The following is a 58,128-nucleotide window of genomic DNA, read 5'->3' as shown; positions in this document are numbered from 1 at the left end:
TTAGGTAGAAAAAATATAGAAAAAAATTCTACATATTTTCTGTTATTATTTCTACAATAATGCGTAATAGGAATGTAGAATATAATTTAAAAATAATTTTTTAAATTAAAAATAAAATGTTATTTCATGGCTTTAATAATACTATTAAAAAAAACACATTTTAGAAGTTAATAACCAGGTTTAATATACTTAAATATGTTTATAAATATGGAATTCTACATGGAGGAAATTTGTGAATGGCCCCTGGGCCGTACTTTGGACACCCCTGCAGTCGAGACACTATAGTACCGTATTTTCTGGACTATAAGTCGCTCCGCAAAAGGCCAAAAATGCATAATTAGCTAAAAAAAAACACACATAAGTCACATTTTTTGCGGGTATTTTATTTTAATAAAAAAATATAGAACAGGCTAAATAAGTGTAAGATATGCTAACATAAACACGAAAAATAAACACGAACAGAAAAGATGTCAGTGTTTATGTAACATAAACAGTTTTAAGTCATTTATAAGTCGCTCTGGAGTATAAGTCGCAGGAACGGCCAACCTATGAAAAAAAAAAAAATGCGACTTATAGTCCGGAAAATATGGTATTTTTTTTGTGAAGCTACGGCATCGCTACTGCGAATGATACTGCGCTACGTATTGATCCAGGATGTCAGAAATCGGAACGGGCGTTAAGTGGTTTTGTTTGCGCAAAATTAACGATTCTTTTCTTAGGCGATGAATCCGAAGTTTTCCATGAAAGTTTGAACGTTTCCCAGCGTGGAATGCTACTCGACTAGCAGTTTACGTACGATGTATGAGACAATTGACGAAAACTGAGTTTTTTTTTTTTTCCGATTCCGATTTTTCTTCAAAATTCAAATTCTTTACTTCGTACATTTTTTTTTTTTCCCGGCCATGTTTATCCGCGATACGCTTTTCGGGGACACGGTTTGCACTTTGTCATTTTCCGTTTCATTTCACGGTGACTCCTATCACTCCGATTATTTCTCCGGAAAAAAGAGAACCGGCGACTCAGGACGATACGATCTCCTGAAGTGACGTAGCGGTATTGCGTAGCTCGCCGACTTGTGGTCCGTTGTCGGTTTTTTGATTGTGTGACGTATCTCTGTAGTCGTAGCGTCTTTAATTTTTTATTTTTTATTTTTTTGGTGTAAATTATTTGAACAAAGTCGTCATAGCAACTGGGATGCTACTTAGGAAGCTACCTCCTCAGTTGGAGTCATTAGCGCTTCATTTTTGTTCCGTTTGTCATGTTTGAAAATAAGTAATGATTATGGGAGGAATATACGTATGTACGCGTCTTATGTATACTGTGATTTTTTTTTTTAATTTTTATTATTTTTATTATTTTTTTTTTAATACGGTCTTGTTTAGGACGGGGTAAACACTGACTGTCTTGCCCGTGCTATATTTCTTATGTTAATAAACCCCCCGGAGTTTGACCTTGAAACTTTTAAACATGACCTTGAAATTTGGGGACTGACAAATTTGAGCGCGATTTGGTTGAAAAAAAAAAAAAAAAACGGACAACGCCAACAAATCTGTAACTGTATTGTACGGTAATTGTATTCGCGGCGCATGAAAAATTTACGTTATTTCTGGAATAGTCGTTTTTTTTTTCCCCGATGTGGCTCAAATTTTATGTTTTATACAAACGAGTATTGGGGGCCACATGGGGGGGGGGAACGAGATTTTGGGACTAAAGTTGTAAATTAAATAAAATTAAAAAGTCATACTTTAACAAGTGAAAAGTCGAGGGAATAATGTCGGAAATTTGCAACTTTATCCTTTTACAACTTTATTCTCGAAAAAATTTTTTTTTAATGTGGCTCTAATTTAAATTTTTTTTTATACAACTGAGAATTTGGGGCCACCTTAAAAAAAAGTTGTAAATTAACTGAAAATAAAAAGTCATACTTTCATAAGTGAAAAGTCGAGAGAATAATATCGGAAATTTGAGACTTTATCCTTTGTGAGTTTACAACTTTATTCTCGAAAAAAAATTTTTTTTAATGTGGCTCTAATAAAAAAAAATTTATACAACTGAGTATTTGGGGCCACCTTAAAAAAAAGTTGTAAATTAACTGAAAATAAAAAGTCATACTTTAACTAGGGAAAATTCTTAAATTTACGAGAGAATAATGTCGGAAATTTGCGACTTTATCCTTTGTGAGTTTACAACTTTTATTTTCGAAAAAATTTATTTTCAATGTGGCTCTTAATACTCTGTATTATATGACACAAAAAAAAGTAATAAATAAAAAAGTAAAAAAAAAAGTAATAAATTTACGAGTTTATTCTTGTGAATTTACTACTTTATTCTTAAAATATATATTTTTAAAAATTCAATGCCACTCTTAATACTGTTATACGACAGAATATTAGGACCACGCTGCAAAAATATTTTGGGAACAAAGTTGTAAATTTATGGGGTAAAAAAAAAGTAATAAAGTGGTAAATTTCCAAGAGAATAAAATTGTAAATTTACAATTTTACAATTTAAAATTGTAAATTTACAATTTTATTCTTTAAATATTAGATTTGGGTTAGATTTCAGTATTGGGATGACATGATCACAAAAAATTGTAAATGTACATGAAAAAGTAAAGAAATTGAAATTTACGAATTGTACAACTTAAGTCGTAAATGTACGACTTTATCTGGAATTTATTCTCAAAATATTATTTTTTTTATGTGGCTGTACTACTATAATGTAATAATCTGTGTTATACGACAGAGTATGAGGGCCACCAATTGTAAATTTACAAAGGAAAAAATCAAATTTACAATTAAAAAAAAAAATTTCTCATAAATTTACGATTTTGTCATTTTAAAAAATTTTTCTCAAAGTCAAATTTTGATTTTAATACTCAGTGTTGTCTGTGATATTACTTTATTATTACTTTTTCCTCTAGTACCCCGTCGCCGTATGACTTGTACAGTTTGCGCGTATGTTTTCCAAAGCATTTTGAACGCAACCCATAGGGGGCGCCACAAATCTCATTTCCGGACATGTTTAAAAAAAAAAAAAAAAAAAAAAAAAAACTTTTGAGGGTTGGGCTAGTTTTTCCATGATTGTATGATAAAAATAATACGAGGCAAGTTGATTTAGTTTATTTCTTGATTGTATTTTTCCATCTGAGATCTTCCCAGGATGTTTTATTTTTGATGTGCTCATGTAGAAAGAATGTGAATAAATCAGGATGAACCCAACCTTTTTTCTACCAACTCTTCGTATTCTTCACACGCTCTTCACATTTTACCATCCACTTAACAAAAATATTATGAGCAAAAAAATAATAATAATTTTAGTAGTATAAAGTTGAAATATGTGACTTTATTCTCAAGGGAAGAGGATGGCTGGAACAAAAGGCTTTTAATGGAAGTTTGAATGCTTTCACAACACGCTAATGCTAACGCTAACAATAACAATCATCAATATTATGTTGCTGCTGCATTAAAGAGTCGCCATTTAGATTGAGCACTTTGTCTTCTTCATCTTCATGGTGAACTCGTGGTTGGGAAATGCAGCAGACGATGGATCCTCCAGCTTTACTTCTTTTCTTCTTTTGCAATTTGAGCTGCGAGGGCGGCAAACATCAAAATCCATCAAAAAAACTATCCAGGTGCAAATATCATATCTAAAAAAATATATATATATATATTTATATATACACGTGTGTGTATATATACATATATATGCAAATATAATTGTATATATATATATAATTTGCAAATATATATAATTATATTTGCACATATATTATATAATTATATTTGCATATATATAATTATATTTGCATATATATAATTATATATAATTATATTTGCATATATATATTATATATAATTATATTTGCATATATATAATTATATTTACCCATATATAATTATATATATAATTATTTTTGCACATATATATTATATTTGCATTTATATAATTATATATATGTATATATATAATTATATTTGAACATATATATAATTATATTTGCATATATATAATTATATTTACCCATATATAATTATATATATAATTATTTTTGCACGTATATATTATTATATTTGCATTTATATAATTATATATATGTATATATAATTATATTTGCACATATATAATTATATAATTATATTTGGACATATATAATTATATAATTATATTTGGACATATATATAATTTGCATATATATATAATTATATATGATTATATTTGCACATATATTTAATTATACAAATATATTTGCATATATATAATTATATTTACCCATATATAATATATATATAATTATTTTTGCACATATATATTATTATATTTGCATTTATATAATTATATATGTATATATATAATTATATTTGCACATATATAATTATATTTGCACATATATAATTATATAATTATATTTGCATATATATAATTATATTTGCATATATATAATTATATATAATTATATTTGCACATATATTTAATTATACAATTATATTTGCATATATATAATTATATTTACCCATATAGAATTATAATTATTTTTGCACATATATATAATTATATTTGCAATTATATAATTATATTTGGACATATATATAATTATATTTGCATATATACGTATTTATTTGCATATAGAATTATATTTATATATTATTATTATATATAATTATATTTGCATATATATATATATGTACGACTGAATTTACAAAAAAAAGGTATACAATAATCTGTCGCCACCACAATGATTTTTTCCAAAATATATTAGCTAATAAATCCTGCTGTTTCCGGGTAGAATACGACCTATTATTAGTCAAAAATGAGGCATATTTAAATATCCTATACCCATAAATTGAAGTACAGTGCAGCAAATCCACATTTTACATACTTGAACACTACTTCGTGCGGACACTTACGGCGAACCTCCAGCTTACACTCCACCACGTCTTCGCCGCTGGCGTTGACGGCTTTGCACGCGTACACGCCGCCATCAAACGGGCAGGGCTTGCGGATCTCCAGAGTCAGGACGCCTTGTTTGCTCAGCATTCTGTACTTGGCTTCGTTGGTGATGTCCATCTTGTTTTTGTACCACGTCACTTTAGGCTAACGTGATACGGGGGGACGATATCAGTTGATGCGGCGATACCACACCGATACCACATAATACCTCATTGTTCAGCCTCGTTTCAGGAAGTGATGTCATTGGGGTGAAAGCAGAGTAAACAAATTTATGTATTTTTTTATGAAAATAGCAGTTATGCCAAAATGATGTGTTGCTGCTGGATGTTCATTGTATCCAAGTTTGTTTTCCAAAATAGGAAAGTTTAAAAAATGGATGACGCAAGTGCAGAGAACATCGTGGATTTATTTATTATACATCGAGGGTCTCAAACACGCGGCCCGCGGGCCAAATGTGGCCCCCAAGTAAATTGAGTTTGAGACCCCTGATTTAGGCTGCTTTTTAGACTGTGCCACCATACGGAAATCAACTTCTGAAGGGCCTTTTATTGTGGCCTGTGGACAATTTGGAGTCGCTAATTAACCTAGCATGTTTTTTTTTTTGGAATGTGGGAGGAAACCGGAGTACCCGGAGAAGAAAACCCACGCATGCACGGGGAGATGGCCGAGGGTGGGATTGAACTCGGGTCTCCTAGCTGTGAGGTCTGCGTGCTAACCACTCGACCACTGTGCAGTGTAATTATTTTAAAAGTTTTTTTTAATTTTTTTGTTTTTAATAAATGCGTTTTTTCTCGAAACGAGACTGAAAGCAAAACGTATGCTAACCAAGGTATGCATTTACATTCAGCCCAAACTTACGCCCTTCCTAACAGGGGATAAGGAGACATCAATGTTCCTGTTTTCGTATTAGAGTGTATATTGTATGCTAACTAGAAAACATATGCTAACCAAGGTATGCATTTACATTCATTTTGTCCAAATTTATGTATGCAAACCGAGGCAAAATGTATGCTAACCAAGGTATGCATTTACATTCATTTTGTCCAAACTTATGTATGCAAACCGAGGCAAAATGTATGCTAACCAAGGTATGCATTTACATTCAATTTTGTCCAAACATATGTATGCAAACCGAGGCAAAACATATGCTAACCAAGGTATGCATTTACATGAATTTTGTCCAAACTTATGTATGCAAACCGAGGCAAAACGTATGCTAACCAAGGTATGCATTTACATTCATTTTGTCCAAACTTATGTATGCAAACCGAGGCAAAACGTATGCTAACCAAGGTATGCATTTACATTAATTTTGTCCAAACATGTGTATGCAAACCGAGGCAAAACGTATGCTAACCAAGGTATGCATTTACATTAATTTTGTCCAAACATGTGTATGCAAACCGAGGCAAAACATGCATTAACATTCATTTTGTCCAAACTTATGTATGCAAACCGAGGCAAAGCGTATGCTAACCAAGGTATGCATTTACATTCAATTTGTCCAAACTTATGTATGCAAACCGAATACTAACCAAGGTATGCATTTACATTCATTTTGTCCAAATTTATGTATGCAAACCGAGGCAAAATGTATGCTAACCAAGGTATGCATTTACATTCATTTTGTCCAAACTTATGTATGCAAACCGAGGCAAAATGTATGCTAACCAAGGTATGCATTTACATTCAATTTTGTCCAAACATATGTATGCAAACCGAGGCAAAACATATGCTAACCAAGGTATGCATTTACATGAATTTTGTCCAAACTTATGTATGCAAACCGAGGCAAAACGTATGCTAACCAAGGTATGCATTTACATTCATTTTGTCCAAACTTATGTATGCAAACCGAGGCAAAACGTATGCTAACCAAGGTATGCATTTACATTAATTTTGTCCAAACATGTGTATGCAAACCGAGGCAAAACGTATGCTAACCAAGGTATGCATTTACATTAATTTTGTCCAAACATGTGTATGCAAACCGAGGCAAAACATATGCATTAACATTCATTTTGTCCAAACTTATGTATGCAAACCGAGGCAAAGCGTATGCTAACCAAGGTATGCATTTACATTCAATTTGTCCAAACTTATGTATGCAAACCGAATACTAACCAAGGTATGCATTTACATTCATTTTGTCCCAACATGTATGCAAACCGAGGCAAAACGTATACTAACCAAGGTATGCATGCAGGCCCAGTCTCACCCGGACCCGAAACGAGACTGAACAGCGAGAACTAGCGCCATTTGCAAATTGACCGTTGGCTATAAAAAATAAATCAAAGCATGTAAACGGTAAAAGAAATCGTGTCACGTGACCTCGATTGGAGGTCACCTGACTGACCGACTGACCTTGGGAATGCCCCTGACGGAGCAGCTGAGGGTGGCGTTGTATCCCGCGATCACCGAACGGTTCACCAAGGGATGCGTGAACTTGGGAGCCTCGGAGAAGTCGGGTTCCTTGAAGGTGGGGAACTTGTAGTCCATGCCTGAAAACGTTCGAGTTCCATTCAGAAAACTTCATTTATCTCGCTCTCTGTCTTTTAGTCCCCGCCTACCGGTTTTCTGGATGTAGACGCCGTCCTTGGTTTGCCGGGGTTCCGGACTGGGACCCACCGGGTTGATGGTAAAGACCCGAAAGACATACTCGTTCCCCATGATGAGGTCCGACACGACACAGTTGGTTCTGCGGTACTGATCGAAGACGGTGAACCACTCCTTAAAGGGGCGGGAATAAAAGGTAATGTCAGGATGGGTTCCGTTTGAAGTTCTGCTAGTAACAATGTACACAGAACGCATACAGGACATTTGGAATCTAGTAAAAAAAAAAAGAAACACGAAATACAAGAATTCTAACCAAAAAATGTATGCAAACCAAGGTAAAACATGCTAACCAAGGTATGCATTTACATTCATTTTGTCCAGACTTACGCCCTTTCCAACAGAGGATAAGGAGACATCAATGTTCCTGTTGTCGTTTTAGTGTATACTGTCCGCTAACCAGAAAATCGATGCAAACCGAGGCAAAACGTATGCTAACCAAGGTATGCATTTACATTCATTTTGTCCAAACTTACGCCCTTTCTAACAGAGGTTAAGGAGACATCAATGTTCCTGTTTTCATTTTAGAGTGTATACTGTACGCTAACCAGAAAATGTATGCAAATCGAGGACAAAACGTATGCTAACCAAGGTATGCATTTACATTCATTTTGTCCAAACATATGTATGCAAACCGAGGCAAAACGTATGCTAACTAAGGTATGCATTTACATTAATTTTGTCCAAACTTATGTATGCAAACCGAATGCTAACCAAGGTATGCATTTGCATTAATTTTGTCCAAACTTATGTATGCAAACCGAGGCAAAACGTATGCTAACCAAGGTATGCATTTACATTCATTTTGTCCAAACTTATGTATGCAAACCGAATGCTAACCAAGGTATGCATTTACATTAATTTTGTCCAAACTTATGTATGCAAACCGAGGCAAAACGTATACTAACCAAGGTATGCATTTACATTAATTTTGTCCAAACTTATGTATGCAAACCGAGGCAAAACGTATGCTAACCAAGGTATGCATTTACATTCATTTTGTCCAAACTTATGTATGCAAACCGAATGCTAACCAAGGTATGCATTTGCATTAATTTTGTCCAAACTTATGTATGCAAACCGAGGCAAAACGTATACTAACCAAGGTATGCATTTACATTAATTTTGTCCAAACATATGTTTGCAAACCAAGACAAAATGTATGCTAACCAAGGTATGCATTTACATTCATTTTGTCCTCTGAGTACTGCAGTAAACAGGAAGTAGCTACAGCCGTAGAGATGTGAAATATCAGTCCTATCTCTTGTTGAGCCAAAAAACTGTTCCTGAAAGTATTTTATAGTTTGGGGGCGTTCCAAATGAATACGGGATCTGAAAAGGAACTCAACCGGCGTCTTTTTTGGGAGCCGACCGTTCCGCCTCACACAGGCCTTACCGTCAATCATGCCCACGAGCGACTCCACGATACTAACCATGGTCTTTTTGTCAGCTTTCTGAACGCGGTAACCAGTTATCTCACAGTTTCCATCGTCTTTGGGTGGCTTCCAGTCCAGGGCAACGTTGAAGCCCCAGACATCCATGACCTTCAGGGCCTCGGGGGGTCCTGGGACATCTATACAGTAAAATACCCACAGAGTAAATAGTACACTTTATAGCGTCGGTGGCACACAGGAGTTTTATTTCTCACCGACGACCTGCAGCATGACCTTGGCCGTGTCCTCCACGTTTTCGATCTGCACCAGGAGGTCGTACGCCCCCGAGTGGTTCCGTTCAGACTTGCGTATGAACAAGATGGTGTCTGTGTCGCTGTTTCTGACGCTGACGAATGTGGAGTTCAGCGGCTGCCCGTCTTTACTCCAAGTAACTTGAGGCCTGGGTTTACCCTGAGTAATTATTACAATTATTACACAATTTTTACCTTACAGTCATTTTTTCTTAACGAATTTTTAAACGACTTTCTCGAAAATATTGGTAATGAAGTACCTGGAAGGGAATCACCAGGTTGACAGTGTCTCCGACTTTCTTGATTAGAGTCTGGCGGAGATTCCGTGGAAGCCAAATTTTAGGGCGTTCTGTTCAAGGAAAAATAATAATAGTAATCACACAGCAAGGGACTACATATCGATGTAAATATTTTGGGATTTAGCATTCATAGCCTCACAAATTTGCGCATTTTTGGAATTCAATCATTCATTAATTTTCTAACGCGTATCTTCACGAGGGTCGCGGTTGGGTGCTGGAGCCTATCCCAGCTGTCTTCGGGCGAGAAGACAGAGGAACCCTCTTGGAGGACCGCTTTCTCCGGCCTGCTAGCTTCTAGTGCTAGCCTGACGGCCAGGTGACTCAGATTCCATCAGTTCATTATCAAATACAGTGGAACCTTTGGTTAGCATCCGCCTTGGTTAGCATGTTTTTCAGTTCCAGCTGTCTTCGGGCAAGCCAGCCAATCACAGGGCACATATAGACAAACAACCATTCACACTCACATTCATACCTATGGACAATTTGGAGTCGCTAATTAACCTCGCATGTTTTTGGAATGTGGGAGGAAACCGGAGTACCCGGAAAAATCCCACGCATGCACAGGGAGAACAGAGGATAAGGAGACATCAATGTTCCTGTTTTCGTTTTAGCGTATGTTGTACGCTAACCAGAAAATGTATGCAAACCGAGGCAAAACATATGCTAACCAAGGTATGCATTTACATTTATTTTGTCCAAACTTACGCCTTTCCCAACTGGGTATAAGGAGACACCAATGTTCCTGTTATCGTTATCGAGTATATACTGTATGCTAACTAGAAAACATATGCTAACCAAGGTATGCATTTACATTCATTTTGTCCAAACTTACGCCCTTTCTAACAGAGGATAAGGAGACATCAATGTTCCTGTTTATACTGTATGCTAACCAGAAAATGTATGTATGCAAACCGAGGCAAAACGTATGCTAACCAAGATATGCATTTACATTAATTTTGTCCAAACTTATGTATGCAAATCAAGGCAAAACGTATGAGAGAACATGCAAACTCCACACAGAGAGTGTGGAATTGAACTCGGGTCTCCTAGCTGTGAGGTCGACGGGCTAACCACTCATCTGCCGTGCAGCCCTCTCCACAAAAAAAACGGACGTCCGGTTGTGGTCCATAATTACAGTCCACACAACGCACCAAATATTTTGGTGTGCCACAAGGTTCCGTCCTGGAACCGTTTTTTTTTTTTTTTTTTAAACATCAAATCGCTCGTGGTCGATTCAATGAAAAGTAAAGTGATGAAAAGTAAAATTATTGTTATTCATTCATTCATTTTCTACCGCTTATCCTCACGAGGGTGGCGGGGGTGCTGGAGCCTATCCCAGCTGTCTCCAACCCTCTTGGAGGACCGTTTTCTCCGGCCTGCTAGCTTCCAGTGCTAGCCTGACGGCTAGGTGATTCAGATTCCATCAGTTCATTATCAAATACAGTGGAAGCTTTGGTTAGCGTCCGCCTTGGTTAGCGTCCGCCTTGGTTAGCGTCCGCCTTGGTTAGCATGTTTTTCGGTTACTGTTGAAAAAATGAGTTTTCCTCGATTTACTCATTCAATACCAAAGACAGATACTTGATCCCAACAAGGTATTCATACGTTTGTTTGTGCGAGAAGCTAAAGGTGGTGGAGATGCACCTCCTCAGTAATGCATTAATACTTGAGAGCCATAAAAACGGCCACTAGGTGCCAGAAGTGCATGATAAGAAAGTCAAGTAACCACAGCAACTGTATCTCCAACGTCCACAAATGTCCACTCACGCATGATCTCTCTGATGGTGACAGGTTGAGCCAGGGTTGCGGGAGCGCTCGGACCAGCCATGTTGAACGCCCGCACACGGAACTGCACCTTGTCTCCTGTGGTGAGATCTCTGATCACCAACGAGGTTCTCTCGGTCAGACCTTGAATGGCTGGTATCCACTCATCCGCTGTGGGAAGGTAACACACATTCAAGTACACCATGACTGGTCATATAGTGTATATTGTATGCTAACCAGAAAATGTATGCAAACCGAGGCATAACGTATGCTAATCAAGGTATGCATTTATATTCATTTTGTCCAAACTTACGCCTTTCCCAACCGGGTATAAGGAGACATCAATGTTCCTGTTTTTGTTTTAGAGTGTATATTGTATGCTAACCAGACAATGTATGCAAACCGAGGCATAACATATGCTAACCAAGGTATGCATTTACATTCATTTTGCCCAAACTTACGCCTTTCCCAACAGGGTATAAGGAGACATCAATGTTCCTGTTTTTGTTTTAGAGTGTACATTGTACGCTAACCAGAAAATGTATGCAAACCGAGGCATAATGTATGCATTTATATTCATTTTGTCCAAACTTACGCCTTTCCCAACTGGGTATAAGGAGACATCAATGTTCCTGTTTTTGTTTTACAGTGTATATTGTATGCTAACCAGAAAATGTATGCAAACCGAGGCATAGCGTATGCTAACCAAGGTATGCATTTACATTCATTTTGTCCAAACATATGTATGCAAACCGAGGCAAAACGGATGCTCACCAAAATATGCATTTACATTAATTTTGTCCAAACTTATGTATTCAAACCGAGGCAAAACGTATGCTAACCAAGGTATGCATTTACATTCATTTTGTCTAAACTTATGTATGCAAACCGAGGCAAAACGTACGCTAACCAAGGTATGCATTTACATTAATTTTGTCCAAACTTATGTATGCAAACCGAGGCAAAACGTATGCTAACCAAGGTATGCATTTACATGAATTTTGTCCAAACTTATGTATGCAACCAGAGGCATAACGTATGCTAACCAAGGTATGCATTTACATGAATTTTGTCCAAACTTATGTATGCAAACCGAGGCAAAACGTATGCTAACCAAGGTATGCATTTACATGAATTTTGTCCAAACTTATGTATGCAACCAGAGGCATAACGTATGCTAACCAAGGTATGCATTTACATGAATTTTGTCCAAACTTATATATGCAACCAGAGGCATAACGTATGCTAACCAAGGTATGCATTTACATTCATTTCACCTAAACCATGCCGCCCCTGACCCCATAATTAAAACAATACAGATGAAAAAGCACTTGAATAATGAAGTGAGGTTGATTCAAGCTCGTTATAGTCAATTAAAAACACCCTCGTCAAAACCACACGGCGGTTTCGGCACCGGCACTTACTGCCTTCCTTGCGGTACTCAACCCCATAACCCTCCAGTTCAGCCGAACCGATCCTTTCCGGTGCCCGCCACTTGAGCGTAATGGAAGTGTCACTGATGTCGTCCACGCAGAGTCCGGTGGGCTCACTTGTCGGGGCTGAAAGAGAAGGGGCAACACAGGGGCGGTTTTGAAGGCCTCGTTAAAACATTTTAATCAACCTAATTAGCAGTTTTGCAGTGAGTGAGGCGACCTAAGGAGGAATAGGAACAGGTTTGCAAACTTGGCAATCTCAGAGCTGAAGAAAACTGAAGAAGTGCCTATGTTTATACAGTTAGCCATATTTTGGTCTTGCGAATTTAACTGTGTTAGCGAGCAAAGAACTACGGACTCAACTGCTGATGATGTCGACATCAGGGCGACGCTGTGGGACAATGATTTCTGTTTCTGGTTTTCATGCTCACATAATGCTACCTGAGATGTTTTGTGATAAAAAATAATAATAACTCACGCAAATAACACGGCTACATGTATGCTACATTTTTTATCTACTGAAATTAAATTAAATTAAATTAAATTAAATTAAATTAAATTAAATTAAATTAAATTAAATTAAATTAAATTAAATTGTAATTGGCAATCTCAGAGCTGAACAAAACTGAAGTGCCAATGTTTATACAGTTAGCCATATTTTGGTCTTGCAAATTTAACTGTGTTAGCTAGCAAAGAACTACGGACTCAACTTCTGATGATGTCGACATCAGGGCGACACTGTGGGACAATTTTAGCTAGCAAATTAAATTAAATTAAATTAAATTAAATTAAATTAAATTAAATTAAATTAAATTAAATTAAATTAAATTAAATTAAATTAAATTCTATTAATTTCTATTAAATTAAATTAAATTCTGTTCAATTCAGTAGATAATTTTTTTTAATTTAATTTCACTCATTCACATCTGCCGGCCATTTGGAGCTATCAGTGAGTGAGACACATGTTTTTATGCTAAGCTAGCACAAGAAAAACATGCAAACTCTACAAATGATGTAAAAGCATTGCAACCCATAAATTTAGCAATATTTTAGTCGTTTTCCTCCTTGGTATTTATTTATTGCACATTTGCATTTTTATTAATTATTATTATTATTATTTTTCTTTGCGGGAAAAACTCACCAACTGGCACAAACGGTTGTGAGGCTGGACTGTGGCAAGACATGCCAATGCTATTGACGGCGTAGACCCGCATTTCATATTCCACGCCCTCGATCATCCTCTTTGCCTCGTAGGTTGTTTCGGCGTAGGGGTCAAAGTTCAGTCTCATCCACCTGTAACTCTTCTTCTTCTTTCGTTCCAGCACGTAGCCTGAACCAAACAAATATTCCGAGGATTATCAGCATTTTACAGACTGAAAACATTCCGAGTTAGCTTTACCAAGAATCGGCTGTCCTCCGTCAAAGACAGGGGGGTCCCACTGCACAACACAGGAGTCTTCTCCTACGCTGAGGACCCTGGGAGCCTGAGGAGGATCTGGAACATCTTGTGGAAATAATATTTATTCATGTAAGTCCCGGTTGCATGCATAATAAAATGGCAAAATAATTAATTGCTTTTACCGACAACTTTAACATTAATGTCCGCCGTGTCTTCCCCGGCGGGATTCCGAACCACGACAGAATACATCCCTTCATCTTGCCTCTCTGCCCCTTCAATCGTGAAGATACAATGTCCTTTGGTGGTTTCAACGTGAACTCTGCCATCTCCATCTGTGATGACCTACATCGTGAAGATCAGAGTAGAGTCAACAAAAAAAGGTCAGTAGATTTATCTAAAATTACCCTGTATTATATTTGTAATACTAGATTCTGACAGTCGGTTGAATCGACCACAAGCGCTGTGATGTTTAAAAAAAAAACTGGTTCCAGGACGGAACCTTGTGGGACACCAACATATTTGTTTTGGGTTTTTTTTGTTTGTTTTTTGATTGTTTGTTTGTGGAAAGGGCTGCACGGCGGTCGAGTGGTTAGCACACAGGCTTCACAGCTACTTGGAGACCCGAGTTCAATTCCCTCAGAGTTCAATCTCTGTGTGGAGTTTGCATGTTTATACCTGGTTTTCTCCGGGTACTCCGGTTTCCTCCCACATTCCAAAAAACATGCTAGCGCGCAGACCTCGCAGCTAGGAGACCGGAGTTCAATTCATTCACTAACCAAAACGGACTTTAACCAAATAAGAAATTATGTAAATCCAATTCATCTGCTCAGGAAAGCCAAAAATACGTTTTTATAGTTTTACAATAATAATTTATTTATTTCATTTATGATGAAGGAGGGGGCCTCACAGCTAGGAAACCCGAGTTCAATTCCACCCTCGGCTATAAGCAAAGCTTATTAAATCCTATACATTTTTTCTTTATTATTTCAATCTATGCTGGTAAAATGTCATAATATTATACAATATTATAAAAATATTGTAAAAATGTCGTAAAAATATTGTAAATTATATTTACAAAATATTTACAATACATTGTAAAAAAGTAATTCATATTAATAATAAATTATTATTTTGTATTATTTTATTCCCATTTCTGCAGTTTTAATCAACAACTAGTTAAACTTTCTTCTTTCTTCTTATAAATATTATTCTTGTAATTGTGATTTATAACGACCTATAATATTTAGACTTTATTCTTGTAAAATTACTGCTGATTGTTTTCATTTTTGCTGTTTTTTTTTTTTAATTCTTCAAATATTTTAATTCCCATAATACAATATTTTGACTTCATATGCCCAAACACATTTCCAAATATTACAACTTTATTGTGTGTGTTGTTTTTTTTTTAATAACATATATATTTTTTTACTATTTCAACTTTGTAACATTACCAAAATCGGCCATCGGCTAAGGGTGATGGGAAAAAAAATTGTTATCGGCATTGGCTCAACAAAAAAATCAGTCAAATATTGTAAAAATATTGTAAAGATATTGTAAAAATATTGTAAAAAATATTGTAAAAATATTGAAAAAATATTGAAAAAATATTGAAAAAATATTGAAAAAATATTGTAAAAAATATTGTAAAAATATTGTAAAAATATTGTAAAAATATTGTAAAAATAATATTAATAATAAATTATTAATAAAATAAAATTAATAATAAACAAGACCTGCGTTCCATGACTTCTCAATAATACGAATAAAATTCAAAAAATTTACTGTACCTTCCCTCCTTTGGTCCAAACCACAGTCGGAGCGGGGTCTCCAGTGATCGGGACATCCAGCCGTAATTTATTGCCGGCCACAACCACGATGGTGGACTCAGCCGTGTGGCCCATACAGTCCAAGTGGATCTTAGGAGGGTCTTAGGAAGCAAGAATTAAAGAAAGTAGAACGCCATTTCAGAGTAGGTAATTTTAACTCATATTCCGTTACCTTGACGCGGCACATAGTCGATCTTAACCTCTGAAAAAAAAACACAGTAGAAAAACATCACATGTGAGTAAATAACAGCGAAAGTACTTAAGATCTTATGAATGAACGTATTACCTAAGAAATTAAGTTTAGCAGAGAGATTGAAGGCGTAGCCGTCTGGCACAAACGTGTAGTCTCCCTCGTCCTCGGGTTTGACGTTCTCGATGGTCAGTTTATGGATCCTACGTGGGTGAAAAGTGGAGGCGTCGTAGCGGCGACACGTTTGAGGAAAACCGGGACTAACCGGTGAGTATAGTCACCTGCCAATGTGTGTGATATTGATTCTGGCATTGGGTTTGACCTCCAATCCGTTTTTGTACCAAGTTCCCTTCACGTTCTCATCCGACACCTCACACTTGAACACCGCCTGGTCCTTCGCCTTCACGGTGAGGTCGGCAATGCTCTGGTAGACCTCCAGTTCTTTCTCTGGACATTAAACAAAAACAGATTAAGGGCTGTCTTGGTTGCGAGAGCCAAATTTTATGGCGTTCTGTTCAGTGAAAAATAATAATAGTAATCGCACAGCAAGGGACTACATATTGACGTAAATATTTTTGTTATTTAGCATTCATAGCCTCACAAATTTGCGCATTTTCGACGAGGGTCGTGGGGGGTGCTGGAGCCTATCCCAGCTGTTTTCCGGTGAGCCAGCCAATCACAGCGCACATATAGACAAACAACCATTCACACTCACATTCATACCTATGGACAATTTGGAGTCGCTAATTAACCTAGCATGTTTTTGGAATGTGGGAGGAAAACCTGGAGTACCCGGAGAAAACCCACGCATGCAAACTCCACACAGAGATGGCCGAGGGTGGAATTGAACCCTGGTCGCCTAGCTGTGTGGCCTGCGCGCTAACATTATTAGAACACTGAAGACATGAAATAACTAGCATGTTTTTGGAATGTGGGAAGAAAACCGGAGTACCCGGCGAAAACCCACGCATGCATGGGGAAATGGCCGAAAGTGGGATTGAACCCGGGTCTCCTAGCTGTGAGGTCTGCGCGCTAACCACTCGTCCACTGTGCAGCCTTAAATTTAATTATTTGTAATTAATTCTGATTTTATTATTTAGAGTTTATTATTTTTTATATTTTTTCAATATATTTATTATTATATTTTTAAAAATTATTCTTATTTAAAAAATATTTGATGGTTGGCAATTTTTTTTTATTTTATTTTATTTTATTTATTATATTTTATTTATACTGGGATATTATAATGTATGTCGGTTTTAGGGTTGTGCACAATAAACCGATCAATCATATGTAAGAGTTATTGTGATTACTGTGATTGTGCTATGTGAGTGTTTATCCCAAGAAACTATTACACTGCCAAATGCGCTAAGCTATTTCAACCGAACCTACAGGTTTAATAATAATAATATCGAACAAGACCCAACGTCTTTTCGAAACTCACCTTGCACCATGAGCTCGGCCACGGATTCGCCGCCGTTAGTTTTGACCTTGTAATGGCCGCCGTCTTCTTTCGTGGCCTCGTTAATAATCAGAACATGCTTGCAGCCATCTTTCTTGAAGCGATACTTGAAGGATTCGTCTCTTGTTAGCTCCGTACCGTCCTTCTCCCTGCACAGATACACGACTCATGAGTATATTATACAATATTATATTATACAATATTATATTATACAATATTGTAAAAATATTGTAAGATATATTTACAAAATATTGTAAAAATATTGTAAAAAAAATGTAAAACAAATTGTAAAAAAATTGTAAAAAATATTTACAAAATATTGTAAAAAGTAATTAATAATAACAATAAATTATTATTATTTATTGTATTATTTTATTCCCATTTCTGCAGTTTTAATCAACAACTAGCTAAACTTTCTTCTTTCTTTTTGTAAATATTATTCTTGTAATTGTGATTTATAATGACCTATAATATTTTGACTTTATTCTTGTAAAATTACTGCTGATTGTTTTCATTTTTGCTGTTTTTTTTTTTTTTATTCTTCAAATATTTTAACTTTCTTCTCATCTTTGTAAATGTCTTTTGGTAATATTATGACTTTTATATATAATTCTTGTAATTTATTTTCTTGAAATTATTCATGTAGTTTGATTTATAATAACCTATAATATATTGACTTTATTCTTGTAAAATTACTGCAGATTGTTTTCATTTTTGCAGTTTTTTTACAAATATTTAAACTTTCTTCTGGTCTTTGTAAATGTTATTTTTGTAATATTATGACTTTATTCCAATCATACAATATTTTGACTTCATATCCCCAAACACATTTCCAAATATTACAACTTTATTGTGTTTTTTTTTTAAATAACATAACAAATACTGGATTTGAGTACTAGGGATGTACACAACAAATTGTACAATTTACAATAATTTTATGTGTCACATGACAAAGAAGATCTGACCATTTCACGTTAGCGCCCTCTTCTGACACCTCGCACTCGAACTCCACACGTTCACCCTTCATGACCATCTGATCTTCCAGGTTCTTCATAATCTGGACAGGAGGCTCTGGAGCAAAGAGGGCATCATGGTAAATATTTTAATAATAATATATATATAATAATAAATACTAATTAGAAAAGCTCAGTACATTTGCAGGATCAGTTATATTAGATATATAATATACACGCAAAACAATACGAATTTATACACATTTATAACCCGCAAGGCATGCTAGGTAACCTCACATTGGGGTTAGTGAGTAGTGCCTTGTGGGTCATACATTAGTATCGTTTACAATACTAATGTTAAAAGTTAAATGTTTAAAGTTAAAAAAATTTTTTTGACTCGCTATTAATGTACATGTTATTGTTTGATCCACCCACACCTTGGGTTTAAGGACCAGCAGCGGCATAGCAGCCGATGTGAAGCCTGAAGGGGAAACAAATATTGAGCAGAACTGGGGAAAGAAATTGGTATTTTCAATGCTAAATTTTAGCTTCACAGCCCTAGCTGATTCCTCTCTCGAAAAGACGAATATTATTTGTGTCGCTGTGAGTGTTATTTGTGTCGCTGTGAGTACTTACAGGCAGGCATATCCGAGGACAGCTATGTGGGGCTTGTATCAAATAGCATTACTTCCGTCTTGTATCAAATAGCATTAGCTCTCGCTAGCGTTAGCGTTTCGCTAGCTGGTCACAGGCAAAGATTTTCATTCAATTCATTCATTTCTTACCGTTTATCCACGTAATATAAGTAATAGCGATATGTTTTTATTTTATTGTGCGAAACCATGACAGGAACAACATCAAATTAAAAGCACAAAACGAATAAGCAGAGCGCCACCGTCCAACGGTGCTTGTTGAGAGAGGTTCGCTAACAAATATGTACATTAGCGCTCAATATCGTCATTAAATCTTACCTTTGTGCATTCCCACGTAGTATCAGCATTTGGAATCAAATAGAATGTTAAAGGAAAACCGGGAAATTGCAGCAAAGGAGTCTTTATCTTTACATCGTGGGCGAAGATACGTCGCAACGTTAATGATGCGTTCAAGAACCGTGGAACAAGTCGCCGCTCACATTAAACATTCAAAAATTATGAGTTTTCTGACTAGAAATTATTATTTTTAATAATATATGAAATAAAATATAAACTACTGTAAAAATGACACTTATACAATTGGCTTCTCTGTTTCATTACGCAAGATTAACGTCTTAATCCACAAATGTAACAGATTAATTGTGATTAATGCAAGTAATAGCATTTATTTCAATACCAGTATAATCCAGTGTGTAGTTTTTTTAGTTACATTGTGTTACTTGTGTTATTTTTCTTTGCGTTTTGAGATTAAAATGGCAGTTTTCCACACAATAATTGATAATTTGATAATTACACACCTTTGACAAATAGTTCGGTGGTGCATTTTTCTTCGCCCACCGCACAGCAGTATGCCGCATCGTCAGCCAACGAGCAGTGGTTGATGGTGAGGTAACGCATGTTCCCAACGCTCTCAAAAATGTACCTATAATGAAAATCAGAAATTATAATTGTGTCCGTTTTATGTTCACGGGTATATAAAAATAAAACTAGTACTTACTTGCTGGTCACGGATGGAAAGGGATTCATAAAAAAACTGGTTATTAATAATCATTATTCAAAATATTTTTTATTAAATTCATACAAACCTTCCAGTTGGTTGAATTTCTTGTCCATTTTTCTGCCATTTAACGTCAACATCTGGATTAGCCACCTCGACGGCTAGTTTTATTTTATGTCCTTTTGTCACTTGGTAAGCCGGATCGAGCTTCTTCAGGAAAGCTGGATTCCGGAATGTTGTGTTGTTTTTTTTTTTTTTTTTAGTTAGAAGCATTTCAAATGTGGTTTACAATGAATTCGGCACCAACCTGCGCTTTTCTTCTCCTCCTTTTTCATCTTTTTCAGTCTTTTCAGCATGCCTCTTAGATCCGTGATGCCATGCTGGAAGGCAATCTTCTCGTATTCCGATGCGGGAGCGTGGCTGAGAATATCCCAGACGTCCACGTCGGGCTCGGAGCTGATTTGCACGGCTCTAAAATGTCGAAAAGCTAAATTGTCATTTCGTAAGTCGTATTGGAATATAAAGCAGTTCCACATGTCCAAAAAGGAGTAGGAAGAATCAAAGCTTATTAAATCCTATATATTTATTTCTTTATTATTTCAATTTATGCTGCTAAAATGTCATAATATTATACAATATTATTATTTATTGTATTATTTTATTCCAATTTCTTTCTTTTAATCAACTTCTTTCTTGTAAATATTATTCTTGTAATTGTGATTTATAACGACATATAATATTTTGACTTTATTCTTGTAAAATTACTGCTGATTGTTTCATTTTTGCTGTTTTTTTAAATTCTTCAAATATTTTAACTTTCTTTTCATCTTCGTATTATGTATTTTGGTAATATTATGACTTTATCCCATAATACAATATTTTGACTTTTATTTATTTCAATTTAATTCATTGTAATTTCATATTTGTATGGTCTCAGAAATAAAGTGTAAAGCATACAGTAAACCATCCTTTATTGCACTTATAATAAAGTGAATTTGCACAAATAAGGATTGGAATGTAAAGCATTGAAAGCCTGTTAATACGGTATGTTTATTAGAGCCCTCGAGACATGATATAACACCCCTATAGTCACATTTAAACTTAAAATATAGTAGACATAATAGATAGTGTGTTCCAGTGCTCGGGGAGTAGAGTTGGGTGAGGACAGGAAGTGACTTTGGGAGTTCAGAGTCGAGTTTCAGCTCGGGTAACATTTTTTTTTTATTTATATGTCAAATTAAATTTGTATTTTAAATCTTTGAACCATTTAAAATAAAATAAAATAATATAAATATATATATATATATATATATATATATATATATATAATAATAATATAATAAATATATATATAAAATAAAATAAAAATGCTTAATTTTAGCCAATTTGGACCAATAATATTATGTAATCAACCACAAAAATGAATGATTTGCTTGGTAAAATATTTTAGTAAATATTTTATTTATAGTAAAATATTTAAAAATAGTAAAATATAGTATAATATTATATAGAGTAAAATATAATAAAATAAAGCATACAGTAAAATATTTTAAAATATTTTATTACATATTTTACTGTTATATACCGTTAAATATTTTACGATAATAAACAATTTATGTACAATAAAGCATGCGACAGCCAAAAAAAAAAACATACATTAAAGCCCCAAATTATAAATACATGTTGATAAATAAAGTTAATAGAACACTAAAATGAATAAAAATATGCAGTACATGCAAACGAATAAAAGAATATGCATCAGCAGTTCCTTACCGATTTGAAGATTTTAAGAAACTGCTGCTCAATCGGAGATCGAAAACCGAGCAGCAAATAATCAAAAACAAATGTTAAAACATAATATTCAAATAAAATCATCAAATGACATGAAATTAAAGTAGCAAATTTAGCACTGTTAGCATTTTAGTAGCAAATGAAATGATGACAAAATTAATGAATTTTTTTTTTTTTTTTTTTTGCTCACCTTTTTCTTAGCAATGTGCTGAAATCCAATTCCCCTGAATCTTCCCTGCCGTCGGTGCTACTGCAGACATTTCAACCACACCAACACATAAAAAGAAAATGTCTGACTATGCTAAAATGATAGTTAATATAGGAAAAAAAATATGCAAAAGGAGGGGTGATCTCCGATGAGGGACAGAGACAGTGAAGGGCAGACTCACATGCCTAGAAACCTAATGCTATTGAATCAGGGTAGGTAATATAATAATAATAATAATATGAAGCGATTCAGTCGTCATGCTAATTGAACTGAATCAACTCCGGCTATCGAATGCATTAACACAAGAGTTGTGTTGATGTCCTCATGTTGACAAACATTTCCCCAAAATGTTCAGGCCGGGGGTGTCCAAATTTTTTCCAACGAGGGCCACATAAATTAAAAAAAATATATACATTATTATTAATGTCAGTTTTTAATTCCCTTTGATATATATATTTTTTTATTTTTCAAATATTGTAAAATCGTGGCTGCGGTCCCATAACAATTTTTCCCCCAAAAAATGTTATTTTATTTTGTTTCTTATAATATTATTGGAGCATACATATTTTTTCTTTAGTGTTTCAATCTATGCTTCTAAAATGTCATATTATATTTTTATTATTTATTTTTTATTATTAATTTTTTTATATATTTTTTATATATTATATTATAAAGTATTGTAAAAAAAAATTTTTATTAATTTAATTTTTAATTTAATTTAATTTTTTATTCCCTTTTTTTATTTTTCAAATATTCTTTTGTAAAATCATGGCTGCAGTCCCATAACATTTTTTCCCCCACAAAATGTTCAGGCCAGGGGTGTCCAAACTTTTTCCAACGAGGGCCACATGCTGAAAAATGAAAAGATGCAAGGGCCCCTTTGATATTTTTTTTTATGTAAAAAAAAATAAAAATTAATGTCAGTTTTTAATTCCCTTTGATATATATATTTTTTATTTTTCAAATATTGTAAATTCATGGCTGCGGTCCCGTAACAATTTTTCCCCAACAAAATGTTATTTTATTTTGTTTCTCATCATATTATTGGAGCATACATATGTGTCGTAAACGGCCCCCGGGCCGCACTTTGGACACCCCGGGGTTCAAGCCATGAGAAGCAGCAGAATGCATCCGACCACCTAACACATCCGAACGCTCGTTCACTTGAATCAGGAGCATGAACGCCAAAAAAAACCCCACCAAGAGCGGCCATGTGCGCATGAGTCCTGCCCTGTGAAGGTGGATGCTGTGGTTTGTGCGGTGACGTTACAACACTCTGTTCTCCATCACTTCTGTGGATAACAACATACAAATGTACTACCTGGTTGGCGGTCCACTTATCTTCGAATCGGCGTCGCTCCTGATTAACATGTGCACGGTTATTCACGTATAGTTTGGAATCTAACATGGAGATAACCGTCGATAACATACAGTGGTCCACTAAGTCATCGCTACAAATTTTACTGTCGCTACAGTAGTATAAAAAAAAGGAATTTCTCACATTTCTGCAATAAAATCACCATCAAACAGATGAAAAAACAGTGTCTGCTTGAACTAAAACCACCCAAACATTTCTAGGATTTCATATCTTAATAAGGATAGCATGCAAACAATGACAGAAGGGGATGAAATAAAGAACTGAACCCTCAGCCTAAGGAGACTTAACAAGCAATTTAAACCAATTTTTAGCAAACAATTGAAGTCAGGTGTGTGCCCAATCACTGATGAGTGGCTTCAAGCCGCCCCGCCCACTATAAAACAGGTCTCCACGGAGGAAGCCACTGCTGTTTAATGTTCACAAAAAGGCACTTGAACACCCTACAAAAGTTTTGGCAAAATATTTTGCAACGTCATGTGTGGAGAAAATATGGAACAGCTCACCAATATGATGCATCATGGTTTGAGACCTGGACAACTTGCAATCATTCATGGAAAAATTAATTCAAAAGTTTATCAGGATTTTTTTTTGCAGGAAAACCTGAGGACAGTTAGCTAAAAAAAAATGCTAAAAAAGGGGGGCACAAAATATTAAATGTAATTGGTTCAGTTACTTAGTCCTCCCCCTTTTGTCATTGTTTATGTGCCATTCTTATTAAAATATGAAATCCTAGAAATGTTTGGGTGGTTTTAGTTCAAGCAGACACTGTTTTTTCATCTGTGTGCAAAAATGTGAGAAATTCCAAAAGGTTCAGATACTTTTTCATAACACTGTATGATGTTCTTTTTCTGAAATAACAGCCCCAGACATCACACTACCACCACGGTATTTTACTGTTGGTATGATTTTCTTTTTCTGAAATAACAGCCCCAGACATCACACTACCACCACCGTATTTTACTGTTGGTATGATGGTCTTTTTCTGAAATAACAGCCCCAGACCATCACACTACCACCACCGTATTTTACTGTTGCAATGATGTTCTTTTTCTGAAATAACAGCCCCAGACCATCACACCACCACCACCGTATTTTACTGTTGGTATGATGTTCTTTTTCTGAAATAACAGCCCCAGACCATCACACTACCACCACCATATTTTACTGTTGCTATGATTTTCTTTTTCTGAAATAACAGCCTCAGACCATCACACTACCACCACCATATTTTACTGTTGCTATGATTTTCTTTTTCTGAAATAACAGCCCCAGACATCACATTACCACCACCGTATTTTACTGTTGGTATGATGTTCTTTTTCTGAAATAACAGCCCCAGACCATCACACTACCAACACCGTATTTTTTACTGTTGGCATGATGTTCTTTTTCTGAAATAACAGCCCCAGTCCATCACACTACCACCACTGTATTTTTTTACTGTTGGTATGATGGACTTTTTCTGAAATAACAGCCCCAGACCATGGCACCACCACCACCGTATTTTACTGTTGGTATGATGTTCTTTTTCTGAAATAACAGCCCCAGACCATCACACTACCACCACCGTATTTTACTGTTGGTATGATGGACTTTTTCTGAAATCAAAGCCCCACACCATCACACTACCACCACCATATTTTACTGTTGGTATGATGTTCTTTTTCTGAAATAACAGCCCCAGACCGTCCCACTACCACCACAGTAGAAAAAATATTTTAAAAATATTTTTAAAAAATGTATGATCTGAATACAATTACAGCATAAAACCTGTCGAATAATTTCTAACGAGATAACGTCATCAGTACGATCACTTACGTGCGTCTGAAAGCTGCTCTGATGTCGAAACCCTCAGCAGCACAAGCCTCTGCGATGAAATTAAAGAAAAAAAAATTAATATTTGTTGTGATAAGTTGTGATATTATGGAAAAACAAACAACAAATGAAGTTGTTTACGGAAAAAAAATATTATCAGTTATAAAGTCATGAACTACGATACACGGTGCTTTCAAGAAGCAGCCAACAAGGTGCGAAATCTCAACTTTTGATGAAAAAAACATTACCAATGAAGCATAAACACAACATTTACGGGCGTGGGTGTTTTGATCATGCAGGTGGGTTCAAGTCTCGTTAATAAAATCCGAAATTACAAACAGAGCAGACACACTCACCATGAACGGTCAGTTGAAAATTGCAGCTGTCAAATTTGTCTTTGGATAAAACCTCACATCTGTAAGCTCCAGCAAAGTTAGCCTTAGCATCCAGGATGAGCATCTCAAACGTGTAGACCTGTACCGGACAATGAGATCAGTTTTTACAGTTGACCATCACACCACCACCACCATATTTTACTGTTGGTATGATGGACTTTTTCTGAAATAACAGCCCCAAGACCATCACACTACAACCACCGTATTTTACTGATGGTATGATGGACTTTTTATGAAATAATAGCCCCAGACCATCACACTACCACCACCGTATTTTACTGTTGATATGATGTTCTTTTTCTGAAATAATAGCCCCAGACCATCACACTACCACCACCGTATTTTACTGTTGGTATGATGGACTTTTTCTGAAATAACAGCCCCAAGACCATCACACTACAACCACCGTATTTTACTGTTGGTATGATGGACTTTTTATGAAATAATAGCTCCAGACCATCACACTACCACCACCGTATTTTACTGTTGATATGTTCTTTTTCTGAAATAACAGCCCCAGACCAGCACACTACCACCACCGTATTTTACTGTTGATATGATGTTCTTTTTCTGAAATAATAGCCCCAGACCATCACACTACCACCACCGTATTTTACTGTTGATATGATGTTCTTTTTCTGAAATAACAGCCCCAGACCATCACACTACAACCACCGTATTTTACTGTTGGTATGATGTTCTTTTTCCTGAAATAACAGCCCCAGACCGTCACACCACCACCACCGTATTTTACTGTTGGTATGATGTTTTTTTCAAAATAACTGCCGCAGACCATCACACTACCACCACTGTATTTTACTGTTGGTATGATGGACTTTTTCTGAAATAACAGCCCCAAGACCATCACACTACAACCACCGTATTTTACTGTTGGTATGATGTTCTTTTTCCTGAAATAACAGCCCCAGACCATCACACTACCACCACCGTATTTTACTGTTGATATGATGTTCTTTTTCTGAAATAACAGCCCCAGACCATCACACTACCACCACCATATTTTACTGTTGGTATGATGTTTTTTTTCGAAATAACCGCGGCAGACCATCACACTACCACCACCGTATTTTACTGTTGGTATGATGTTGTTTTTCCAAAATAACCGCCCCAGACCATCACACTACCACCACCGTATTTTACTGTTGGTATGATGTTGTTTTTCAAAATAACCGCCCCAGACCATCACACTACCACCACCATATTTTACTGTTGGTATGATGTTTTTTTTTTGAAATAACCACCGCAGACCATCACACTGCCACCACCGTATTTTACTGTTGGTATGATGTTTTTTTTCGAAATAACCGCCGCAGACCACTGTGCCAGACAATGAGTTCAGTTTTTACAGTTGACACCCTGAGCCGGTCTACAGTACCTTGGTGTTGCGGTCATAGGATTCTTTTAGCTGAAGGTGTTTCCCAGACTTGCTGGCCAGGTCCATCCACTTCCCTTTGAACCATTTGATGGTTGGTTTCTTCAACAGGGATTCTGCATTGACTTTAGCCACAAATGTAATATTTCCACCTGGACAGGGGGGGTACATTTATTGATTTTATATACATATATATATGTATTTTTTTAAAATTGACTTATTTTATTCTATTTTTGGTCACATTGTACCTACGTAGAAGATGTTCTACAGGTTGCTCACCTACAGTGACCTCTCCACTTTGAGGTTTCTCTGTGAAGAGGCCAGTCAGGTCCTGTCTGGTGTCTGGGGGGTGTCCATCTGCATTGTTCAAGTAAAAAATTCAGGTACAATACTACCTTTTGTTTACTGCAATTCTACATTTTGTTTCTGTATAAGTTATTGTTTTTGATGTACATATATTTACATTTATTCTGAACAGCACCTGCCACTTTTTTTATTTATATTCTTCTACCTTATTTTTATTTTTTTCCTTATTTTTTTCTGTTGTTGGGTTTTCAATTTCACAACAATTTTGACTTTTTTTTCCCATTTTCATTTTATAATATTATGACTTTATTCATGTAATAGTTTGACTTCATGGCCATAATATTCTAACTTTTTCCCAAGCTAATTTTCCCCGAATTACAACTTCTTGGGTTTATTTTTTCTTGAATATTTCTGTTTTATGATCCTAAAATTACATCATTTGTCCACAAATTTAATTTAATCTAGTAAAATTGTGACTTTTTTTGTCAGAATCCAATTTTTTCATATATTTTGAAATATTTTTATTTTATTCTTGTAACATGACAGCCGCTACATCAATTTGATATGAGTTTTCTTTATAATTATATAATTATATTATATAATAATTATTTATAATTATATTTATAATTATTATAATTAAATAATTATATAAAATTACTAATTTTTTTATTTTATTTTTTTGACTTTATTCAGTCACTTTTCAGTCACATTTATGACTGCAGAATTATTTTATTTTTTTTGTGTGCTTTTTTGTTAACTAAAAATTTTGCAATGTGCCACGAGCCCCAAAAAAAAAGAAAATCAACAAATGGTTCTCAGGCCACACTTTGGACACCCCTGGTTTAAAAGTAGATGATGCATTTTTTAAGTTACAACCGCTACATTTTTTTCGGAAAATGTATCATGACTGACTAAATAAAATGAATGATGCTGGTGGGTCATGGCTCACCCTCGGATGGGGGGGCGCCGTGGACCGAGTGGACCGTGGTGTCTTCCTGTGTGGATGAAGCTGGAGGCGGTTCTTGTGACACACTTGGCTCTGGAGCCTCAGATGGAGCTTCTGTGTTTGTGTCGCCGTGAAAACAAAACACATAGCAGACATAAACTTAAACCCTCGTTTATCACTGTTAGTTGGTTCCATATATGACTGTGATAAGTGAATTCCCGCTATCGAAAACCTGTTTACAATTTTGTAAATATTTTTTTTTCACATTATTAGAGCCCAATAGACATGAAATAACACCCCTATAGTCATCCGTGTTAGCGTTGACAGTTTTGTTTTGTTTGCGGTACTTCCTGTGGTAGCTACTGTCTCATCAATGTGACATTACTGACACCATTACGACGTCTTTGAATGCATCTTTTGAATGCCTTATATTCGAATTTTTGTGAATTTAATAATTTTTTTTATCGCGTAACGTCCCAACCAAAGCAGGAAGCCAAACAACCACTTCCCCTCCATGTCTGGAGCTCGTCCAATCACTAGTCAGAACTCAGAAATGATTCATTCAGGGTCTCGCAGAAAGTCGAATTTTAAAAAAAAAACAAAAAAAAACTTGAGTATTGAGAAGGAACACATTCGGCTCTGGAGCCATGGGTTGCTGACCCCTGGTATAGTTGTTATATATTTCACTTGTCACAAAAGCAATAAAAAAAATTCTGTCAAAAAAGTGAAATGTAAGCTTGAATGGTGTCTCGTTTTTTTTTTTTTTTTTAGTCGGGAGCTGATATTTTCCTGAAACTTACAGTATATTTTACTGCTGAAATTTTTTTTTTCTCATAAAGATGAGTGTAATTTTTGTTTTGGTAGGTGTATAACATACACTAACGCCACATTGTTACTTCCTTTTTCCGGATGAAAATAATACCCAATCCCATGATGCAATGCAGTTCTACACTCTTGCATATCTGCCGTCTTATCGTCTTCAACTTGTTGCCTGTTTTTCCATACGCTATCAAACCGATGTCGAGTAGCCTGTGAAGTGCTTGCCTCGTCATGAGGAAAATAATACCCTTTGGAAGGTCAAGGTCACTTCACAGACGCAGTTGGGGGGGGGGGGGGGGGGGCGGCTACACAATGCAACCTTATCAGACCCAATCAGTGCTCACTGATTTATTTAAAGAAGGCTCGTTATAGATGTAGGACTTCCTGTAAACGCCTGTAGGATTGTTTGTGGATGTTTTGAAATATTAAACAGGAAGTAATAACCTCGTTGGCAGGAAGACTCCTTTGATAGGACCTTAAGCTCAAATTTGACCTTGGAGCCCCCGGCGATGACTGAGTAGACGTCCGCATCTTCCCGGGTTACTTCTTTCACGGTGAGGGAGTGTTTGTTTGCGTTGGCTGCGATGGCGTATTTGTCGCCGTCGGCGAGGTCCCGTCCGTTGCGTTGCCATTTGACTTTGGCGTCGGGTTTTTCGGTTTCCGCTTCAAAGACCACGGAAGACGCTTCCAATGCTTCCTGTGTCTTTGGCTTCTTGGCAAAAGCTAATACGGGAAGAGATAAAATGATGTTTAAGAACTGTGTATGAAAGGAAGGGTTATGTCGAGTGGGACACACAAGCACCAGACTTGAAATGGCCAAAGCAACAGGCTTTTATTGCAAGGTTTGAATGATCTCGAAACAGGCACAATAATCCCAAATAAAAACTCCTGTTGCTACTACAACTACTACGGACTCATACTTTGCGGAAATTCACTTATCACTGTCTGGTCTGATTATCCGCAAAATAATCCCGAAAAAAAACATAAGCTCCTGTTGCTACTACAACTACTACGGACTCATACTTTGCGGAAATTCATTTATCACTGTCTGGTCTGATTATCCGCAAAATAATCCCGAAAAAAAACATAAGCTCCTGTTGCTACTACAACTACTACGGACTCATACTTTGCGGAAATTCACTTATCACTGTCTGGTCTGATTATCCGCAAAATAATCCTGAAAAAAAACATAAGCTCCTGTTGCTACTACAACTACTACGGACTCATACTTTGCGGAAATTCACTTATCACTGTCTGGTCTGATTATCCGCAAAATAATCCTGAAAAAAAACATAAGCTCCTGTTGCTACTACAACTACTACAGACTCATACTTTGCGGAAATTCACTTATCACTGTCTGGTCTGATTATCCGCGAAATAATCCTGAAAAAAACCACGAGCTCCTGTTGCTACTACAACTACTACGGACTCATACTTTGCGGAAATTCACTTATCACTGTCTGGTCTGATTATCCGCAAAATAATCCCGAAAAAAACATAAGCTCCTGTTGCTACTACAACTACTACGGACTCATACTTTGCGGAAATTCACTTATCACAGTCCGGTCTGATTATCTGCAAAATAATCCCGAAAAAAATATAAGCTCCTGTTGCTACTACAACTAATATGGACTCATACTTTGCGGAAATTCACTTATCACTGTCTGGTCTGATTATCCGCAAAATAATCCTGAAAAAAAATATAAGCTCCTGTTGCTACTACAACTAATACGGACTCATACTTTGCGGAAATTCACTTATCACTGTCTGGTCTGATTATCCGCTAAATAATCCCGAAAAAAAACATAAGCTCCTGTTGCTACTACAACTACTACGGACTCATACTTTGCGGAAATTCACTTATCACTGTCTGGTCTGATTATCCGCAAAATAATCCTGAAAAAAAACATAAGCTCCTGTTGCTACTACAACTACTACGGACTCATACTTTGCGGAAATTCACTTATCACTGTCTGGTCTGATTATCCGCGAAATAATCCTGAAAAAAAACATAAGCTCCTGTTGCTACTACAACTACTACGGACTCATACTTTGCGGAAATTCACTTATCACTGTCTGGTCTGATTATCCGCGAAATAATCCTGAAAAAAAACATAAGCTCCTGTTGCTACTACAACTACTACGGACTCATACTTTGCGGAAATTCACTAATCACTGTCTGGTCTGATTTTATCTTGCTGACGTAAGATAAAACTCCAAAGCCGTGGGTGCTTTTTGGAGCTGCACTGTAATAAGACCCGCTTACTTGTAGGCGTACAGGGACTGCAGATAAGCCCGGACGTCTGTATTAGGTATTGTTGTCAAGAATAAACAATTTGACTGCTCTTTTGTTTGTAACTGTTAGTGATTGTTTTATATATATATCAGAAGGTATGGTTCCGCCCTTTGGGACCACACCAAGGAATGCTTCTGGATGAGTTTAAATATATGTGTTTAAATATAGAATGAATACGGAGGATACTAAAAAAATTAATGCGGCATGCTTCAGCGGCACCAAGGGCACAGGTATTACAGCCGAGGGATTATCTCAAATCTATTTTTGCAGCTTCGGAGTCATTGAAATAATTACGGGCCATCAGTGGGTCTGGAGCCAGGTGTTTTATTTCCATTGGGTAAGTCCCCTTTAAGAGCTTTTATTATGTCATTGCAATCATGTAGTAAGAGCAGCCCCTTGAGCCAAAATGTTAACGTGATTTGAGAAATATAACCAATTAGATCAAAATAACCACTCATCCACCACGCGGCCCTGTTGTAGAAAACAAAATTTTACATTTAAATTAAATATAAAATTTGTGCTAACATTTTTTTCAGCTTAATTGTAGTTAATGTTACTTCATAAAGCTGATTAGTGTTACAAAACTGAGAATAAAAAAAAAAAAGGTTGCGGAAAAGTGATAATAATGCAATAATAAAGTCAAAATATTGTGACAAAAATACATAATATGAAGTAACAAAAAATTATATGAAGCAAATTGACAAATTTGTAAAAAAAAAAAAGCATCCAAAATGGAACCCGCGTTCTTAAATTTGTCTGTAAAAGTAATTTAGCTATCAAATAAAATGAAAAAAATATATAAAATTATATAAAAAAATACATTATATTTCAAACAATAATTGGTGAATTAAATAGAAATTATAAAAAAATATTATTTATAAATTAAATTAAAATTATTGTCGGGGGTTCATTCAAGGGAGACAATAAAAAAAACTGAGATTAAATGGGAAAAATTAGGTTGGAAAAAGGGATAATAATGCAATTATAAAGTCAAAATATTCTGACAAAACTACATAATATGAAGAAACCAAAAATTATATGAAGCAAATTGACAAATTTGTTAAAAAAAAAAAAATCGGGGGAAAATGAGCACATCAAAAATGGAACCCGCATCCTTAAATTTGTCTGTAAAAGTAATTTAGCTATCAAATAAAATGAAAAAAAATATATAAAAAAGAAATTATATTTCAAATTATAATTTTTTAATTAAATATAAATTATATAAAAATATTTATGAATTAAATTAAAATTATATAATAATAAAAATAAATTATAATTATAATAAATTAATTATAAAATAATTAAAATATCATAAATTATAAAAAATAAAATAAAAAATGGAACCCGCCTTGTTAGATTTGTCTGTAAAAGTAATTTAGCTATCAAATAAAAGGAAAAAAATATATATAAAAAAAATTATATTTCAAATTATAATTTTTAAATAAAATATAAATTGTAAAAAAATATTATTTATAAATTCAATTAAAATTATATAATAATAAAAAATAAATTATAATTATAATAAATTAATTATAAAATAATTAAAATATTCTAAATAATAAAAAATAAAATTTGTGCTAATGTTTTTTTTTCTTTTCAGGCGTGTGATTGTGGTTAATGATTAGTTTTGTGGAAAACAAAACAAACCATCAACTTTTTGTGACGGTCCTCCAAACGGGAACTTTGCAACCAAAAGTTCATTTTCTTCGGAAAAGTCAAGCACACCTACCTGTTTTTTTGACGGGCTCCGGCATCTTGTTGAATGATCCACTTCCCCCTCCACAAGCGTGACTCTGCCCGTCTGCCTCTGCCCTTTAATAGAAGTTCTCCCTCCATCCAGCACCACCTCTCCAGACACCTTTCAATCTGGGGCCAAACAACAACCGCCACCCCCCCTCCATGCACTTCCCTGTCAAGGCTCATCCTGTCCCAGGAGCACGCCAGCATACACGCAAATACACACACACACACACACACACACACACACACACGGGGGCTATATTTCAACCATCACTTCCTCCAACACCTCGCCTGCATGACAGGCCTGAGGACGGAGAGCCAGAGATGTTAGGCATCGGTTATATTTAGATTTTTAAATTGGAAAAAAAAAAAAAAAAAATCAGTCAGCTGTCTCCATGCTGCATAAAGTACGCTTGTGTTTAAATTGTTGTTGTCGTTCACATAAAGTTGGCTAAATTCAAGACTTTGCTAGAATACGACACGACACAAACTGATACCGCCATAGCGTCGACATAAGGATAGAAGAATATTCGGCCCAATTTTCACCAATAAGACGGGTCACATGGCCACAAATACTCGAGAGTCAGTGAAACTCGAGTCCCCGTCGAGTACTCGTGAGTCAGTGAAACTGAAGTCCTCGTCGAGTACCCGTGAGTCGGTGAAACATGAGTGTGTCGAGTGCAAGATTTTCAGTGAAACTCAAGTCCTCTTGGAATACTTGTGAGTCAGTGAAACTCGAGTCCTCATCGAGTACTCGTGAGTCGGTGAAACTCAAGTCCTTGTCAAGTACTTGTGAGTCAGTGAAACTCGAGTACTCGCGAGTCAGTGAAACTGAAGTCCCCGTTGAGAACCTGTGAGTCAGTGAAACTTGAGTCCTCATCGAGTACTCGTGAGTCAGTGAAAGCCAAGTCCCCGTCGAGTACTCGTGAGTCAATGAAACTCGAGTCCCTGTCGAGTACTTGTGAGTCAGTGAAACTTGAGTCCTCATCGAGTACTCGTGAGTCGGTGAAACTCAAGTCCTTGTCAAGTACTTGTGAGTCAGTGAAACTCGAGTACTCATGAGTCAGTGAAATTTGAGTCCCCGTCAAGTACTCGTGAGTCAGTGAAACTGAAGTCCCCGTTGAGAACCTGTGAGTCAGTGAAACTTGAGTCCTCATCGAGTACTCGTGAGTCAGTGAAAGCCAAGTCCCCGTCGAGTACTCATGAGTCAGTGAAACTGAAGTCCTCGTCGAGTACCCATGAGTCGGTGAAACATGAGTGTGTCGAGTGCAAGATTTTCAGTGAAACTCAAGTCCTCTTGGAATACTTGTGAGTCAGTGAAACTCGAGTCCTCATGGAGTACTCGTGAGTCGGTGAAACTCAAGTCCTTGTCAAGTACTTGTGAGTCAGTGAAACTCGAGTCCTCATGGAGTACTCGTGAGTCGGTGAAACTCAAGTCCTTGTCAAGTACTTGTGAGTCAGTGAAACTCGAGTACTCGCGAGTCAGTGAAATTTGAGTGCCCGTCGAGTACTGGTGAGTCAGTGAAACTGAAGTCCCCGTTGAGAACCTGTGAGTCAGTGAAACTTGAGTCCTCATCGAGTACTCGTGAGTCAGTGAAAGCCAAGTCCCCGTCGAGTACTCGTGAGTCAATGAAACTCGAGTCCCTGTCGAGTACTTGTGAGTCAGTGAAACTTGAGTCCTCATGGAGTACTCGTGAGTCAGTGAAACTCAAGTCCCCGTCGTGTACCTGTGAGTCAGTGAAACTTGAGTCCCCGTCGAGTACTTGTGAGTCAGTGAAACTTGAGTCCCCGTTGAGTACTTGTGTGTCAGTGAAACTCAAGTCCCCGTCGAGTACTTGTGAGTCAGTGAAACTCAAGTCCCCGTCGTGTACCTGTGAGTCAGTGAAACTTGAGTCCCCGTCGAGTACTTGTGAGTCAGTGAAACTTGAGTCCCCGTCGAGTACTTGTGTGTCAGTGAAACTCAAGTCCCCGTCGAGTACTTGTGAGTCAGTGAAACTTGAGTCCTCATGGAGTACTTGTGAGTCAGTGAAACTCAAGTCCCCATCGAGTACTTGTGAGTCAGTGAAACTTGAGTCCCCGTCGAGTACTTGTGTGTCAGTGAAACTCAAGTCCCCGTCAAGTACTTGTGAGTCAGTGAAACTCAAGTCCCCGTCGAGTACTTGTGAGTCAGTGAAACTTGAGTCCCCGTTGAGTACTTGTGTGTCAGTGAAACTCAAGTCCCCGTCGAGTACTTGTGAGTCAGTGAAACTCAAGTCCCCGTCGTGTACCTGTGAGTCAGTGAAACTTGAGTCCTCATGGAGTACTTGTGAGTCAGTGAAACTCAAGTCCCCGTCGAGTACTTGTGAGTCAGTGAAACTCAAGTCCCCGTCGAGTACTTGTGAGTCAGTGAAACTCAAGTCCCCGTCGAGTACTTGTGAGTCAGTGAAACTTGAGTCCTCATGGAGTACTTGTGAGTCAGTGAAACTCAAGTCCCTGTCGAGTACTTGTGAGTCAGTGAAACTTGAGTCCTCATCGAGTACTTGTGAGTCAGTGAAACTTGAGTCCTCATGGAGTACTCGTGAGTCAGTGAAACTCAAGTCCCCGTCGTGTACCTGTGAGTCAGTGAAACTTGAGTCGTCATCGAGTACTTGTGAGTCAGTGAAACTTGAGTCCCCGTCGAGTACTTGTGTGTCAGTGAAACTCAAGTCCCCGTCGAGTACTTGTGAGTCAGTGAAACTCAAGTCCCCGTCGAGTACTTGTGAGTCAGTGAAACTTGAGTCCTCATGGAGTACTCGTGAGTCAGTGAAACTCAAGTCCCCGTCGAGTACCTGTGAGTCAGTGAAACTTGAGTCCTCATCGAGTACTCGTGAGTCATTGAAAGCCAAGTCCCCGTCAAGTACTTGTGAGTCAGTGAAACTTGAGTCCTCATCGAGTACTCATGTGTAGAAATTACTGTCGGTACTGTATTTGATTTGTTGGCTTGAGAACTTCATTTTATTAAGAGTGGATACAAAATAACGAGCAGTCATTTACATACGTAGCATTCTGTACATCAATGGTTTGAGCTGTAGTAAACAGTTCAGGAGGACAAAAAACATTTTTTTTTGTTTTTTTTTACAGCACTGATTGCTGGAATCGAACAGAGTCTGTTCACAGACAATGTTAACAAAATAAACGTATGTCTGCTGGCCTTGATAACATTAAATATGGCATCAAAATATATACATGCAAAGGGTACCATGACGAGAAGCAACGATTGGTCGACACCATGGCAACTTGAAAAAGTACTGACTGAATCAATCAAATAGGGAAAATACTTGTGAGTCAGTGAAATTTAAGTCCCCATCGAGTACTTGTGAGTCAGTGAAACTATGTCCCCGTCGAGCACCCGTGAGTCAGTGAAACATGTGTGTCAAGTGGACGATTTTCAGTGAAACTCAAGTCCTCTTGGAATACTTGTGAGTCAGTGAAACTCGAGTCCCCATCGAGTACTTGTGAGTCAGTGAAACTCAAGTCCCTGTTGAGTACCTGTGAGTCAGTGAAACTTGAGTCCTCATCGAGTACTCGTGAGTCAGTGAAGCTGAAGTCCCCGTCGAGTACTTGTGAGTCAGTGAAACTTGAGTCCCCGTCGAGTACTTGTGAGTCAGTGAAACTGAAGTCCCCGTCGAGTACCCATAAGTCAGTGAAAAATGTGTGTGTCGAGGGCAAGATTTTCAGTGAAACTCAAGTCCTCTTGGAATACTTGTGAGTCAGTGAAACTCGAGTCCTCATCGAGTACTTGTGAGTCAGTGAAACTCAAGTCCCTGTTGAGTACCTGTGAGTCAGTGAAACTTGAGTCCTCATCGAGTACTCGTGAGTCAGTGAAGCTGAAGTCCCCGTCGAGTACTTGTGAGTCAGTGAAACTTGAGTCCCCGTCGAGTACTTGTGAGTCAGTGAAACTGAAGTCCCCGTCGAGTACCCATAAGTCAGTGAAAAATGTGTGTGTCGAGGGCAAGATTTTCAGTGAAACTCAAGTCCTCTTGGAATACTTGAGTGAAACTTGAGTCCTCATTGAGTACTCGTGAGTCAGTGAAACTCAAGTCCCCATCGAGTACTTGTGAGTCAGTGAAACTCAAGTCCCCATCGACTACTCGTGATTCAGTGAAACTCAAGTCCCCGTGGAGGACTTCTGAGTCAGTGAAACTCGAGTCCCCGTCAAGTACTTGTGAGTCAGTGAAACTGAAGTCCCCGTCGAGTACCCGTAAGTCAGTGAAACGTGTGTGTCGAGGGCAAGATTTTCAGTGAAACTCAAGTCCTCTTGGAATACTTGTGAGTCAGTGAAACTCAAGTCCCTGTCGAGTACTCGTGAGTCAGTGAAACTCGAGTCCCCGTCGAGTACTTGTGAGTCAGTGAAACTGAAGTCCCCGTCGAGTACCCGTGAGTCAGTGAAACATGAGTCTGTCGAGTGCGCGAATTTCAGTGAAACTCGAGTCCTCTTGGACTACTTAGGGGTCAGTGAAACTTGAGTCCCCGTCGAGTACCCATGAGTCGGTTTGCTCAATGTCTAGCGCTCTTGATTGTCATTTGGTGGACTTGGGCTGCAGACATGGACCCCTCGTAGAAAACGGGGACGCTAATGAATATTGCAACATTTTCAGATCGTAACGGATTCGGGATTCGGGTTCCCAGGGAACTAAGTAAGCAGTGTACTTAGTATGTAAAGTGAAGTGTACTGAAGGAAGTATTAAGTGTAGGTCTAAGCTGTGGGGAAAGAACTGTTTGATTCCCTTCTTAATGCTATTTACAAGGAATGCTAACTTTGAGCAGGAGTCATGATTCAGTCTTTGGGTCGGTTTACATGTACGGTTTTCTTTCCAAATGGTTCTTCCCGAGCACCTCGTCGCTGAACTGGTACGTCAGTTTCTTCTTGATCTTTTTCACTTCTCCGGTTTTGCCGTAGTTACGCAAAGCCCGTGCCATCTTCTGATAGGTCATTTTTTTGCGGTTCCCCTTCTGGACTCCCCAACGGTGAGCGAGAGCCTCCTTGTGTTTGGACGAAAACTGGAAGGTTCCTTTGTCTCGGTCCACCCACCAGATGCTGTCCTTCATGTCGCCGTTCCGTAGAAGGTCCAGCAGGAACTGGTACAAGCGGATCTTTTTTTTGTTGCCTTTTGGAAAAGATCAGAAAGTTTCACAATTAAAAAGATAAATGAAAATAAATACAAATTAAATTTAATTGTTTTAAATGTGACTGTTCCCATAAGATCACCACCACCTTCTTGTTTTGCTATGAGTTACTTTCTGAGTTCAGTAATCTTTCTCATCTCAAGTTTCTGTTTTTTTATAACGGCTGCAAAATAATCCAAAAAGGGGCCAAAAAAAATTGTAAAAAAAAAAAAAAAGGTGAGAAACAAGATTGAATTAAAGAAATATCTCATGGCAAAACAAGAAAGTGGTTGATCAGGCTGTTACACGGTGTCTTTGGGAACAGTGAAAGTTCTGCTTTTCTTTTTATCACGGCTGCAAAATAATGAATAAATAAATGAATATTTAATTTGATTGTTTTAAATGTGACTGTTCCCATAAGATCACCACCACCTTCTTGTTTTGCCATGAGTTACTTTCTGAATTCAGTAGTCTTTCTCATCTCAAGTTTCTGTTTTTTTTTATAACGCTGCAAAATAATCCAAAAAGGGGCCCAAAAAAATTGCAAAAAAAAAAATAGGTGAGAAACAAGATTGAATTAAAGAAATATCTCATGGCAAAACAAGAAAGTGGTTGATCAGGCTGTTACATGGTGTCTTTGGGAACAGTGAAAGTAACCTTAGGTTTCTGCTTTTCTTTTGATCACGGCTGCAAAATAATGAATAAATAAATGAATATTTAATTTGATTGTTTTAAATGTGACTGTTCCCATAAGATCACCACCACCTTCTTGTTTTGCCATGAGTTACTTTCTGAATTCAATAGTCTTTCTCATCTCAAGTTTCTGTTTTTTTTTGATAACGGCTGCAAAATAATCCAAAATAGAGCCCAAAAAAAATTGTAAAAATTGATAAAGAAGGTGAGAAACAAGATTGAATTAAAGAAATATCTCATGGCAAAACAGGAAGGTGGTTGGTCAGGCTGTTACATGGTGTCTTTGGGAACAGTGAACGTAACCTTAAATTTTCGTTGGTCTCTTTCATTTTCTTTAGAATTTAGAATTTTAACTCCTGGTTGTTTATACCAGGGAACGTCAATAAATTACGATTACGTTAAAAAGAGTTAGTTAAAAAAAATAATATCAGATATTCTAAATCACATCACAAATTAATCAATAATCACGTCGAATGATTAGTCCTGCCCGAAAATTATTTTGTAATTTTTTTTATCTTTTATTGGATTAGGGATCTGACAATCATGCTGTGTAATAAAATAAAATAAAACAAAATTTCGCAATACTTAGTTTGCATTATTATTTTTTTAATGTGTTGAAGAGTTATTTTCATCACTACATTCAATTCCACAAATTCATGTTTGGAACAAAAGCTTATTATAAAGAAAGATTGGTGCCAGATTGGCTCGGCAAGACTATTTTTATTTGTTTATACTATTATTATGATATTGTTATTATTTATACTATTTTTATTTATCACAAAAATGATAGTCCTGTTTTTTGTACTTTTTTATTTATTATTTATTATGTATTATGTATTATTTATTATTTATTATTTATTATTTATTATTTATTATTTATTATTTATTATTTATTATTTATTATTTATTATTTATTATTTATTATTTATTATTTATTATTTATTATTTATTATTTATATTATCATTTGTTATTTTTTCATTTATTATTTTTTCATTTATTATTTTTAATTTATTTTTTATTTTTATTATTTTTTATTATTTTTTATTTATTATTTGGAGTATTCCTGTTTATTTCGGTATCATATGCATCAATTTATGCGATCGGCTCCTTCCAGCGCACAGGCTCAAGTCCGCAAACGCCAGTTTCTACCATCTGCTCCATGCTGGCAAACACATTTAGACAGGAAATCCAATGAGCTAATACACCCCCAACTGCATTGTGGGTAATGATATCATTCGCAAAAAAACGCCCAACTAGGAGAAAATCCACCTGACAATTCAAGTTCGGGGATGATGTATGATGACTAAAATAGAGCATGAGCTGTATAAGTCATCATCTTCATGACGTGTGGAGATGAGGTGTTCAAAGAAACGCACCCCCCTCCCCCCCCCCCGCCACCCCCAACCCCAGGCCCCGACATTTTAAGCAACTTAATCAACTGCTTGGGACAGCAATTTTTTTTTTTTATTATAAAAATCTTATAATGTTTTTTTTTCTTACTCAGATCTCCAGGTGGGATGTAAGGGTGTTGATCTCGGAGACACTCCTCGTCAGACACCTCCAGGGGCGGACTCTGACCTCCATGCTCCTCATCGTCGGTGCTGCGTTGGGACACGTGTGTTGCATACACGGTCCGTGGGAAGAACGTTACCTTCAAAATAAAAGACGGAGTACTTTTAGGTATAAATGACATTAAATCAGGGGTGACCACGCCCTGCACCCATTGTTTTCTTCAAGTGGAATTTTTGTTATCATGGAAAAGTTTGCGAGGGAATTTTTTTTTTAGTGTTCCACAATTATATTTTTTAGCACATGACCAAAAATTAGATAAAGATTACACATTCTCATAGAAATATTATTTTTTATTTTTTATTTTTTTTAGTGTTCCACAATTATATTTTTTAGCACATGACCAAAAATTAGATAAAGATTACACATTCTCATAGAAACAATTTTTTTTATTTTAAATTTTTTTACTGTTCCACAATTATATTTTTTAGCACATGACCAAAAATTAGATAAACATTACACATTCTCATAGAAATATATTTTTTTTATTAAAATTTTTTTTAGTGTTCCACAATTATAATTTTTTAGCACATGACCAAAAATGAGATAAAGATTACACATTCTTATAGAAATTATTTTTTTTATTTTAATTTTTTTAGTGTTCCACAATTATATTTTTTAGCATATGACCAAAAATTAAATAAACATTACACATTCTCATAGAAATTATAATTTTTTTAATTTTTTATTTTTTTAGTGTTCCACAATTATATTTTTTAGCATATGACCAAAAATGAGATAAACATTACACATTCTCATAAAAAAATTTAAAATTTAAAATTTAAAATTTAAAATTTAAAATTTAAAATTTAAAATTTTTAAAATCTTTCCGAATGGAATGGAATGGCAAATTCTGTTCAAGACCGGTACAAATTATACTTTTGATAGTAATAAGTCTCTTAGTATTTTATCCATTAAAATTTTTTAAAAAAATTTAAACATTTTTAAAAAAATGTTAAAAATTTTTAAATTTTAAATTAGAAAATGAATTTAAAATTTAAAATTTAAAATTTAAAATTTAAAATTTAAAATTTAAAATTTAAAATTTAAAATTTAAAATTTAAAATTTAAAATTTTAAATAAAAATTTAATGGATAAAATACTAAGAGACTTATTACTATCAAAAGTATAATTTGTACCGGTCTTGAACAGAATTTGCCATTCCATTCCATTCGGAAAGACGTGGCTATTGTATTATCATTTTCTTTTGTCAAGCGTTGAGATTTCGCACTTTGTTCGGTGGTCCTTGAATGCACCATTGTTGCGATGAGAGTCAAAACGCGAAATGTAAATGACTTTTTTCTGATGTCGCCATAGCTTAATAAATCAAGCAAACGGATCATCTTATATTACGATGAATAATAGTGAGTACAGATTATTTATTTCATACATTCAAATTGTTTAATACCGATATGGCGTACGTACATCCCTTTTATTGCGTAATATGCGAGTAATCCCAAAGAGACTTACGGGTTGTTGCAACATATGCGAATGCGCCCCAAGATTTGGATCCAGTAGATTTTCGGCATCGTAGCGCATGCCGTCGTGTCTGATGTGGGCGGTCGGGTGCAGCGATTGGACGCTCTGCAGCTCCGTGAAGTTGCTTTCTTGGAGGGTTTCAAACTCCACCGGGTGTACGTGAGGGTGAGTTCGATAGTCCCAGTGATCTAAATAAACACGACAATGGAACAGGAAGTGAAGTCACACAATGAAAATATACAATCTTTGATTTGTTGCTTTTTTTCCTGGGAATACTAATCTCCTTTATTTTGTTTTGTTTTGTTTTGTTTTGTTTTGTTTTGTTTTGTTTTGTTTTGTTTTGTTTTGTTTTGTTTTGTTTTGTTTTGTTTTGTTTTGTTTTGTTTTGTTTTGTTTTGTTTTGTTTTGTTGGGCTTGGTTGGTTTGGTTTGGTTTGGTTTGGTTTGGTTTGGTTTGGTTTGGTTTGGTTTGGTTTGGTTGGTTTGGTTGGGAGTTGGGTTGGTTGTTTTGTTTTGTTTTGTTTTGTTTTGTTTTGTTTTGTTTTGTTTTGTTTTGTTTTGTTTTGTTTTGTTTTGTTTTGTTTTGTTTTGTTTTGTTTTGTTTTGTTTTGTTTTGTTTTGTTTTGTTTTGTTTTGTTTTGTTTTGTTTTGTTTTGTTTTTGGGTTGGTTTGGGTTTGGGTTTGGTTTGGTTTGGTTTGGTTTGGTTAGGGCTGGGTTTGGGGTTGGGTTGGGTTGGTAAGGTTTGGTTGGTTTGGGTGGTTTGGTTGGTTTGGTTGGTTTGGTTGGTTTCGTTGGGAGTTGGTTGGGAGTTGTTTTGTTTTGTTTTGTTTTGTTTTGTTTTGTTTTGTTTTGGGGTTGGTTTGGGTTGGTTTGGGTTTGGGGTTGGGGTTGGGGTTGGTTTGGTTTGGTTTGGTTGGTTTGGGGTTGGGGTTGGGGTTGGTTTGGTTTGGTTTGGGGTTGGGGTTGGGGTTGGGGTTGGGGTTGGTTTGGTTTGGGTTGGGTTTGGTAAGGTTTGGTTGGTTTGTGTGGTTTGGTTGGTTTGGTTGGTTTGGTTGGTTTGGTTGGTTTGGTTGGTTTGGTTGGGAGTTGGTTTGGTTTGGTTGTTTTGTTTTGGTTTGGTTTGGTTTGGGGTTGCTTTGGTTTGGATTGGTTTTATTTTATTTTATTTTATTTTATTTTATTTTATTTTATTTTATTTTATTTTATTTTATTTTATTTTATTTTATTTTATTTTATTTTATTTTATTTTATTTTATTTTATTATTATATATTATTTATATTTATTTTAATTATTTTTTTTATTATTTCATTTTATTTCATTTTATTCAAACTGACTTAAGTCATTTAGATTTTTTTTTATTAACTTTTTTTAACTCTTTTTTTGGAATGCAACACATTTTCTTATCTCCTTTATTGACCTAAAAAGAGCAAAAATAGGAATAATTAACGGGATAAAGATGTTTTTAGGAATGATCGTCACAAGTTTTACCAAAACTCCAATTCAAACCTTTGTTTATTTTCCCTTCATTTTTATTTTTGGTGGAATATTCAAAACCGTTTGTATCAAGAGAAAGTTATATGCATCAATAAAACCCCATGGGGCCAAAATAGTTCTATGTATGTAAGCGCAGCGGGCGAAAGAAATAGCATCTGTTTCCTGTGCGCACGCATACAGCTGCACACGCCGTACGCGGCTGAAAAACGCACGAATATAAACACATATATATATATATTTTTATAGTTTGTTATATAATATTTTGTTTTAAGTGGTGTTGAAATATGTCACATTTATTTTCCTATGTTTCACTTTTCATCCATTTATTTAAGATTATTGTTTATTTATTCAGTTTAGATATTTTTATAAATGACATAAATGATATAAATACTGATTATAGTTTAAAAATATATTTGTATAAAATATTTAATTATTATATTACTGTATATCCAATTTTAAGTTGATTTTATTTTATTTATTTTCTAGTTTGGTCACGTTTAATATATTTAATAAATATTATTTTTATATTTTCTATATATTTTTATATATAAATTAGTTCATAAAAAAGTTTTTTAATATTTTCTGTAATTAAAGTATGTATTTTTTTATTATGTTAAATTTGAAGTCATGTTGAAATACTGTAAGTCACATTTATTTTCCAGTGTTTTACTTTTAATATATTCATGTTTATTTTTCATTTTTAATATTTATTTGTATATATAAATACTGATTATATATTTTTTTAAAAAATATTTAAGTGGTAATTTAAAAAAACTATTATTATGTTTTATTCATTATTATTATTACTTATTGTGTTTTATTATAAGTGGTGGTGCTTTCACTTTGAATATATCGATTTATTATTATTTTTATAATAATCAAATAAATTTTTTACATTAAATTTGAAGTGATGGTGAAATACTGTAAGTCATATTTCTTTTCCAATGTTTTATTTTTAATATATTCATGTTTATTTTTCATTTTTAATATTTATTTTTATATATAAATACTGATTATGTATTAAAAAAATTTCAAGTAGTAATTTAAAAAATCTAGTATTATATTTTATTCATTATTATTATTAATGATTGTGTTTTATTATAAGTAGTGGTGGCTTCACTTTGAATATATCTATTATTATTTTTATAATAATCAAATAATTTTTTACATGTTATTTTATATATAAATACTGATTCTATTATTATTATTATTTAAATATAAATAATAAATAAATATTGTAATTAGCTAAATAAAAGAAAAGTAATAAATGACTAATAAATAATGGAGTAAAACTGACCTGCCTGCATGTCTGCATCCAGAATATATGGACTATAATATTCCGGAATTTGTCTGTACATCTCTGGATCAAAGATTTCCTCCGTGGGCTGTAATATTAGAAAAAAAACAACAAAATTATATTCAGTTATATTCATCGTCTACCCAGAAAAACATCAGTTTTTGTACAAATCTTCTACTCTAAGTCATATTTCCATGAAATATGTGAAAATATTTCATATAATTTTCATTTTCACCGCAATTCTGAAACTTAAGAGTTTCATTTTCATGTCGTCGTCGTCGATATAAAGGACGGTTAGAGTTGGCATCCTGTGCATAAATGCAAAATTACTTCATAGATATTCAAGATATGTCCTCTTTATTTAATAAAAATAAAAATAAAAATAAAAATAAAAATAAAAATAAAAATAAAAATAAAAATAAAAATAAAAATAAAAATAAAAAAATAATGTATTTGCTGTTTATTGTGCATATTAAAAAAAACTCTAAAAAAACTTTTTAAAAAAACTTAAAAAAAAAGAAATCATACACCAAAAACAATACTAAAAATAATACTTACAGGTGGTATGAGGTAGCTCTCCATTCTGTAGGGATGCAACATGGATGCTTCTTTTCCGAAAACGACCCGCTCGACCAAGCTTATGCGGACCAAAAAAAATGCTCTCACAACCTTTCAAAATTTTTGCAGCACCATTGCACAATATTTCCAAATTTCCTCTCTCGCTCAACGATAACCGAAACCATCCATCTGTGTCTATGATTGTACGGCTTAGAACTGTTGCGACCCGGACCCGAGTCGGCGAGGCCTTCAAGATGGGTCGTCTATATAATACAAATGGAATTTGTTTGGTAAATGAAAAAAAAAAAAAAAAAAGGAACTTTAAACTTCTGTAAATTTGGCGTGGGTGGAAGCGGCGGCGGAGTGTGTCTTCGACGGCTTGAGGGGAGCCCATGAAACTTGGGCATTTATCAGCGCCCCCCCCCCCCCCTCCTCCCCTTGGTGGCCAATCGTCAGCGAGCTTTTTTCCAACTTAAAACGTCCCACATTTCAACCATTTTTGGGTTTTTTTTGTCCTGCAAATAATGTCACGATACTACAAGTAAATACAAAGACAGGATTACATGTGATTTTCTTCGTTAATTTGTTGATCATAAGGGGAATTATTTGGTGCAATGGGCAAAATACGGGAGTTTCCGCTAGAAAAAGGCAGGGGTTGACAGGTATGAATTAGGTTCAAACTTAAAAGACATTTTAAGCATTTATGTGGATCATTTTTATTGGACAATGTGACTATCAACAAAATAATACCATGATTCCTTCATATCAGGGGTTCTCAAGTGGCCATTAAGTCATGACTCGCTTTTATTTTATTTTATTTTATTTTATTTTATTTTATTTTATTTTATTTTATTTTATTTTATTTTATTTTATTTTATTTTATTTTATTTTATTTTATTTTATTTTATTTTATTTTATTTTATTTTATTTTATTTTATATCATTTTATTTTATTTTATTTTATTTTATTTTATTTTATATCATTTTATTTTATTTTATTTTATTTTATTTTATTTTATTTTATTTTTGTCCTACAAATAATGTTACATTTAATACTCAATGAATGCTCATAATGGGCAATACTGCAAGTAAATACAAAGATAGGATTACATGTACTTTTCAAGATAATTTCGTACTTTTGTGATTTTGTTTGTTAATTTGTTGATCAAAAAGGGAAATTATTTGGTGCAGTGGGCAAAATACGGGAGGTTAAAACTTAAAACACATTTTAAGTATTTATGTGGGTCATTTTTATTGGATAATGTGACTATCAACAAAATAATACCATGATTACTTCATATCAGGGGTTCTCAACAGGCCATTAAGTCATGACTCACTTTTATTTTATTTTATTTTATTTTATTTTATTTTATTTTATTTTATTTTATTTTATTTTATTTTATTTTATTTTATTTTATTTTATTTTATTTCATTTTATTTTATTTTATTTAATTTTTTCACACTAAGTCATTTCAAAACTTTTTATTAACTTTTGTTATTCTTTTTTTGTAATGCAACACTTTTTTTTTACATTTATTTATATGATTTTTTTACACATTAGTTATTTTTTTAAACTGATGAAATTCATTTTACATATTGAAGTAATTTTAAAAATATATTTTTGTAATATATTTTTTTCCACATTTAAATCACATTTGCACGTTTATTTATGTCATTTATTTTCAATATGTAGTTTACACTATTATTGAAGTTTTTTTCATTTGTTTTTATTCTTTTTAAACTTTTTTGAGATTTTTTAAAATTATTTTAAATGATAGTAATTTTTGTCATTTGTATTTTTAACACTTCTGTTTGTCATTTTTTATTATTTTTAATATATTTTTAGACTTTTATTGAAGTCATTTTTATTGTTTATTTTTGTTTTTTGAACACCTTTATTTATTTTTATCATGCTCTGTCATGACTCTGTTTTACACGTAAAGTTACTTTAATTTTCATGAATTTATGTCACATTAATTTTTTTGTTACATTTTTATTTTTGCTATTTTTATTTTGTATTTATTTGTACATTTTTCCCCTTTTAGCAAAAAAGCGCTATTTAAATAAAATGTATTATTTATTATTATTATTATTATGGGCATTTTTTAATGTTTATATTTATTTATTTCTCCATGCATTTATTTTATTGATATTTTTATATTTTTTTATTTCGTCAAACCAAATGTAACCCTAGAATGGCTTGTCTTGTTAAAGATAAAGAGCTAGCATACAATCTCACACACACACACGGCTGGAAGATAAGATGAGGATACGGTATCAGCTTTGGAGATTCTGATGAACGCAGATAGGCGAGGCAGGATAATACCGGAAAACTTTATTTGTATCGACAGTATTATACAGTGGAATCTTGGTTAGCTAGTTCAGATACTTTGTTGTAAAAGTCTCATCACATCCCGGTGAGCATGGATATATAATCATTTGACCATACAATGACATCGTCGGTACCATAGTAACTGTCAATATAGTTACTGAAATTATTGCATTGATTTCTGTCATCATATTAGAAAAATTATTTATTTATTATATTTATATTATATTATAAATTATATTATTTTTTCCAATTTTTTTGTTTGCTTAAATATATACCAATATTTTTTCCTCTAATATTTCAACTCTATGCTACTAAAAAATAATTATATATTATTTTCTCTCATCATATTAGAAATCTTTTTTCTCATATTCATATGAAATTTTTTTATATATATTTTTAATTTTCCCAAAATGTTAATTGCTCTTTTTTTATCAATTTTCTTCTTGTTAAATTATGACTTTTTTTTAATAATATTTTGACTTTATTCTTATAATTTCATAATTTTTCCAATTTTTTTGTTTGCTTAAATGTATACCAATATTTTTTCTTTAATATTTCAACTCTATGCTACTAAAATGGCATTAATTTCTCTCATCATATTAGAAAAATTGCTATTTTTTTCTTATATTCATATGAATTTTTTTTAAATATATTTTTTTAATTTTCCAAAAATGTTAATTGTCAATTTTCTTCTTCATTTTTCTTTTATCATATTAGAAACATTGCTATCTTTTTTCTCATATATGATTTTTTTTACATATATATTTTTTATAATATTTTGACTTTATTCTGATAATTTCATAACTTTTTTATAACTCAACATAATTTTTCCATTTTTTTTGTTTGCTTAAATGTATACCAATTTTTTTTCTTTAATATTTCAACTCTATGCTACTAAAATGGCATTCATTTCTCTCATCGTATTAGAAAAATTGCTGTTTTTTCTTATATTCATATGAATTTTTTTAATATATTTTTTTAATTTTCCAAAAATGTTAATTGCTCTTTTTATGGTAAATAATTGACATCAATTTTTTTCATGTTAAATTATGACTTTTTTTTTTAATAATATTTTGACTTTATTCTTATAATTTCACAACTTTTTCTCAACATAATTTTTCCAATTTTTTTGTTTGCTTAAATGTGTACCAATATTTTTTCTTTAATATTTCAACTCTATGCTACTAAAAAATAATTATTTATTATTTTCTCTCATCATATTAGAAACGTTGCTGTTTTTTCTTATATTAAGATTTTTTAAAATATATATTTTAAATTTTCCAAAAATGTTAATTGGTCTTTTTATGGTAAATAATTGACATAAATTTTTTTCATGTTAAATTGTGACTTTTTTTTAATAATAATTTGACTTTATTCTTATAATTTCATAACTTTTTCTCAACATAATTTTTCACATTTTTTTGTTTGCTTAAATGTGTACCAATATTTTTTCTTTAATATTTCATCTCTATGCTACTAAAATGGCATTCATTTCTCTCATCATGCACAGTGGTTAGCACACAGCACACAGGTTGGAGACCCGAGTTCGATTTCTCCTTGTGCATGCGTGGGTTTTCTCCGGGTTCTCCGGTTTCCTCCCACATTCCAAAAAAAAAAAAAAAAACATGCTAGGTTAATTAGCGACTCCAAATTGTCCATAGGTATGAATGTGAGTGTGAATGGTTGTTTGTCTATATGTGCCCTGTGATTGGCTGGCCACCAGTCCGAAGACAGCTGGGATAGGCTCCAGCATCCTCCGCCACCCTCGTGAGGAGTAGTTTCTGTAATATCAACAAAACATTTGAATTAAACTTTAACATCATTATTATGTGCAGAGAATTGTTGCGTTCAAAGACATCATGTAACTTCAGTTGAATTCACATTTTGAGTTTATTTTCTGGGATTTCCGAGCATAAATACAAGAAATTGCACTTCCTGGTTAAGAGTTACGTTCATGAGCGAACTCTTTGTCTTTTTTTTTATAGAAACATCGGATATTAGAGACATGTTTATGAGTTGGAGATACATATTTATACATAATAATGTATTTCCGTTGATGCGTTCAGGTCAGAATAAAGTATCAGACTCCGTGGGGAGTCATGAAATAAATAAGTTACCACCCATAACGTGCTATTTTTGGGGATCATACGGGTCAAATATATGCCCCACAATTTTTACATCTTTATGTTTTTATGATTTTTTTATGTGCTTTGATCGATGAAACTTCAACCCACCAAAAGTGAAACATTCCCTTTAATTCCATGTGTTCACGGATCATGTGACATGATCATTTCATTAGCGGCGAGTACCTGTGCAGAATACAATGCGAGCGCATGAGAAGCATTCATGCAAAAATGAGGAAGTGGTAAAAACTTGTCTTCCGGATTCAGTTCTATAAATGTCTTAAAACGCATCTATGTACGTTTTGTATTTTTTGGGATGATCCCAGTGTGAACAATAAAAAAGGAATAAATCAGTAAATAGGTTAAATTGGTAATTATTAATTCTGCATATTTTATTTTGCAATCACAAAAAAAATATTTTTTATTTATATAATTAAAAAAATGACCAAATATTTAATTAAAATATTTTTTGTATTATTTGTACTATTTCTAATTATTTAAAATATTTAAAATATTTAAAATATTTAATGTGTATTTATATAGTTTAAAAAATTATTAATAAAATATTTTGTGTAATTATATAATAAAAACAATTACTACATGAAAAACCCAAGACTGATCATACTATTCTTGAGGTACTATGATACTATGAGGTACATTTTGGTATACAGTAGCTAGTATGACAAAGCATTATTCTAGTTTGGTCGCACAGCAGGGTGTAACTTTGCACTTCTCAGTTTTTTGTCCAAATCGAGTCAGAAGATGAAGATCTTTTCATTTTTGCCACATGCGGAGGTGTTAATGTTCTAATCACGATGCCATCAAACGCTTCACAAATTTACATTTTATACTATTGGATGTTAAAAAACTTCAAAATAATAAAAAATATATAATAAATGGGAGTCAATAATGAGTAACGGTGCCATACTTGTTAATTGTGATGCAGGTGTTTCCAGTGTTTTGACCGTTTGACACCCCTGCACAACCTGAAGATCAACACGTCCACTGTGTTGTTTGGAAAACATCTCAGGTGGGATCTCCTCCTATTTTTCCAAATTTTTAAAATTTTCCAAAAAAGTTAACTGCTCTTTTTATGGTAAAAAAATGACATCAGTTTTCTTCTGGTTAAATTATGACTTTTTTCTGTAATATTTTGACTTTATTCCTATAATTTTATAACTTTTTTTCAAAGTAATTTTTCCAATTTTTTTGTTTGCTTAAATATATACCAATATTTTTTCTCTAATATTTCAACTCTATGATATTAAAAAATAATTATATATTATTAGAAACATTGCTATGTTTTTTATATTCATATGAAGTTTTTTTAATATATATTTTTTATTTTCCAAAAATGTTAATTGCTCTTTTTATGGTAAATAATTGACATAAATTTTCTTCTTGTTAAATTATGACTTTTTTCTATAATATTTTGACTTTATTCTTATAATTTCATAACTTTTTCTCAACATAATTTTTCCAATTTTTTTGTTTGCTTAAATGTATACCAATAGTTTTTTCTCTAATATTTCAACTTTATGCTACTAAAAAATAATTATATATATTATTTTCTCTCATATTAGAAATGATGCTATGGTTTTTTATATTCATATGAATTTTTTAAATATATTTTTTAAATTTAAAAAAAATTTGTGTCGCTCTTTTTATGGTAAATAATTGACATCAATTTTCTTCATGTTAAATTATGATTTTCTTTTATAATTTTTTGACTTTATTCTTATAATTTCATAACTTTTTCTCAACATAATTTTTCCAATTTTTTTGTTTGCTTAAATATATACCAATATTTTTTCTTTAATATTTCAACTCTATGCTACTAAAATGGCATTCATTTCTCTCATCATATTGGAAAAATTGCTATTTTTTCTTATATTTATATGAATTCTTTTTTCATATATATATTTTTTTTTTTATTTTCCAAAAAGTTAATTGCTTTTTTTATGGTAAATAATTAACATGAATTTTCTTTTTAAATTTTACATAAAATTTACATAAAAATTAAAATAATCTTTGACCACAAATCTACAAATCTGCAAGGTTGAATATGTCAAATTATTGCATTAATCGCAGTTAATTCATGCATGTCATATTTAGTGCTTTTTTTATAATCGGCGTTAATCAGATTTTTCTATGGAAGTTGCATGGGAGTGGAAAACAACGAGCACCCTGAAGTGGACATCGATTGGCTGTCATTGGGGTTCTGGCGGGAGCGGTGAGTAGCGGAGAGGAGCCACGAAAGCTTGTGAGAGTTTTTGTTTTTTTTTTCTTGAAATTGTGATTAAAAAGTGATTAATTAGATCAATTATTCAACTCTTGACAGCACTAATTAGAGGTTTCATTTGATGGTGATGATTATGTGTACTTTTTATGGCCAATACAACATCCGATTAATTAACTCACGGGCAGTTTCATTGAATTTAGATTAATTCTTGTTAATTAATTAATTCTTGGCTTCGCCTGGATACATGGGGGACCGATATCAGACTTGCGTTGTGTTGCGCAACTCCATTTGTGCTGACATTTCGAGACTCCCGTGTCGGAGTTTCAGACTCACAGCGCAGCATCACGAGATCTTGCCCACGCAGGCTTGCAGCAGGGGGGGGGGGGGATGACACACATGACCACCGACTGTGGAAAAACAGGATACAGGCTACGTCGCAACAGGAAGTGTTGCGCTCCTCCTCCTCTACAGAACATCAGTTTGGCCAGACTTGAACGCTTTGGGTTGATGTCCACACTCCTGCAACCCCCTGTGGTAGGGCGCATATTTCGTAATCAACACTTGGCTTAGCATTTCTTCTGAGAAATTCAGTTAGGGTGAAGGATGGAGGGGGGGGGCGCAAAAAAAACTTTTTTTTTTTAATAAGCAGTCATGTCCAATCCAGCCTGTCCATCTTTAAAATGAATTTATAACATTTTTAAACGGCTTCCATTTGTCTAAAATCTGTGAGGCGGATAAAATGATGTTTCGGTTTATTTACGGCAGGGGTCTCGAACTCAATTTACTTGGGGGGGCACTTTAGCCAAACTTAATTGTCTCCGCAGAATTCACAATTTAAAATAAAATAAAAATAACAAGACCACGATTCACGATTTCATGTCATTCCCCATACTCAAAATGACCATGTATGACAATCAAACATAATATATTTCACATTTCCTCAACATACTGCCTAATTTGAAAAAAATAATATAATTTATATATTTATATAATTTTAAAAATGACAAAATATTTAATTAAAATATTTTTTTTATTATTTGTACTATTTCTAATTATTTTTTAAATGTTGTATAATATATTCAGTCGATTAAACAAACAAAACACAACCAGAAATAACACGTCAATTGTTGTGACAAAACATAATTGTTGACAACAAAGAAAAGAAGAATGAATCTCAAGAAAACATCACAGTAAAATATTTAATGTGTATTTATATAATTTTAAAAATTATTAATAAAATCTTTTTTGTATTTATATAATTTAAAAAATGATCAAATATTTAATTAAAATATTTTTTGTATTATTTGTAATATTTCTAATAGTTTTTTTAAATATTGTATTAGAAATTAAGTCGATTAAACAAACAAAACACAACCAGAAATAACCAGTAAAATATTGAATGTGTATTTATATATTTAAAAAAATATTAAAACAAAATATTTTGTGTATTTATATAATTTTTAAAATGACAAAATATTTAATAAAATATTTTTTTATTATTTGTACGATTTCTTTTTTTTAAATATTGTATTAGAAATTCTGTCGATTAAACAAACAAAACACAACCAGAAATAATACGTAAATTGTTGTAAAGTGACAAAAGTAAAATATTTAAATATTTTTTATTATTTGTAGTATTTCTAATTTTTTTTAAAATGTTGAATAAGAAATTCAGTCAATTAAACAAACAAAACACAACCAGAAATAACACGTAAATTGTTGTAAAGTGACAAAACAGTCATTGACAACAAAAAAAGAAGAATGAATCTCAAGAAAACATCACAGTAAAATATTTAATGTGTATTTATATAATTAAAAAAAATATTAATAAAATAGTTTGTGTATTTATATAATTTGTAAAATGACAAAATATTTAATAAAATATTTTTTTATTATTTGTACTATTTCTTTTTTTTATATTGTATTAGAAATTCAGTCAAACTAAACACAACCAGAAATAACATGTAAATTGTTGTAAAGTGACAAAACATATTTGTTGACAACAAAGAAAAGAAGAATGAATCTCAAGAAAACATCACAGTAAAATATTTAATGTGTATTTATATAATTTAAAAAAATATTAATAAAATAGTTTGTGTATTTATATAATTTTTAAAATGACAAAATGTTTAATAAAATATTTTTTTTATTATTTGTACTATTTCTTTTTTTTTAATATTGTATTAGAAATTCAGTCGATTAAACAAAAAAAACACAACCAGAAATAACACGTAAATTGACAAAACAGTCATTGACAACCAAAAAAGAAGAATGAATCTCAAGAAAACATCACAGTAAAATATTTAATGTGTATTTATATAATTAAAAAAAATATTAATAAAATATTTTGTGTATTTATATAATTTTAAAAATGACAAAATATTTAATTAAAATATTTTTGTATTATTTGTACTATTTCTTTTTTTTTATGTTGTATAAGAAATTCGGTCAATTAAACAAACAAAACACAACCAGCAAATAACATGTAAATTGTTGTAAAGTGACAAACCATAAAAAAATATTAATACAATATTTTGTGTATTTATATAATTTTAAAAATTACAAAATATTTAATTAAAATATTTTTTGATTATTTATACTATTTCAATTTTTTTATATATATTATTTTTTACAGTTATTGACAACAAAAAAAAGAGTGACTCTCAATAAAACATCACAGTAACGCTATGAAGGCCAAAACTCTACATGGGTAAAGTAACACTAAAACATTGTCTCACACTATAGTGTCTCCCGGCAACGCCCACAGTCCCCACTCGGACCTGAACATGCTTTATCTTACCGTTGTGTCGTCTAAGTCCTCCAGCGATGAGCCGCTCTGTTCCCACAAAAGTCAATTGGTTAACGACTGGAAACAAATCGCCAAAGATGGTTGAAAAATGTCAGCTTTCTATATATCTCTGAATTAGCAGGGGAACTAAAAGCTTCCTTAATTCTGCCAATTTAGGTCGGGTACCATAAGGCTTCTTCTCCTATTTCTTCTTCTTCCTTATTAAAAAACAAGAAGGTGACAAACTTCCCACAGAACGTGTTTTTCAAGCCAATGTTGTCATTCTAGAACACAAAAGCTGCAAATATATTAGTATTTTTACAGTATTTTCAGTGTAAAATAGTAAATAACTACAGTACATGAAATGTTACAAATCCTATATTTTTTTATCCTTTTTTTTAACCTCATATTTGTTCCTAAAATTTGGAATTATGCGGGAATTCATACAGTTAAATTATTGACAATGTTATTGAGTGCTCCTGTGCGTATTTGTTAGCGCGCAACTTCAAAGTAATTCATGCAAACACATCAGACAGCTAATTAAGCTAGCATGTTTTTTGGAATGTTGGGAGGAAACCGGAGTACCCGGAGAAAACCCACGCATGCACGGGGAGAACATGTGAGAGATCCCAAATAAACAATGTTGCAGCAAGACACCGCACGGACACACCACCTTCTTGTTTTGACATGAGTTACTATCTGTCTTGAATTCAATTGTGTTTCTCACCTCGATAACCCAAAATGGAGCCAAGGAAAGATTTGATAAAGAAGGTGAAAAACAATTCAAGACATAGAGTAACTCATGGCAAAACAAGAAGGTGGTGCCCTTTGCAAAAACATGTTTTTTGTGTTGGATTTACATTATTTCTTATGGGAAAAGAGTCACAAAAGACCCCCTGGTCTACAATGTATTTTTTTTTGTCAGTGAAAAAATAATGTAAAAATAAATTAAAATAAAATAAAATACCTTTTGATAAAAATGTTTTTTTGTCAGTGAAAAAATAATATAAAATAAATAAAAATATAAAATAAATACCTTTTGATAAAAATGTTTTTTGTCAGTGAAAAAATTATATAAAATAAATAAAAAATAATATAAAATACCTTTTGATAAAATGATTTTTTGTCAGTGAAAAAATAATATAAAATAAATAAAAATAAAATAAAATACCTTTCGATAAAAATGTTTTTTGTCAGTGAAAAAATAATATAAAATAAATAAAAATAATATAAAATACCTTTTGATAAAATGATTTTTTTTGTCAGTGAAAAAATAATATAAAATAAATAAAAATATTTAAAAAATACCTTTTGATAAAAATGTTTTTTGTCAGTGAAAAAACAATATAAAATAAATAAAAATAATATAAAATACCTTTTGATAAAAATGTTTTTTGTCAGTGAAAAAATAATATAAAATAAATAAAAACAATATAAAATACCTTTTGATAAAATGATTTTTTGTCATTGAAAAATAATATAAAATAAATAAAAATAATATAAAATACCTTTTGATAAAAATGTTTTTTGTCAGTGAAAAATAATATAAAATAAATAAAAACAATATAAAATACCTTTTGATAAAATGATTTTTTTGTCATTGAAAAATAATATAAAATAAATAAAAATAATATAAAATACCTTTTGATAAAATTATTTTTTGTCAGTGAAAAAAATAATATAAAATAAATAAAAATATAAAATAAATACCTTTTGATAAAAATGATTTATGATTGAGTACGTGAATGATTTATACGTAAAATCCTTCTGTTTCAGATGTGATTCTTTCGAGTGGACATTTCACAAAGGAGGACATTGTTCCTTGAGTGACAAGGTTTCAGCGGCCATCATGTGTTTCACAACGACATCCAACAGTTGCCTGACATGCGTGCACAAGGGGACATCCAGCTCTCTCACTTCTTATTCCTGATTCCTCATTTTCTCTGGACGCCGTGACCCCCCCCCCCCCCAAACCCCCCAGCCCCCATCAGCCCAGGCTGCTTATAATTAGACGAGAGTGAATCACATTCACAAGGCGCATGGACACGCATAATCAGCAACGTGCACACAAAAGAAGATATACCAAAAACAGATACTCTAAAGACGTCAATGTATTTTATTATTTTTTTTTACAGGTACTGGATATCTCATAAGCACATGCATAGTGAGAATCCTTCCAAAGTAAGTTCCCCTTTTTTTTCATGTTGCTTAAGCCAGACAAAGATGACTCAGCGCAGATATTAATCATGTTTTATTTTTTTTGCTGTTATCTTGGTATCTCACTACACCGACTTCGCATGTCAGGCACAGTTATTTATTTTTAAATAAGAGAAGTTAGAAGGTCAGGCTCTTTTCCCACAAGAAATAATGTAAATCCAACACAAAACATGTTTTTGCAAAGACACGGGCACCACCTTCTTGTTTTGCCATGAGTTACTCTATGTATTGAATTCAATTGTTTTTCACCTTCTTTATCAAAACTTTCCTTGGCTCCATTTTGGGTTGTCGAGGTGAGAGACACAATTGAATTCAAGACATATAGTAACTCATAGCAAAACAGGAAGGTGGTGTCCGTGTGGTGTCTTGCTGCCACATTGCTCACATCATCTCTGTGCGGCGTTTCCATGTTCTCCCCCGTGCATGCGTGGGTTTTCTTCCCAACATTCCAAAAAACATGCTAGGTTAATTAGCGACTCCAAATTGTCCATAGGTATGAATGTGAGTGTGAATGGTTGTTTGTCTATATGTGCACTGTGATTGGCTGGCCACCAGTCCAGGGTGTACCCCGCCTCTCGTTCGAAGACGACTGGGATAGGCTCCAGCACCCCCGCGACCCTCGTGAGGACAAGCGGTAGAAAATGAATGAATTCAAGTCAATGAATTTGTCGACTGCCGAATGCTGCCTCTGTCCAACAGGGGGAGGGAGGCTGATATCATTGCAGTACTCCGATTTCCTCCCACATTGCAAAAACATGCTAGTCTCTTAATTGGCGACTCCAAATTATCCATAGGTATGAATGTGAGTGTGAATGGTTGTTTGTCTGTTTGTGTGAAAAAATAAAATAAAATAAAATAAAATAAAATAAAATAAAATAAAATAAAATAAAATAAAATAAAATAA

The 58,128-nt window shown here is 33.7% G+C and overlaps 2 protein-coding genes and 1 long non-coding RNA gene across 3 annotated transcripts; 1 reads left to right on the top strand and 2 right to left on the bottom strand.

Moving 5' to 3' along the window:
- Positions 1-3,029: 3,029 nt before the first annotated feature.
- Positions 3,030-33,336, bottom strand: mybpc3 (myosin binding protein C3). The gene is made up of 30 exons (XM_078793058.1): positions 33,297-33,336; positions 29,716-29,994; positions 28,456-28,566; positions 27,480-27,557; positions 27,204-27,352; positions 25,769-25,886; positions 25,416-25,464; positions 22,202-22,261; positions 20,528-20,691; positions 20,309-20,441; positions 20,221-20,223; positions 20,021-20,145; positions 18,583-18,688; positions 17,600-17,766; positions 16,437-16,602; positions 16,252-16,358; positions 16,138-16,167; positions 15,927-16,066; positions 14,322-14,481; positions 14,140-14,244; positions 13,882-14,070; positions 12,732-12,866; positions 11,311-11,478; positions 9,508-9,596; positions 9,212-9,407; positions 8,997-9,136; positions 7,521-7,680; positions 7,315-7,451; positions 4,908-5,094; positions 3,030-3,589 (listed from the first exon to the last, which is right to left on the bottom strand). Exons 1-30 carry the CDS (start codon positions 33,319-33,321, stop codon positions 3,561-3,563), a joined length of 3,705 nt encoding a protein of 1,234 aa, XP_078649184.1. The 5' UTR covers positions 33,322-33,336; the 3' UTR covers positions 3,030-3,560.
- Positions 10,823-21,035, top strand: LOC131131970 (uncharacterized). Its single transcript, XR_013628029.1, has 4 exons — positions 10,823-11,488; positions 14,063-14,268; positions 14,382-14,519; positions 20,565-21,035. It is a non-coding gene; the product is annotated as an uncharacterized LOC131131970 (long non-coding RNA).
- Positions 33,337-36,266: 2,930 nt separating the features above from the next.
- Positions 36,267-46,506, bottom strand: spi1b (Spi-1 proto-oncogene b). Its single transcript, XM_058077054.2, has 5 exons — positions 45,524-46,506; positions 44,966-45,053; positions 42,165-42,361; positions 40,626-40,776; positions 36,267-38,433 (listed from the first exon to the last, which is right to left on the bottom strand). Exons 1-5 carry the CDS (start codon positions 45,563-45,565, stop codon positions 38,120-38,122), a joined length of 792 nt encoding a protein of 263 aa, XP_057933037.2. The 5' UTR covers positions 45,566-46,506; the 3' UTR covers positions 36,267-38,119.
- Between the last annotated feature and the right edge of the window lie 11,622 nt (positions 46,507-58,128).

This window comes from Doryrhamphus excisus, linkage group LG1 (genome assembly GCF_037039965.1).
Source record: "Doryrhamphus excisus strain RoL-2023G ecotype Guam linkage group LG1, RoL_Dexc_Guam_v1.1, whole genome shotgun sequence".
Taxonomy (NCBI): Eukaryota; Metazoa; Chordata; class Actinopteri; order Syngnathiformes; family Syngnathidae; genus Doryrhamphus; species Doryrhamphus excisus.
This window is presented reverse-complemented; position numbering and strand designations above follow the sequence as displayed.

Excerpts from the sequence above, each read along its gene's own strand:
- mybpc3 (XM_078793058.1), bottom strand. The coding sequence starts at position 33,321 with ATGCCGGAGCCCGTCAAAAAAACAG. Across the intron at positions 20,692-22,201 it reads AGCACATTGCTAAGAAAAAG|AGCCGTGCAAATCAGCTCCG; the intron begins GTGAGCAAAAAA and ends TCGACATTTTAG. Across the intron at positions 7,681-8,996 it reads AAGCTGACAAAAAGACCATG|GAGTGGTTCACCGTCTTCGA; the intron begins GTTAGTATCGTG and ends CGCCCCTTTAAG.
- spi1b (XM_058077054.2), bottom strand. The coding sequence starts at position 45,565 with ATGTTGCATCCCTACAGAATGGAGAGCTACCTCATACCACCT. Across the intron at positions 40,777-42,164 it reads CGCATATGTTGCAACAACCC|GTAACGTTCTTCCCACGGAC; the intron begins GTAAGTCTCTTT and ends TTTATTTTGAAG. Across the intron at positions 38,434-40,625 it reads CATCCCACCTGGAGATCTGA|GCAACAAAAAAAAGATCCGC; the intron begins GTAAGAAAAAAA and ends CTTTTCCAAAAG.